This window comes from Sebastes umbrosus, chromosome 20, assembly GCF_015220745.1.
Source record: "Sebastes umbrosus isolate fSebUmb1 chromosome 20, fSebUmb1.pri, whole genome shotgun sequence".
Classification (NCBI taxonomy): domain Eukaryota; kingdom Metazoa; phylum Chordata; class Actinopteri; order Perciformes; family Sebastidae; genus Sebastes; species Sebastes umbrosus.
This window is the reverse complement of record NC_051288.1, coordinates 22,242,853-22,313,869: the sequence shown is the minus strand read 5'-3', so window position 1 is coordinate 22,313,869 and position 71,017 is coordinate 22,242,853. Positions and strand designations below refer to the sequence as shown.

At 39.4% G+C, this 71,017-nt stretch overlaps 6 protein-coding genes across 14 annotated transcripts in view; 1 reads left to right on the top strand and 5 right to left on the bottom strand.

The window, feature by feature from the left end:
• The window catches only part of qki2 (QKI, KH domain containing, RNA binding 2), a 20,837-nt gene extending 8,419 nt beyond the window's left edge, over positions 1–12,418 (bottom strand). For 4 of the 5 annotated variants that reach the window (XM_037755752.1, XM_037755753.1, XM_037755754.1 and 1 more), the window contains exons 1-3: positions 11,847–12,418; positions 6,348–6,496; positions 5,158–5,274 (exon numbers count right to left, since the gene is read on the bottom strand). In XM_037755752.1, coding sequence (XP_037611680.1) covers positions 5,158–5,274; positions 6,348–6,496; positions 11,847–11,988 — 408 coding nt within the window. In that variant the 5' untranslated portion in view covers positions 11,989–12,418. The remainder of the gene's footprint in view (positions 1–5,157; positions 5,275–6,347; positions 6,497–11,846) is intronic. The other variant, XM_037755756.1, reaches the window with a different exon arrangement.
• An 8,483-nt stretch (positions 12,419–20,901) lies between these two features.
• Positions 20,902–29,021, bottom strand: prph2a (peripherin 2a (retinal degeneration, slow)). The gene is made up of 3 exons (XM_037755757.1): positions 27,850–29,021; positions 25,349–25,595; positions 20,902–21,672 (listed from the first exon to the last, which is right to left on the bottom strand). Exons 1-3 carry the CDS (start codon positions 28,428–28,430, stop codon positions 21,466–21,468), a joined length of 1,035 nt encoding a protein of 344 aa, XP_037611685.1. The 5' UTR covers positions 28,431–29,021; the 3' UTR covers positions 20,902–21,465.
• Positions 29,022–33,791: 4,770 nt separating this feature from the next.
• Positions 33,792–40,400, bottom strand: tbcc (tubulin folding cofactor C). Of its 2 annotated transcripts, none has more exons than XM_037755751.1 (2): positions 40,263–40,400; positions 33,792–35,161 (listed from the first exon to the last, which is right to left on the bottom strand). In XM_037755751.1, the coding sequence occupies exon 2, from the start codon at positions 35,059–35,061 to the stop codon at positions 34,000–34,002; it is 1,062 nt and encodes a 353-aa protein (XP_037611679.1). In that variant the 5' UTR covers positions 35,062–35,161; positions 40,263–40,400; the 3' UTR covers positions 33,792–33,999. The 2 variants fall into 2 exon arrangements, with proteins under 2 accessions (XP_037611679.1, XP_037611678.1); XM_037755750.1 differs by having other exon boundaries at positions 33,792–35,070; positions 40,263–40,298.
• On the top strand, positions 37,898–46,717 carry bicral (BRD4 interacting chromatin remodeling complex associated protein like). 4 transcript variants are annotated; one of them, XM_037755703.1, is made up of 13 exons: positions 37,899–38,320; positions 40,651–40,704; positions 41,812–41,857; positions 42,163–42,211; positions 42,341–42,406; positions 42,614–43,846; positions 43,930–43,978; positions 44,073–44,113; positions 44,371–44,420; positions 44,529–44,674; positions 44,792–44,886; positions 45,646–45,748; positions 45,831–46,717. In XM_037755703.1, exons 3-13 carry the CDS (start codon positions 41,817–41,819, stop codon positions 46,304–46,306), a joined length of 2,349 nt encoding a protein of 782 aa, XP_037611631.1. In that variant the 5' UTR covers positions 37,899–38,320; positions 40,651–40,704; positions 41,812–41,816; the 3' UTR covers positions 46,307–46,717. The 4 variants fall into 4 exon arrangements, with proteins under 4 accessions (XP_037611633.1, XP_037611631.1, XP_037611632.1 ...); XM_037755704.1 differs by lacking the exon at positions 37,899–38,320 and adding an exon at positions 38,414–39,935; XM_037755705.1 differs by lacking the exon at positions 40,651–40,704 and having other exon boundaries at positions 37,898–38,320.
• Positions 46,718–52,574: 5,857 nt separating this feature from the next.
• si:dkey-21c1.4 (uncharacterized protein C17orf80 homolog) lies at positions 52,575–57,552 on the bottom strand. Its single transcript, XM_037755723.1, has 5 exons — positions 57,223–57,552; positions 54,283–55,596; positions 53,117–53,227; positions 52,815–52,931; positions 52,575–52,709 (listed from the first exon to the last, which is right to left on the bottom strand). Exons 1-5 carry the CDS (start codon positions 57,230–57,232, stop codon positions 52,681–52,683), a joined length of 1,581 nt encoding a protein of 526 aa, XP_037611651.1. The 5' UTR covers positions 57,233–57,552; the 3' UTR covers positions 52,575–52,680.
• A 780-nt stretch (positions 57,553–58,332) lies between these two features.
• On the bottom strand, positions 58,333–70,346 carry LOC119479789 (guanine nucleotide-binding protein subunit alpha-13-like). The gene is made up of 5 exons (XM_037755748.1): positions 69,966–70,346; positions 67,628–67,854; positions 64,001–64,051; positions 62,430–62,630; positions 58,333–61,274 (listed from the first exon to the last, which is right to left on the bottom strand). Exons 1-5 carry the CDS (start codon positions 70,246–70,248, stop codon positions 60,903–60,905), a joined length of 1,134 nt encoding a protein of 377 aa, XP_037611676.1. The 5' UTR covers positions 70,249–70,346; the 3' UTR covers positions 58,333–60,902.
• Between the last annotated feature and the right edge of the window lie 671 nt (positions 70,347–71,017).

The window sequence follows — 71,017 nt, the reverse complement described above, 5'->3', positions numbered from 1 at the left end:
CTTGGCTCGGTTTTTTGGATCGACCTCAAACTACGCACACAAACACGCTCAAGGCTCAAGGTCGTGGCTTTGGAAGAAGCGCTATCAAACTCATGAAATAAACCAAGTTGCTCTTCGCTGGTTACACAAGTTTGGTGTTGCATTTTATTGAAGGCACTCCCCAAATCACATGATTGTTTTTATCTTAATCTCTCAATGATACTTTATCAAATTTAGTCCTCAATAGATTAGTCAATTCATAGATATTGTGGTGTTGATTCAATAACAATAATAGCATTTATACATCCGACCAGCACATGCGGATAGTTTGTAAAAAAGTCAAGGCCGCGCCCCCTTTTGGGGGATAGAAAACCAAAGATCCCATAGACGTCAATGCAATTTGACATGTTTGGATTGTAATTCTGACAAGTTCGTATACATTCATCTCTTGTTATACAAACGTTTGTTTTATAGACATGTCTAATAATTGTTTTGTGACCTTGCCTGAACCTGAGTGTTGGCGATAGCTTAATAAATGAAGGTTGATCGCCTTCATGTCCCTCCAGTCTTCCCCCGTCCAACACAGTGGCCGGATATTGCTTATCCAGACATCTCTACATATTTGATTGAATCCCGTTAGGCTAAGTGTTGTCTGTAAATAACCAACATGTTAACAGCCAACTGTTTGATCTATAGGCTGAGATTGAGTTGGAGACGACAGTCTGATGCTGCTATAATGTTAATGTATGACTCTATTACTGCAGCAGCCTCCCACTCATCCTGACGTTAGCTAGTCATGCCAGCATCATTTAGTGATTTACCACACTGACAGTGAATATTAATGGATCTTAAGTGCCTCAAATCTCAGTGTGGAAGCCTTGGTTATCCCACTACACAACAGCTTTTTGTCATTTTCTCTCCTGTGACGGTGAGTTTCTTTCCCCCTGAAGGGAGCGCAGCCTCGGAGATGACGCCATGCTGGTCTGGACTATAGCTTGGAGCCATAAAGCCCCTCTATTATACCTTTTTTAGGACACGGCAGGGGAACAAATCAGCATTTTTGGATTTATTGTTGGTGCAACCAACTACACAGCAACTCTTCAGCATAGCGTTATTACTATTACCGGTTTGTTTAAAGTAGTTTGGAGACATGTTTCAACTTCTTCTGTTCCCTCCGTTACCGTCTATGAGGGACACGGGATTGTTTTCCCTCAAAAGGGGGCGTGGTGATGAGAGCCTAGTATGGATGTCGTATTGCTGGTCTGATGTATGACTGAATAATCGTTTAGTACATAAAGTACCAAATATTGCCCCTGTTGCTGGTTCATAAAACAAAACAGGTGCACGTGGTTACTCTTAAATGTCTGTTTTGGATAACTTTGTGTTTCAAGTAGTTCTAAAAAATACCAAACACAAGCTGGATTAGCTTCTTTTCTCTGTTGCAGATTATTGTAATATATTTTTTTCAAGTTCATCAGACGAATTAAGTAATTTGAAGAACGTCTGTTTGGTGTCTAGGAACTTGTGAGAGGCATTAGTTATTATTTTTAGACGTGATAACCCTAGGGGCTCTAGGATGTCGGTCAGTGGGTTGGTCGGTCATTCCACCGCTTCAGTCCGGACTGAAATAACCCAGCAAATTTTTAATGGATTGTCATGAAATTTTGTTTATGGTTGCCAGAGCATGAATTGTCATAACTCTGGTGATCCTGAACTTTTCCCCTAACACCATCATCAGGTCAAACTTTCATTTATGATTAAATACCTGCAAAACGAATGGCATCAGCCTCAGCTGTACTTTGTGTTTAGTGCTAATTAGTAAACGTAAGCATGCTAACTCACTAGAGTAAGATGGTTTCCATGTTAAACATTACCCGCAAACATAAGTATGTCAGCATTGTCATTGCTGCCGTTAGCATGTAGCTAAAAGCACTGCTGTGCTTAAAGGAAAAGTTAGACATTATGCACTATCTTGCTGAGAGTTAAATGAGAAGATCGAAACCACTTCCGCAAGGGGCGACGCCTCTGGTTGCAAAAAGAAGTCTGATTGTATAGAAGTCTATGAGAAAATGAGCCTACTTCTCACTTGATTTATTACCTCAGTAAACATTGTAAACATGAGTTTATGGTCTCAATCGCTAGTTTCAAGTCTTCTTCAATAAAACATGATGTTCATTTAGTAAATTATGGTCCCATTTAGAGTCAAATAGACCATAAAGCAGGGGATGCTTTAGGGCGTGGCTACCTTGTGATTGACAGGTTGCTTCCACTGCGTTATCCGGTCTGTGTTTTCGTCTTTAACCCTTTCACAGTGTATTTTCAGTTCATGAAAGTTAATTCTAACATTTTTGGTCGCCTGAAAACGTCTTATTCAGCGTTTGGTTATACTTAGCTCCACCCTTTCGTGTCATTTCTGGTTGCAAAAAAACAAGATGGCGACGCACACACTTTTCATTTCCATCGTGGTCGGACAACACGTCGAATTAACTACTTCTGTTTGAGCATAACCTCGCCTTTATGTGCTGGAACTGTTTCTTGGCTTGGCACAGTGACTTCCTATCCAGGCCAGCTGTTTCCCCTTGTTTCCAGTCTTTATGCTAAGCTAACCTAAGCTAAGCATCTCTTCCTGGTTGCAGCTTCATATTGAACAGACAGAATATCGATCTTCTCATCTAACTCTCGACAAGAAAGCAAACACATGTATTTCTTCAAAATGTCGAGCCATTCCTTTCAGTACAGCTTTACATTTTATAGCCGGAACTATCAGTTAATCAATAAGTCTTCTTCTAATGAAAATGGCTGTTAGTTGCAGACCCAGTTAAAACTGAAAATTGTGAAGTCTTCTCTCTCAGTATTGCGTGCTGGGAACTTGTATCCTCTGTGGATGTTTTGTCAAGTGAGATGTATCATTTTGAAAAACACCAAAAGTCAACATCTTTCTCTCTTCTCCCCCGTTGCCTCCCACTGTGTCTCTGTTTTCCTTCCTCTCTGTCTCTGTGTGTGTCTCTCTCTATCTCTGAGGGGCGTACGGGGTAGGGAATGTTCTAGAGAGAGAGAGAGAGAGAGAGAGAGAGAAAAAGAGAGAGAGAGAGAGGAGGGGGAGGAATGCTGGACTTGCTCCACCTGCCGTTTGGAAAGCTTGAGCCGACTCCGTCCAACAGCAGACACCAGGGGAGAGGAAGGGGGAACAGATGGACCGAACACCAGGACAGAAAAACTGACGACCAAAAACTCATTTTGAGAGAAGGCTCGGATAGATAGATAGATAGATAGATAGATAGATTGATAGCCCAGACAAATCTATCTGTCTATCTCTCTATCTATCTATTTATCTTTTATTCTGTCAAATGCTTTGCAAAAAAATGTTTTTTGTGTATAAAGGACCACGAGTTAAAACAGTCACGTAGACTCCACATCACTTTTCCAAAGCAAATCCTAATTATTTTACGTTTCTGATTGCATCTGTCTCAGCCCGCAGGCGGCTACCGGTTTCCATTCATGTCTGCTGAAAGTCCTCTCAATCGCATCTGAACATCATGTCCTCGTTTTTATTGTTTTGTTATCGCTGAGTGGTATTGCATCTCAAAATGAGATTGATTTTAAGCACATCGAGAATGTGACTTTGACAGTAATGAAAGTAGACACAATATTCAGCGTGACGGAGGAACTGTCTTAACTAAAGTTTCCACAAGTTGACTTTTTAGAAAGTGCTAAAATGAATGGGAAACAGTGGCTGACTAGATGTTCGGCAAAGTAAATAATCTGTTTAAAGGAATCGTATGAAATTGTGTGAAATACGCTTATAGTTAAAGCTGAAAAACATGGGGCACGCATCACATAGGCGGGGCGGTGCGTTTTTTTTTACCTGCTACACAGACTCCGTCAGCTTCACTGTGTGCATATTGAGTTTTGCCAATTATAATGCAGTTGGTTATGCACGATTTAGATGTGTAGACTAGATAAACTGGTACTGAATTAATTAACTGGATCGTTTTAACTACAGGATCATGTAAAATGTATGTAAAAACACCCACAAGGTTGCTCTGCTGCGTCACAGTGCGTCTGCCTACAATGAGGTATTTATTTTAATAATTTTTTAAACAGATTGCACTTGTTTTTTTACACAGTTTTATGTCAATTTAACCCGTTGGGGCCGCATAACCACACACAAAAAAAAAGACTAGCCGCGTGGCAGACGTGTCACACCGTGTTCGTGCTCCATGTATATCAGCCGAAAAGATTGACACTATGATGTCTTTACAGTAGATATGAACCTACAGGCAGAGTTAGCTTAGCTTAGTTTAGCATAAAGGCTGGAAACAAGATGAAACAACTAGCCTGGCTCTGTCTGGAGCTAATAAAATCTGCGTACTATTAACTCTAAAGCTCACTGATAATATAACGCGTTTGTTTATATCTACACAAAAACTGTTATGGGTGTTATGTGTGGGATTATTTCTTTAACCTTGCGGTTAAGACAAGACTTTGAGGATTGTCTTTTTTAAGACATACTATACTATGACTTTGAATAAGCTATGATGCTGAATAAGGCATGTTTAGGTGACCAAAAATGTTATAATTAATTTAAAACACACTGTGAAGGGGTTAAAGTTCTAAGACGAAAACGCTGACAACTCCCAGACCGGACAATGCCGTGGTAGCGTCCTGTCATTCACAAGGTAGCCACGCCCTAAAGCATCCCCTGCTTTATGGTCTATTTGACTCTAAATGGGACCATAATTGACTAAATGAACATCATGCTGTATTGAAGAAGACTTGAAACTAGTGATTGAGACCATAAACTCATGTTTACAATGTTTACTGAGGTAATAAATCAAGTGAGAAGTAGACTCATTTTCTCATAGACTTCTATACAATCAGACTTCTTTTTGCAACCAGAGGAGTCGCCCCCTGCTGGCTGTTAGAAAGAATGCAAATTTAAGGCACTTCTGCATTAGCTTCACTTTTCAGACCTGGATGTTGCCCACTAGTTCGGACAGAGCCAGGCTAGCAGTTTGCGCCTGTTCCCAGTCTTTATGCTAAGCTAAGCTAATCGTAGCTTCATATTTAGCATCAATGGTAAACATTTTTTTTTCTAACTCTCAGCAAGAAAAGAAAGAATTTGTATTGCACAATGAAAGCATGTGTGTTTTTGTGAGTGTCTCTCGGTGTGCATACCTTCTTCTTGTCTCTCATGGAGCCCTTTCCTCGCACCATAATCTTGCAGCCGGTCTCTGCCTCCAGCTGTTTGGCCGTCAGTCCGCGTGGGCCCAGGATCCTCCCTACAAAGTTAAACTACACGAAAGAGCAAAAAAAACAACAACACATTGATGATAAAAAAAGGCCCGAAGGAAGAGAGACATCACAGTCTGTCTTTTCACAATGTGTGTGTATTTGCATGTGCTGCGAGTGTGCATCTGTGATGTGTTACTAAGAGAGACAAAAATAGCTCATTATATGGGTGCTGGCTGGTGCTGGTGGCATAACAGGACAGCGCAGTTCTCTTAACCTTATCTGTCACTAAGACTGAGTGATTAACTAGACAGCTGCCCCTCTGTGTGTGTGTGTGTGTGTTTTTGCCACTATCCCTCGGTCTTTAACATTTGTCTCTCATAACATTTGTCCAGCCTCTTCCTACTTTTTTTAACTCCACTGAAGTTTAACCTAATGTTCACTTTGGTTGCAACATATTCGCTCCAGCCCTCTACGATAGTGACCCCAGACTCTCACCAACACACACACACACGAATCCAGATAGAGGAACTGCTCTCTAAATTTAACCTTGATCTCAACCGTTTTCCAGTGTGTGTGTGTGTCCTGTTAGCCTCCTGTCATGTGAGTGAGGACAGCCTGTCATTGTATTCAGTGATTGGCGAGCTGATGCGTGGAGAAAATCATGTGAGCCATTCAATCTGGATCAACGCAACTCATATTGAAGCGCTTAACTGTACTTGGCGGGAGCAGCAGCGGTGTGCTGGTCTCTTCGCTGCCGTGCACTTGAATTGATATTCGGGGACTTAATCCACCTTTTTTATGCTCTTATAAATATTTATGGTGTAAACTCATGTCTTGTGAGCCCTTTTGAGTTAACAAATCTTAAAATATGACTGTAAATGATTAATTTTTACCTTATTGGAAACACCAGTCAGGGTTCAATATTGATCTATTTAAGTCTAGATTACATCATTGGGTGTGAGCAGAGATGATCTCAGAATGAAATCAGCTTTTAGATAAAATGTAAAGCTGTGATTAAAAGCCTCACTGACCCCTCTGGCAGCCCCTCTGTTACTAAGAGGAGATAAAGTGACCTGTTAAAGTAAACAGAAACTCTTCCGAAAAGGTCAAAGGTCGTGGATTTGTCCACTCACGTCGGGGTACTCTTTGACGGGCACGTAGAGCTTCTCCTGCAGCTGAGCCACGGGGCCGATGCCTTCGGGGAGCTCCTCCATGTCCCGCCCGTTGAACATGCCTCCGTTCACCGTGTCGTTGTACATGTCCTTGCGTACCCGGCCGATCTCTGGGAGACAGAAAGAGGTGTCAAGTTGAGTAAAATTAACTGAGGACATCCGTGAAAAGTGTCAATGAGCAAACCACAAGTGTCACGTTTCTTCAGGCCGTCGGTTTTCTTAAGACGATGACTCACGGTCACCAGAATTACAGGAGGCTTTACGTGTGACAGACAGACAGTCAGACAGACAGGGAGGCAGGGAGACAGTCACAAGCATTCTGCACCACAATGTAGAATCTAACCACTGAATGCTTTGCAATCAGGCCTAGTCTATTACTGACAATTTCTCTCTTTCTATTTTTTTCTCCAACAGTGTTTTAGCGCGCACACACACACACACACTGCTTATCCCCCTACACTCTGTAAATAACACAAGGAAAACATACATGTCAGCGGGGGTCACAGTGACTTACTCTACCCACCGGGGTTGATGAAGTTCGAGTACAGGGCAGTCATCCAACAACAAGACAAGCTATTGAAATTTTTACAAAGCAATAGGCTGCTGCAACTAGCCATTTCTCGATTAATCAATATAGCTTCTGGTCTATAAAATGCCAAAAAATCACATTTTCCCAGAGTCCTTGTTGACTTCTTCAATCTTTTTTAATCTGACCAACAATCCAAAACTCAAAGATGTTCAGTTTATTATGATGCAACGACACCGATAGCGGATCGGATATCAGACTGATACTGACTCGGATATCGGTGACAATGGGGCCGATCTATTCAATTCACTTCTATGTTTATATACTATATACATTATGTACTGGAATTTTTATTCCTGTTTAAGTTTTGACCAATTTGTTGCTGCATTAAAAAAGTTTACACCTGAATTGTAATTCCTGTTAATTTTGAAGATTTTTTACCAAGTTGTTGGTGTACAATTTATTATTTTAATAATAAATAACAATTCAGTGAATTAATATCTATGTATTTATTTGTTTTACAAAGTTAGTTAAGTCAAGCCTGATGTTGCCTTACACATAAAAGTCTGATCCCAGTCACTTCCACACAGTGAGGCATGCAGCTTATTAATTAAACTCAAACCCAAAGCCCAGGTATCGCTATCGGTATCGGGACTGAAAAAGTCAGAACGGTGCATCCCTACACTGGAGAAGCTGCAACCACACAATTGTTAGCTTGAAAATGATTTAAACGATCAAGTTTTTGGCTTAAGTTTGGTGCAGAAGCACCAATATCAACAAGACTATGTTTGCCTGCCTGTCTGTCTGCTTGTTTAGTGTTGTCTCAATGACCGACGCAAGCCTCTGATGCCTTTGTAATGACACGCTAGCACAATAATAACTGACTACTGCACTACACAAACATATGCAACACATACACACAGACACCCGGCTTGAACTCGCACACACACACACACACACACACACACACACACACATGGCAGAATAACTGCCTCGAGGCACAAATATCATCTGACCTAAGCAGGCTGACAGGCATGTCTCCCTGCTCTGAGAGTGATAAGTCTGACCATAATAACAGTAGGACGCTATAATTACAGACACGGCTACAGGGACAATGATGATCCTCTAATAACCCATTCTGACCTGTTGCGGGCCAAAAGTGACAATTACGAACACACACATACACAAACAAATCTGCACAGCCAAGCAGGGCTTTTGTCACACTTTAGTTAAAACGGGGAGGAAAATGAGAAGTGAAAGAAGAACAAGAGGGTCGAAGAAGAGAACGAGAGATACAGATAAAGGGGGGGAGCTGTAGCAGGCCTTATCTTAACACTTCAACCTGCCATTGGTTTATATATATAGACCGCAGTGTTTCCAAATATGCCACAAACATGCACCCTGCCAGTATGTGTGACTGCCAGTCTTTCTTATTACCCTGCACAAACTTTTTTGGGGTGTTGTGCCCTTGTCCACATTACTCAGGCAGAAGACACAGCCAGGCTTAAAATGAACACGGCACAATGCCTTTCATTCTAACCGAGGGTGTCACATTATCGTGGGTGAGGGATGAATGTGCTCGGCTGTCAGTCCTCGACGTGAACACGGCTAGAGATGTGAAGTTGACCTATTTGTCAAGGCTGTAGAGGTCGTCTGGTATGAGAACAACCTTGCTGCGTCATGAGACTTGTCAGGGAGCACGAAGTCGGGACCTCGGTGATCCTGATGTGCAACAACAGTAGCAACAACACGCCTTGATAGCAAAACAAAAGGGGACATATTAAAAAACTAAAATGCCACTTTTAAAGCACTTTTTTTTACAACAATGTGATGCCATTCTTTTGTTATTTCTTCTGCTTGCAATATCAACAAGTGAAGTGCATTGATTAGTCGCGCAGACAGCAGCCTCAAATCGGATATTTTACACAGCGACATGCTTTCGTTCCTGCTCAGGGATGGGCTGCAGCATTCACATAAGCCTGCGCATTAGGTCACTGGGAAAGACTAACAACTGTCTGTTTGTTCCCATCACCAACTGCTCCTCTATGTGTGTGTGTGTGTGTGCTGCTCTCCCACAAATTAAAAATGTGACTTAAGGTAACCTATTCACACTTTTATTGTGAATTTACAACCACAGCTGAAAGGAGGGATTCAATGGAAAGCATCATAAATACAAGTTATCATTAGCATCTTTCAGTGTTGGATCTGGATGGGGTGACATATGTTTCCTATGAGCAAGGGAGGAATTCAAGCAGTTAATGACTCAATAAAGTGAGTCAAAAATATGAGTGTCTATGGGTGTATCGAAAGAAATCGGTTTTGTGATACTGTATTGATTCTCAAAAACACTGTATTGAGTTTTAATTAATAGTTTCAATGCAAAGATTAACTCAGTCAATAATTTATTTAATTTGCAAAGAGATGCGCCCTCTCAAAATAGTGCTATGATGTTGGATGTTACAGGGACTGTGATAAAAATGTGATAAAAGTAAACTATGTATTTGGTGGCATGTTCTTTATACTATGAAAAAAAATCATCGCCTGGCTTACAGTATTGCAATATATTGAATAGTAACTCCCGTATCGTGATACGTATTGTATCGCCAGATTCTTGCCAATACACAACCCTAGTGTGCTGCTCTCAACAAATTAAAAAATGTGACTTAAAGTAATTTATTCACACTTTTATTGTGGATTTATAACCAAGCAGCATAAATACAAATTATCATTAGCATCTTTCAGTGTCGGATGGGAGAAAGGAATTCAAGCAGTTAGTGACTCAATAAAGCGAGTAAAATTAATTTAATGTATAGTTTAAATGCAAAGATTAATTCTGTCAATACTTTATTTCATTTGCAAAATATATATCGCATGGCTTACAGTATCGCAATATATTGAATCGTAACTCCTGTATCGTGATACGTATCGTCATACGCATCGTGGTACGTATCATGGTATCGCCAGATTCTTGCCAATACACAGCCCTAGTGTGCTGCAAATTAAAAAATGTGACTTAAGGTAACCTATTTACACTTTTATTGTGAATTGAGAACCACAGCTGTATGGAGGAATTCAGTGGGAAGCAACATAAATACAATTTATCATTGGCATCTTTCAGTGTTGGATGGGAGAGAGGAATTCAAGCAGTTAGTGACTCAATAAAGTCAAATTTATTTATTAATAGTTTAAATGCAAAGATTAACTCAGTCAATACTTTATTTAATTTGCAAAATCGCAATATATATCGCCTGGCTTACAGTATCGCAATATATTGAATGCAACTCCTGTATCGTGATATGTATTGTGATACATATCGTGATACGTATCGTGATATGGTATCGCCAGATTCATCTTGCATCTTTCAGTGTGGGATGGGGTGACATATGTTTCTTATGAGCAAGGGAGGAATTCAAGCAGTTAATGACTCAACAAAGTGAGTCAATAATAGGGGTGTGAGAAAATATCTAGAAAAATATTATGTTTTGTGACACAGTATTGATTCTCTAAGACACTGTATTGATTTTAAATTAATAGTTTACATGCAAAGATTAACTCAGTCAATAATTTATTTAATTTGCAAACAGATGTAAAGTATATCAATATATTGAATATATGTATGAGCAGCACACTAGGGCTGTGTATTGGCAAGAATCTGGCAATACCATATCACCATACAGTACGTATCACGATATGTATCACGATACCTACTATGATACATACTGTATCATGATATGGTATCGCCAGATTCTTGCCAACACACAGCCCTAGTGTGCTGCAAATTAAAAAAATGTGACTTTAGGTAACCTATTTACACTTTCATGTGGATTTACAACCACAGCGGAGGAATTCAGTGCAAAGCAACATAAATACAATTCATCATTGGCATCTTTCAGTGTTGGATGGGAGAAAGGAATTCAAGCAGTTAGTGACTCAATAAAGTGAGTCAAAATTGTGATATTATGTTTTGAGATACAGTATTGAATCTCAAAAATCACTGTATTGCTTTTTAATTAATAGTTTAAATGCAAAGATTAACTCAGTCAATACTTAATTTCATTTGCAAAATCGCAATATATCTAATGTAACTCCTATACCGTGATAGTGTGATAGTGATAGTGATAGTGTGACTTAAGGTAACCTATTCACACTTTTATTGTGAATTAAAAACCACACCTTTATGGAAGAATTCAGTGCAAAGCAACATAAATACAATTTATCATTGGCATCTCTCAGTGTTGGATGGGAGAATTCAAGCAGTTAGTGACTCAATAAAGTGAGTCAAATTAATTTAATTAGTAGTTTAAATGCAAAGATTAATTCTGTCAATACTTTATTTCAGTTGCAAAATCGCAATATATTGAATGTAACTCCTGTTTTGTGATACGTACCGTGATACGTATCGCGATACGTATGGTACCGCCAGATTCTTGCCAATACTATTACTTTATTTCATGTGCAAAATCGCAATATATATCGCCTGGCTTACAGTATCGCAATATATTGAATCGTAAATCCTGTATCGTGATATGCATCGTGATACTTACCATGATACCTATCGTGATACGGACTGTATCGTGATATTGTATCGCCAGATTCTTGCCAATACCCAGCCCTAGTGTGCTGCTCTCAAGAAATTAAAAATGTGACTTAAGTTAACCTAGTCCCACTTTTATTGTGAATTTACAACCACAGCTTTAAGGAGGGATTCAGTGCAAAGCAACATAAATACAAATGATCATGTTGGATGGGATAACATGTTTTTTCCCAGGAGTCAGAGAGGAATTCAAATGAGTCAATATAACGGTCAATAACGGTCATAACGGTCATAACGGTTATGATGAACCATCAGATTTAACTTGTCTATAGCCAAGTAAAAGATCCTCTGTCAACTTGTCTATAGGGGGATAAAACCCCCCAGACAGAGGCAGTGTTACCTTCATCCAGCAGCCGCTCCAGATGCGTGAAGATGCCGCTGAAGTTGGGCAGAGAGCTCATCACCTTCCTGTCGTTCATCAGCTGCATCAGGTAGTCCGGGTTGGACTTGGGTCTCTCCTTCACCTCTGTCTCCCCGACCATGACTGCTTCAAGCGTCGATAGAAAAATGACCTAACGGTAGCTGGACAAGTTGATAAAACTTGAGGCGAAAATTCACACAGTCACGCCCCAAACAAGCGATGCGAACCCCGGGGGCTTCCTGAGCCTCTGACCGGCTCTCTGGTAGTCAGTAATTCAAATCTCAGCGGCCGTTAAGTCGACAGTTAACGTTAACGGCTGCTTCCAACGGTTCTCCAACGGTTCTCCAACGGTTCCCCTCCCTGTGTGTGTGTGTGTGTGTTTGACTCTCTCCAGAGTTTAATAAAGTTCCTTTTTTGGGGTCTTTTTTAACTTGAACTAGTCTAGCAGTCTCGCATCAACTGGTGTGTCCTCCGCCCCGGCTCGGCTGCTGCTGTTACCGCTTGGTGTTGCTCCCGGTGCGGTGTGTCGGTATTCTGCGGCTCTCTATCATATGATTAACGTTACAGTACCAAGGCAGCACGAGTGGGCTGAAGGGGGCGCGCCGCGCGTCACCGTCACAGGAGAGGAGGAGGAGGCGCGTGCTCGCGAGCCCCCGCCTCTCTCTCTCTCTCTCTCTGAGCACGCACGCGCACAGCATAACAATATAACAGCTCTACAGAGGTATGCACACCTGTTACTGTCCATCAGTACTTGTACTTTACTTGAGTATTTCCTTTTTATGTTACTTTAGCCAATACTTCTACTCAAAGGAAATATTGTACTTTTTACTCCACTACAAGAGGAAATACGACTTTTAAATAACTTTTATTGCCCCGTCTTCCCTGATTTCACCTGATTCTAGTTTTTATTCTATTTTTTACTCTATTTTATTTATTTATTTATCTATTTATTTATTCATTTTTGCTATTTTAATTTATATGTTGCTCTTTTAATACTTTTATTTTGTTATTGCTGCATTTTGTAACTTTGTTTTGATAAGTGCTATATAAATAAAGTTATTATTATTATTATTTATTATTTCTATTATTATTATTATTATTATTATTATTATTATTATTATGTGAAGCACTTTGTAACTTTGTTTTGATAAGTGCTATATAAATAAAGTTATTATTATTATTATTATTATTTCTGTTTTTATGTTAAGCTCTTTGTTGCTATATAAATAAAGTTGTTGTTGTTATTATTATTTTTATTTTTTTTATTGGACAGCAAGTGGCTACCCATTATCAGTGATGGATGGAGCAAGTTTTAATATCCTCTACTTAAGTAAAAGTACTAATACAACAATTTAAAAATACAAGAATCCTGCGCTCAATGTCCTGCTTAAAATTATACCGAAGTATCAAAAGTAAAAGTACTGGTACTGTTGAAAAATGTCACTTATATATGGACATATATTCAATTATTAGATTATTAATACAGATGCATCAAAGTACAAGAAGCATACTGTTGCTGGTCGATGTGGAGCTAGTTTGAACTACTTTATAAGGTAGTTTAGTCTCTCAATCTAGAGGTCAGGGCCCCTCCAGAGGGTCACCAGATAAATCTGAGGGGTCGTGATATGACTAATGGGAGCGCTAATCTGTGCTTTTATTCTGAAATATTGGGGCCTCCAAACATTTGAAATGTCACAAGAGGCCTAAACTAGACCCTTTTTGTTAGAGGTCACAGGCCTAAAAGGTCGGGAACCACTGGTTTAATCTTTATATTTTATAAATTTATCATAATTTTCTTTAAAATGTTAAATCTTAGTCTGTTTATAGACTAATCAAATTTTACTTTTGACACTTTCATTGCATTTTGCTGATGCTACTTTTGCACATTTATTTTAGATTTAAAATGCATGACTTGTAGTAGCGATGAAGTAGTTTTTAAATGCTGTATTTTTACTTTTACTTAAGTAAATGGCCTGAATACTTCTTGCACCAAAGACCTCTCACACATGAAAAATGTTGAATCTTAGTCTGTTTATTGACTAATTAACTTTTACTTTTGACACTTTAAGTACATTTTGCTGATGCTACTTCTCCACTTTTACTTTAAATTTAAAATGCATGACTTGTACTAGTGATTTAGTAGTTTTTAAACGCTGTACTGCTACTTTTACTTCAGTAAATGGCCTGAATACTTCTTGCACCAAAGACCTCTCTCACACATGAAACTCCCGTCTCCCGTTTACGCCCTCCTCCTCTTTCAGGACTTTTTTGTCGCGGATCCTGAAATAATAAGAAGGTGTGACGTGTGCGTCGGTGCTCTCTGGGTGGCTGTGGGGAGTATTACCCGAGGAACAGATAGGTGCTAGTGGCTAAACTTAACTTGCTGTAAATCACACACACGTGAACACACGCACACACACACACACACACACACACACACATAGAGGCGAGACAACATGTGTGCCCATGCATGCCTTGACTTAAGCCTTTTGTGAGGCGCCGCTGGCCTCCCACCTGGTTCCTCTCCGCTCTGTCCTCTGTTAGACGCAGAGTTTGCCTTGTACGAATAAACTTATGATTGAGACTGGGTGGGATGAAATGTGTGTGTGTGTGTGTGTGTGTGTGTGTGTGTGAGAGAGCAGCAGGGATTGTAACAGGGCAGCAGCAGTGTTGGTAATGGCTGGTCAGCTGGTATGGCGAGTATTCAGGGCGGGGGCAGTGCATTGTCCTCTCATAGCTCCAACAATGCCCCTCTGAGCAGGCCACACATCTACCAGTCACGGGCCTCTCTCTCTCTCCCTCTCTCTCTCTCTCTCTCTCTCTCTCTCTCTTCCTCTGCCTCTGCTTTTCTTTCTGTCTGCCATATTTATTCAGCCCATAGTGAAGTAGAGTGAGATGTGATCGGTAGTAGTACCGTCCATGACCTTTGGCTGAAACGACAAGGTCAAACCCGTGACCCCGGTTAATATTAGAGGAGCACATGTACAGACAGCACACTTCACATGTTCACTTTAAATCATTAATAAATCAAATGGTGCATTTATATATCCATCACTGCAGCTCCTATATGCATAATTAATAGCTCACATCCCATTCTGAATGCATCACCGATTTCTGCTCCATTCATGTATCTGTGAATCAATTCTGAAACAATTAGTTGTTTAATTGATTTGTCAACTGACAAATAAATTAATTGACAGCAATTTTGTTAATCGATTAATCCTTTAAGTTGGTTATCAAGCAAAAAATGTCAAATATTCTCTCATTTTAGCTTCTTAAACGTGAGGATTTTCTACTTTTCTCTGTTATAAATTATTGTAAATTTAATATTTCTATTAGTATATCGACTAAAAATGAATCGGCAACCATTTTAATATTCAATTAATTGTTTATCATGCAAAAAAAAAACGACAATCTTTCTCTGGTTCCAGCTTCTTAAACGTGAGGATGGGTTGTTTTCTCTGTTTTAAATAATTATAAATAAAATATTTTTTTGTGCTTTGGACTGTTTGAAGGACAAAACAAGTAAACTGAAAACTTGTGATTATGGTCATTTTAAGAGCTGTACTGATTGGTCGATTGATAGAAAATGAATCGGCAACAATTTTGATAATCGATTAATCATTTAAGTCGTTAATCAAACAAAAAAAAGCCAAATATTCTCTGATTTTAGCTTATTAAATGTGAGGATTTGCTGCTTTAAATGATCGTGAATTTCATATATTTGGTAATGTTCATATTTAGAGCTGCAGCAATCTATTAGTATATCGACAGTTTTGATATTTGATTAATTGTTTATCATACAAAAAATGACAAATATTCTCTGGTTCCAGCTTCTTAAATGTGAGGATTTGTTGCTTTTCTCTTTTTTAAATTAAATATTTTTTGTGTGTTGGACTGTTTGAAGGATAAAACAAGTCATCTGAAAACCTGTGATGGTTATTCTTAGAGCTGTAACGATAAGTCGACTGACAGAAAAAGAATCTGCAACAATTTTGATAATCAATTAATCGTTTAAATCGTTAATCAAATATTCTCTGGTTTTAGCTTCTTCAATTTGAGGATTTTGCTGCTTTTCTCTGTCTTAAGTGATTGTGAATTTAATATTTTTGATAACGTTCATAGTTAGAGCTGCAACAATCTATTAGCATATCGACAATTTTTATATTCGATTAATCATTTATCATGCAAAAAATGCAAAATATTCTCTCTTAAATGTGAAGATTTGCTGCTTTTCTCTGCCTTAAATCACTGTGAATTAAATATTTTAGTGTTTTGGACAAAACAAGCAATCTGAAAACTTGTGATGGTCATTTTTAGAGCTCTAATGAAATGAATCGGCAAGATTTTTGGTAATTGATAAACCGTTTAAGTCACTTAAAAAGCAACAACGTTTTGTTTAATATCATTTTAAATTGAATATTTTACAGTTTGGGAGTGATGGTTCGACAAAAGAAGACATCTGTAGATGTCACCTTGGATTCTGGGAAACTGGAATGGACATTTTTCACAGTTTTCTGATATTTTATATACCAAACAGTTAATCGATTAATCAAGACAATAATCAGCAGACTAATTGATGGTGAAAATAATTGTTAGCTACAGTCTTATAATGTTTCAGCCAGCCAAAATCAAAGTATCTTCATTGCATTACACATGTTTTGCAATAGTATAAATCAAATATCTTTGGTTTTGTTCTGCCAAACTGAAGATTCTTTTGTAATTTTTTCACTCTTTTCTGACATTTTATACGCTAAATAATGAATTGATTCATCAGAAAAGTAATCAACACATCAATCAATGATGAAAATTACACTTATTTCCAGCCTGAATCCATTTTGTTTTCTCCAAACTGTTTTGAGGGAGGATTCTGCTGCTGAAAGTGAGGAACTCTCATCATCAGTGTCAGCAAAATGGGTCGTTTTAAGGTGTTTACATCATTACATTTAAAGGGATTTCATTGCAATTGTCTCATGTGTTTCTTTTTCATTTGCATCAAGCAGAAGTACTAATACATTCTCCTCACCTTCAAGTTTTTCCAGCAGTGTGGAGGCCACTCCTGTTACATTATCACTGATGGAAAGACGCCCTCTCGTGGACTTTTAATGTCACTGAAACCTTTTGAGAGGCCCAAAGTGTTGATGCATGCCAGCACATTTGTCAATGACAAACAGGAAGTTTGGAAGACATTTAAGGGCCAGATTAATCACATCTGTGGAGAAGTTTAGTATAAAAGTTGGCTGCAAGCAAAGCAATGAGCAAAACAGTCGGTGAGATCAGATCCGACTGTAATAATAAAGAAAGTGAATCAGCTGGAAACCTGACGACATGTAAGATCAGTGATCACCAACAGAGAGCAGCAGAATAAAGAAGACTCTCCGGGTTGTTTGTTTCTCTTATGGGATAGTTAACAGATGTTGGCTCTGTGGGAGAAGCTGCAGTCTTTTTGGGAGTTAGAATTGTCTGAAAAGAACATCGGGTGCAAGGTTTCAGTTGGTTGATTATGTATTTTAAAGGCAGTTTCTTCTACAGATGTATTACTATTAAACAAAAGTAGCTCTGATAGTAGTTTAGAGGCTGTTTTGGACATAAAAAGTGTCTGCCATGACTACCAAGCTGACATTGAAACTAGTGGTGGAAAGTAACTAAGTTCATTTACTTAAGTACTCTACTTGATTATTTCCATTTTCTGCTACTTTATACTTCTACTCCACTACATTTCAGAGGGGAATATTGTGCTTTTTACTCCACTACATTTATTTGATAACTTAAGTTACTTTGCAGATTTAGATTAATAATATAAAATATAATCAACAAATGAATGATGATGTATTATTCACAAGGTACCCAGTACCTTTACCAGCTGCAAAAAAGTGATGTACACATTAATACATCAATTATTATAATCCAGTGATTAAATATACCTTATTCTGAAAGGGATCATTCTGCATAATGAGTGGCCTACTTTTACTTTTGGTTAATCTTGAACCAGGGTGTTACACATGTAGCAACATATTCATCATGCATGCACTTAATGGACAGAAAAATCTCATGATAACCATTTTTACCTAAACGAAACACCAAGTAGCTAAATGATCACAAGGCAAAAACACCCTAACGGTGCTAGCGCGCATAGTGGTGCATAGTGGTGCATAGTGGTGCATAATGGTGCATAGTGGTGCTAGAGCACATTGTGGTGCTAGCAATTTTGCTACTTCATGCTACCCGCACAAACGATATGTCATGAAAGCTGAGACTCCACAACAAAACTCACCGAACCAGCAGAGAAAAAATAAACTTCACTTTATACAGCCATAACCTTAAAGTATGTCCTACCTTTGCTGTTTAGTGATCAAAAGTTGTGTTCGAGGGCATATCGGCGCTGCTAATGGCTACTCCAATGTCTCTGGGTCGTCTGTATTCATTTGCACTCTGCCTTCCTCCAGCATCGAACAGCCTATCCTCGGCCTTCCATGTGAAAACAAGGTCTATGTCTCCACCTGGTGGATGAATCGTGGTACTGCACTAATCCTAAAGACACTGGCCTACAATACAGACCTTTCAAAACAAAGCCAAACACAGATGTATTTAGATGGAATTAATACCTTTAGTGACATGTAAATGAAATTAAAGGAGTTTTACAGTTACCTGAGAAAATGTCAAATGGCACAGATAGTACCCAAATGGCCAAATTTGAAGATTCCACCTTAACGTGCCTCGACGAAAACCTCTCCAACTTTGCTCCGCTTCACTTTATTAGCATCAGTCTGATCACAGGTGATGTTCAGATGTTGTGATATGGTTTATATATTAAGTATTTGTTGTATTATTTGGATAATTTAAAAAAAATGTTTGTAAAACATCTATAAGCATCACACAGAAAGATATCTGTGACACTTTGTTATTGGTTAATAATAAACACAATAATAAACATTATTTGGATGTCTATTATAAAGATGCAACTGATGATTATAATAACTTGTTAAATTTTTAATAAATACTTTGTAAAGCGTCTATAAACATTATTTATTCATCATTTATTTTATAGATAGTTAATACTTTATCTATGTAATGTTTATAGATGTTTTACAAACAATTTCTAAAAAGTTTACAAATCATTTGGTAATAATTAACAAATACTTAATATTTAAAATGTTATAATGTGTGCAACAATAAACTGATAATAAATACTATACTAATGTAATTAGAATGTAATTGTTATCGTCTTCTATCAGCTATGATGCAATATATAATTTATAAACTAAATTAATGATAAAATAACATAAATTATAGCATTACAATTAATTAGCACACATTACTAATTATAATTTTCTTTGTTTGTAAACAGTAAAATAACTATTAACTAAGTTTAATTAACTATCAATTTATTATTTATAAATGATGGTTATTATAAAGTGTTGTTTTTGTGTTTTTCATCCCACTCAGATCATGACTTTCTCTTGTTTGTCTCTCTACATCTATCTTTGTGTGTCTCCGTCTCCGTGACATCATGAGTCCTGCAGCAGGACATCACCTGCTCACCTGGCTGAGGGGCTCAATGCTAATCTAAAGCCGATTAGGCTTCTTATCTACTCAGCGCTGGTTATGTGCTTTGGTCCAACAAAAATACCGTGGAGTTGGCCTCTTTACCGTTCCTGCTGACTCTTCACAGCCCCCCATCTGCTCCGACAAAACCATACTGGCTCTGATATCATGACTCCTCATGTGTGCAGAATATGAGGATGGAAAACACTCTACAACCTTACTAGTTGCTATTTATCAATATTATATGAGCGGAAGGGGTTAAAGGATGTTGTTACTTGCATCCTCTTTAGTTAAATCTCATTTAGAGCTGATTTAAGACACAAAAATATCAGCTTGTGCTTGAAATCAAACTCCAGAGAACATTTTACTGAGAGAAGTCACAAACACATGTTGTTGTTGAATGCATCTGGTGTATCAGACCCCCTCCTTCCTGTCATTGGACATGTGAAGAGTCATCCGATGTCCATGTGAAAGCAGTAATGCCATAATTGCTCTTATCCTGTTGCCTTAATCAGGAACCCTGCGGCACTCACAGCATGCCTCGCCGCTTGATCTCAGGTTTGTGCGACTCAAGGTCGAGACAACGTCCTTATTTCACCGTCCAATCACATCTCTAAAATCCTTTATTCGATTCATCAATAATCTCTTTTTCTACACAGAAACACAAAAGCCCCAAAAAATAAATAAAATTGGAAAAAAACTTTACATGGATTTAAATAAATATATTTAGCTTAATTACATTATTTTTTTTTTGTTAAAAAAGGTAAATTTTGTCATCATTTCTACACTATGTACAAAGACGGCAATCCAGTTTGTTAGAATATACATACATGTGTGTCAATATACAGATATACCGAATGCAAGAGGGAAAACACCAAAGAGGATCAGAGATTACAGTACATGGGTCAGGAGCCAAGATTTAGCTGCCAATTTCAGTCGTCCTCCACAGGTTTGGAGTCGGCCCTGCCTCTCTACAGGGCTCACATCCTAGTTCCCATGCCTCACTCTTCACAACATTCATGCATAATTCATGGCGATTCATTCAATTCATAATTTTACTCCATCTCAGGAGTTTATCGGGATAAAAGGTGTACTGGGGTATAAAAAAAGAGCTGAGTGTGGGGAGTTAAAGAGGACCTATTATGCTTATTTTCAGGTGCATACTTGTATTTTAGGTTTCTACTAGAACATATTTACATGCTTTAATGTTCAAAAAACGCTTTATTTTTCCTCATACCGGCTGTGCTGCGTCACCTTTTTTCACCCTCCGGCTGAAACGCTCTGTTTGAGCCCCGCCCCCTCCGAAAAAGTCTGCTCTGATTGGTCAGCTGGTCCACTCTTGATGATTTGTCAACCGAACCAAACTCTTTGGACTCCGCTCCAGCTCCGCTCTCAATTAGCTTTGTTTGAGGGCGTGCCAACGATCCGTTACGCAAATGTGTTACTTGGTGACATCACCACGTTACGGAAGAAATGGTTCAAGCAAGTAGCAGTGTTTCTGTGGGGGAGAGTAAATCCCTTTGGCGTGGACTTTGGGCTTTATAACTTTGCAAACCTTTTTTACATGCACAAAAAAATGAGAAAAGCATAATAGGTCCTCTTTAACTTGTTTGCTTTGTCTATATACAGCTACAAGCCGAAGTACTATAGACAAAGTATCAGACGTTTATCAATATATATCACATTTACTTGAGTTATCATATTGAAAAGATCCAAACCCCACCGAGTAATGGAAACCAAAAAAACTCTTTAAAAGTACGCTGTGGAGCAAAAATTGGAGCCTGAGATGGATTTGTTTGGTTGGGGGAAATGAAAAACCATAACATCCTACACATTATCTCTCTCTCTCTATGTATGAATATACAGTTTATAATTATTTATGAAAGGAGTCCATTTGAACGGAGTCCCTTTAAAAAGGAGTTCAAAGCCAAATATGTGTGTGTGTGTGCCTACATAATAAATGTTGGTAGAAAAACGTAGTGATCTCACACGTCCCCTTCCTCTCCTCTTGTGGTGGGAGTGATGTCAGTTTTTTATGCAGGAGCGGTTTCGCTCAGCTCACCGTGGCGACCCCTGCCTCGCCGCCCTCCTCCACCTTGCCTCCTTTGCCCATGGCCTTCATTTTGTCCATGATGTCGGTGAACGTCTCCTTTACCGTCTTCTCCAGGACCCAGCCCTCGCTCTCGCTCTCCGGGTCCTCCGGGTTCGCCAGGGTGGACAGGGAGGTGTCGATGTACTGCAGGCCGATGGTCACGGCAACCTGCAGGAAGACAGGAAGACACATCAGATCAACCTGAACCCTCAGAAATCATCTTCTGATGACGACGATCACTGAAAACATGTTTTAGAGCTATGTTTATGATCATACCACATAAAAACAGAACATTATTAACTGTTTATGTTGTCATAGGACTCAATTAATTGCAACAGATGATAACTTCATACAGACAAATGCACTAAACTGCATTTCAATTAATCAAATGTTGTTTGACTCAAGGAACTTTCATCAAGATTAGCGTAGATTAAATCTGTTTTATCATCATCATTATAACTGATAAAAGTTTTGAATTAAAGCTGCAACAATTAATCGATTGATAATCGATCTCCAGAAAGTCAATTGGCAACTATTTTGATAATCAATAATTAATTGTCTAAGTCACTTTTCATGCTAAAATGCCAAATTTGTCCTGGTTTCAGCTTCTCAAATGTTAAAATCTTAAAAATTTGCAGCTTTCAATGGTCTTACATTATAGTAAACTGGATATGTTTGGACTTTAGACTGTTGGTCGGACAAAACAAGACAAAACAAGGAAATTGCAACATGCATTTTTCAATATTTTCTGAGGCTTTGAGACCAAACAATAAATCCATAAATCAAGGATATAATCAGAAAATTAATTAATGCAGTTGCAGCCCTATTTTGAATATCCTTTAAAGGTTTTATTTAAAAAAAATGTATGTGGACGAATATTTTTGAAAGAATAATACATCCACCGAGCCTTAAGAGAAGTGCCGAATGAAAGTATGGCTTTTCCTGAAAAAAAAAAAAGAATATGATTGTTAATTAATCATTTAAAAAATGTTGGCGGGTCCAAAATTAATGTTTTGTTTATCTCTGTGGAAGATATCTGATGTACGGTTCTCACCTCTAACAAGGTTTGTGAGGAATGTTGGTATCACGCGTCGGTTAGTATGTAAAAAAACCCATAAATGACTGAGATTGATGGTAAGTGCCTGTCAACGACTTGTTGTGAAGTAAATGCAATGGAACGGGGGAGAATGTGACATCTAGTGGCTGAATATTATCAATGTTATCAATAGCACCTTTAAAGTATATATTTTTCTTGTTTTTTATTAGCGCAATGTGGCATAACGCAACAATATGGCATAAATTAGATGACAAAATAAAAATAAAATCAACTTGATGGCAAAGAAAACAGAGTTTATGAGTTGTTTGTTTAATGTATTTGTTTGTTTTAATAAAAAAACATAATGTATTGTATTTGTATACGTTTCTGTGCATGTGTGAAAGTAGAAGAAGAAGAAGTAAAACAAATACAAATGTATAAATATAAAAATATATATATATATTGCTATTTTTGAAGTAATCTACAGTCTAAGGGTCGACTGTAATTTGGAAATGTTAAGAAGTAATTTAAGACTTCAGATCAGATTGAGAGCTCAAGCTCCAGGAAGTGGGTCTGTCCTTTCCACCTCTCTTAGATTAACCCATTACTCTCTGAGACACTATCTGTGTCGGCATAGAGACGCTTGCATAACTACTCTTAAATCGGAGATTCCTCCGACTGTGCGTCTGATCAGCTTCCAGCGTGTCGGCCTAAATCCACATTTTTAGAGCGAGGGTTTGTCTGCTGGCCTTCTGGGAAAGATGTAATATAAATGGTGCTATGAACTGTCTGAGGTGAAACGAGGACTCCAATCTGTAGATGTTTGGGACTGTTATGTGTGTAATGGCGCTCAGAGTCAACAACAACAACAACAACAGATGTTGACAGAGAAGACTCAGGGGAAAGTTTAGGAGGGGCGAGATGCCATAGGACGTAAGCTGCAGGTAGGTACCTGCCAAAGGTGGCGTAGGGTAACCTGACAAGAGGATAGAGTTGTTTTGGAAGTGTACATCGATGACGGCGGGGGGCGGAGTATGGAAAGGAAGGAGCTGATGGAGGGTAGACGTGCCAACTGGGTTGAGGCTTTGCATGTTTATACACAAGCTCTTCGCGTCGCTTCTCGCTACCAGGCCATCAAAGTCCTCACCTGACTCCTGAACTATTTTACTAAGCCCTCCCAGACGTTATCGGACAATAGCTGAACAACTGATTGAATCAATTATTTAACTTGGGTGTCTGAGCTTCACTGTGCAGCCGTTTCACACAAGAAGGATGTTTTCTCCGAGCTCACATTAAATCTGAGATTAAGGCATGTACGCACGAAATGATTTTGTGACATCGTAAATAGTTTGGAAGCCAATCGTGGACCGATTACGTAACTTACACAAGAGTGATGAGAAAACTTGAAACCTCCAGCACATATATGTTGTGAAGTGAAGTATCAAGTATGATTTTAACAACGTAATTGACCTTTTTTTTTACGTAAAAAGCATATCAGAAAAAAGCATTGTATTCTTATGTGTCACATTTAATAAAAAATATATTAGATCCTTTTTAGGGGTGATCAAGCACTCCTGAATTTCATCTCTGCACCCCTATAAAATAATTATCAAACCCTCTGAGATCCACGGGACTACCGGCGATCCCAGCCAACATTAATATCTTTAAGTCAGTCTTAAAGCTAGTAGAGTGGAACTATTGGTATAAGATGAAACCATGGTTAGCTTCACAACAAGCTAACCATGTCATGTCTTGTCGGGAACGACGCTAAATAACGCTCCAAAGTTAGGCTAAATGTTGGCGGGGGAAAACTGGCATGGCGATTTTCAAAGGGGTCCCTTGACCTCAAAGACATAAAGACATTTCCACCATAACTTGATGCAGAAATTGGTGCATAAAAATCCCCCAGAATGGAGGAAATGAAGTGTTTGATGTTCAAAATTTCCTGAAGGAGAACCCCTACTTAGTAGGCTTTCCCCTCAATGTTGAAACGAAACCTTTGATTGTACACATCTCATTCTCATTAGAGGCTGAGCTCCCCTAGAATCGCTCCAGATTGTCTATCCCACTGTGTTGGAAACAGTCGTGGATGGTTCCAGAGAAAAGCTCAGGGAAGTGTTTTTTATCAGAGGTGGGGGAGTTAACCAGACATGCTTTTGCCAAACCAACTAGTTAGTCTTCATCCTTTAGGTATTTTCTCTTGTAAAATCCCCAAATATACTGTTATAAAGCATAAATATCGCCTTTGTTTTGAAGATTGTTGAGTGTGGAATCGGTTCAATGTTGCTCCTTGTGGCAGTTGGGGGGGAAAAACACAATACGACTGCGGTTCTAATCAACTGTCACGAACCAGTGGTTGTTTTCGGTTGTGTCTAGATGGCTCGCGAGATGGTTAAGGTTAGGATAGGTCGTCAGGCAGCGAGTCTTGTGACAGTTTTTGCAAATTGTGGGTTATCACAGCCGATGTTTTCCAGTAATGACGCACCACAATGAGGTGAAGAAGATGCCACTAGAAAACTTACTTGGACAACTTCACAGAAATGTGAGATTCATGTTTTATCAGAAGTGTTTTCAAACACTATTTCTCAGTTTTACAAGAGAAAAGACTTTAAAGGTGAAGACTAACTGGTTAATTTGGCAAATGTTTGGTTAACTTCCCCACCTCCATTAAATTGCACCAGTATTGTCTCACACAGCGGATGAGAAAGTCCCGAACACGGCTAGGAAATTGAGCTTGATCGAGTAAACATAATGTTTTTAACTAAACAGTTTTTCGGTGAGGTAGAATATTTGTGTTGGTGTCCTGACCTCCAGCATAGTGACCAGCAGCACCAGGGCTCCGATGGTGTTCATCATTCCTCCATAGTAGGACAGCATGGCGTCGCGGCAGCCGCGCTTCCACACATTGAGCTCCTCCGTGTAGTGGTCGTAGCTGTAATGGGCCGTGTTGTTGGTCATCTGGAGCTGGATGCAGGGTCGGGGCGAAGTGGGGTTACAGCAGCTGAACGGGACGCCGTCCATCAGATACTGGCCATCCACGTTGCTCCCAATGCGGCTGAGAGGACGAAGCAAAGGGTCACGTTATAGTCACGTCATGGCGGAACTATATGGGTAGTATGTGTGGGCTAAAAGTACTTGAACTATTACCAGCTATGACTTGTCTTCTACCAAAATAAGGTATGATGTTTATTGTTGCAGAGTATTGTGCATTTTATCTTTTCAGGTACTGAATGCAATTAAATTGAACTAAATTCTGCTAATTATAAAGTGTTTGAGGCCAATATTATGCAACACAACACCACCCAATCTTTCCTCAACAATAAGCAATGCTAAACATAAATCAAACATTTTAAGCTTGTACGCAGGTATCATTATTTCAGAGCTGATGAAGTGGTTTCTATTGCTTTTATTGTGTTAATTAATTAATTTATTTTTTGTCTTATGCATTATGTCTTTTACGATTCTCTCTCATTTTTTAATGCCGATGTATTTATATATATTTTTTTCTCAGCGTATGTGCAATATTTGTTTTTCTACTGTGTATTTGGTGTACTAATGTCTTGTTGGCTATGTATTGTTCTAAGCTGATTGCAGCTGTGTGTAGCACTAACATTTCCCCTTTGGACAATAAAGTATATCTTAACTTATCTTAATTCTTTATTTACCACCTGTAGAGCTGGAGCAACGCTGTCACTAACCATCAGTCAAGATTATCATCAACTGTAGATCAGTTTGCAGAGTAATGCAGCAAAATCATCACTGATTATAATTAATTGATCATCTCTATTACACGGTCTTACACTTCACACAAGTACAAAAAAAAAAGTGAAAACTAATTTTACTTAAAGGGTTTGACCCAAATCTTGTCAACTGTGATTGATGGTAGTAGGTCGGTGGAAAGACACGTATGATTGGATCAGTAAGACCTGAGAAGATCAGATATGGATCAGTGATTTCTAGAAACGTCAACACCTGATAACCCCAAATAATGTCCCAGATAACACTTTGGTCAATACTACAGAACATAAAGGACTACAATATAGATACGTTCTGGATACTAATCACGGCATTATGAATTAGAAAAATGGTTGTACTGATATTTAAAGATATTTAAATCAAGATTTGAAAAACTTTGCACATTTCAAAAGTTTCAAAGATCATTTTAAAAGGTATTTTTCCTTCATTACTGTCTTGTAACGGCATCACAAGTTTCCAATTATCTCCCTACATTACTGTCCAGTATTATTGTAATCTGTCAGTGTTTATACTGATTTTAAAATCCCAGCTACAAATTGTTTTATTGTTTTATTAATGTCCCTGGAGTGCTGCCAGATCACCTGCTGATTGGACAGGACACTGATTCTTGAAGGACGTGAACGCTGTAATCCTTGAGATTAAACGTCAATGCTGAAAACTTTCCTCTTCACATATTGTCCTCACAAAACGTAACTGGAACTTAATGCCCAACAATCTGTGTAGCTAAAACAAATGCTGCTTTTTCAATTACGTTTCAAGGGAAACGTATTTTTTCTCGGATTATGGTCAAAATTTAAACACGTGGTTAACGTTATAAATTATAAAACAAAACAAATAAAATGCAACAAAACTACTTGCTTAGGTTTAGTAAAATAACAAATCATGATTTGTCTTAAAATTAATGTTTGTCACGTTATTTAAGATACGGATGTAAATTCAAATAAACTTTTGGTTTCACACGGGACACAAACAGCGGTCTCCTGGGTGAAAGTCCTGTGTTTGTTTGACACATCCGAAACCTTTTTTAACTTCCGTAGACTATCATTAGACTCACATTTTTCTGATATGTTAAAAACAAACGTATTCCACAACAAAATACCTCAAAATGAAATTCGGAAAGTAACTTTTAGGAGACAGTGTTTGTCACAAAGTTGCCACATATTTACTGAACAGGAACAATGTACTTTTAATCCCTCTCGTGCCTTTTTGACCTTGTGTATCTTTTTCTGTTCCTAATCTCCTCCTCAACTTTATCCATAAAACTGCCTAGTAACCTCTTCCTCCCTCGCAGCCCTCGCCGATGCCACGCCCCCGTTGCTGTCGCCATTTCTGTGACGGTAATCTTCAGTGAACGAAAGTGAATAATGCACCCGATCTGACCAACCTTCACCTCAAATCCACTTATACTGAACTTTGTAGAGACGTCCCCTAAAGGACCCCACCTCAACGACCTCCACCTTGACACGCTCAGTGACATCATCTATGAGCCTTACACGTTAATATCTAACTTTTTAAAGGTAATCATGATTTAGTGTTGAATCCTTGCCACTTACTCTTTGACTTCCTTTGCGCTGAAGTCCAGGTAGCGGTTGCTAACCCACTGAATCTCAAACCAATCTCTAAAGTTGTTGTTTCCGCAGCAACGAAACTCAATCTGCATCAGGTCCAGGGTCCTCTTCATGTAGCAGCGCCCCGGCGTGTCCGTATCCTTGTAGTACTTCATGCCGTTCTTCAGCCCCTCGGCCAGGGTGAACTGCAGCGGGATCCTCATCACGAAGCACAGCAGGGCCGTCACCACCAGCAGGGCGTTGAACCCGACGCACACCGCCAGGAAGCTCTTCAACATGGGCTTCCACTTTACGAACTTGGACGGGTCCAGCGAGTCGTAGCAGATCTTGCCTCCGAAGGCGTTGATGCCGCAGGCTATTAGACCCATTATTATAAGCAGGTTGGGCAGGAAGTGGCTCTCGTTGTTGTCCATGAGTTCTGAGCGCTTTCGCAGCTCGATCTTAAAGAACAGTCCCATGGTGAAAACCAGGACACCGGCCATTACGGCGAACCAGTACATGAACCAGACCGTCTGGGCGAGCTTTACTCGCTTCTTCAGGTCAAACTTGACCAACATCAAAGCCATAGTTCAACCTGTGTGATGCGTCCGTGAAGAAGAAAGTCAAATGATAACGGCGGGAGCTCCAAGACGTTCTTGAATCCTGTTTCGGTCTCTTTGCGATCAGGGTCTCCTCTAGCTCAGCCTGTAATCCATCCCACAGCAAAACAGCAGAGAATAAGAACCCAGGAAGACCCGGGAAGAGCGCAGGAGTGTTATTTCTTCAAAGCTATCTCCTCTCCCATTGTGACAGAAACTTTCAATTTCATAAGTCGTTATTTCCCCCCCAGTTTTTCCCTCCTTAACACACACACAGGTGAGGCTAATCGTGATGTCCCGTTCTCCCGGAGAGGTGGAGGATTGCCGAGGATCCTCATGATTAAACTCAAAGTTGCAGTACGTCATGCTAAGTCCTTGTAAGCGGCCTGATCCAATTTGCAGAAATCCCTCTACACAAGATGAGCCTGATCGTAAGCCGCTGCCAGGGGCCATAATTGGTTTGAGCGTTCACGTGGTCACTGGTCGCCTCGATCGAACACACCCAGGAGCTGTTAACGGCGTCAGCTGAAGGAGCCTGAGAAAGACCGTGGACATGAAAGTGGAGCTAATAATGGAACATGCTCATTCACGGGTAGGGGTTGACAGGTTCAACACAAACCGTATGTCTTCACACGGGAGCTAATAAAAGAGGCTGCGCTACTCAAATAAACCCACGTAACCCATTCACAGAAACAAAAGAGCTTCCAGGCCTTCTAGTATGACTGAATATGTGAACAATACATTTATAACGACACAAAACTGAGACACATCGGGTGGATAAAACCAGCACATTCACACGAAAAGGCGTATGAATGCCACGATAATGCAAACGCATTGAGCGTGCAATACGAACGTCTTTCTTGCTTTCGGCGTGTCATTTGTACGCCATGTAGTCTCTTCAGAGTCCAATGTAAAAGCATCTACGTAATTATGGCACACTCGACGTTCCAACAAACACATAACTTTGAACCAGTTTTGTACGTTAAGTTAGTGGAGTTTGTGAAGTGCTTTGTAGTGATGTTTGTGACGTGTTTTCCGTACGTACTTTACTTAGTTTACGTACTTATTTTAAGCTCAACCATGATGTTTTTCCTAAACCTAACTAAGTGGTTTTGTTGCCTGAACCTACCTGTGGACGTTACCGTAGTTTTGTTGCGTTGGCGTAGCCTACAAAGGACAAACGACAAAGTTAAAATGTGTCCTCATGACACACGCAATGTCAGCGTAATGTTTGTGCTATTTATACGCCTTCCCGTGAGACCAGGTTGCCATGGTCACATATCAATAAATAAGCACATAAGATAGTTGTAGAACACCTCATCTTGCAAACTAATAAATGCATTGAAGCATGGAGCAGCAACTTTCACCACTTTCTTTTCTTAACGCTACAGAAACATAGCATAAACCCTCTCCGCTTCTCTTTATAACCACATTGCATCACTGTTATTGCGTTGTTTTATGCTTTCTTAATGTCATGTAACAGACTTGCTTTGTCTCATCTCAGTCTGTTTTTGTCTTATGTCAACTTTTAATTGCAAAAAAAAAAAGTAATAATTATTCAAGAAGCCTCAGGAGGAGTTATAGTTACAAATACATCAAAACGTGTTACCAAGTTGACCAGTGAGCTTGGTAAAGAAGGAAAGATGGACTGTTTAAAGTCTTAACATTGATTTATCTTGTTCTGAATATTACATTTTGTTGTAGATATGAAAGTCTGAAAATCGGATAAAATAAGTTGTGCATTCTGGATCTGCTTTATATTAATTTGTAGGGCTGCAACTAACAATTATTTTTTATTGTCTATCAATCTGTTGATTATTTTCTTGATTAATCGGTTAGTTGTTTGGTCTATAAAATGTAAAAAAGCCCAAGATGATGTTATCAAATGTCTTGTTTTTGTCCACAACTCAAATATATTCAGTTTTACTGTCATAGAGGAGGAAAGAAACCAGAAAATATTCCCATTTAAGAAGCTGGACTCAGAGAATTTATTTTTCTTAAAAAGAATTACTCCAACCGATAAATCCACCTACTACCTTTATCGTCTGTTATATACATGCATGCATCCTCTCAAAGTCTACATACGCTGGATACTGTCTACCATGGAGCACTGAGATTTATTACTCATTTTAAAGCCCTGACACAGCATTCTTCTTTGTATGCTCGGGTAGGACGGTCTGCCTTAGACTGAACCACTGGTGTGTTCTTATTTTTAAGTCTATTCTTTGGTCTGCTTCCATCTTACCTATGGATCTACATCCTTCAAAGAAGTACGGGAAGTTACTATCTACGCTCGCAGGACTTAATCTTATTAACTGTCCCCAAAGTCCATAGTGAAAAAGGGCATTCAAGTGTGCTGCTCCGTCTTCTTGGAATCAGTTACAAAATGACCTGAATCTTGGAGAGCTGATCTCACTGAATGTCTTTAGAGTGATTCTAAAAGACTTGGAAGGAAACACATCTGGCTGCAGATGTTTTAAATGCTGTTGAACGTTTTTTTTCGATACCTTATGATTCTGTAATCTGAGTTTTTTACTCCTATAAAAGTTAATAAATTGATTATCAAAATAGTTGCCAATTAATTTAATAGTTGACAACTAATCGCTTAATCGTTGCAGCTCTATTAATTTGTGTTGATTGTTTGTGTATTTGACAGAAAAATAAAGAAAATCATCATCAATAGAAAACACTAAAAACAAATACATGATGAGCAGGAAGCCTCTTTATTTGTGTCTCATTTCAATTTCAATAATTCAAAAGTTCCTTTTTTTTTCTTCTTTTTTTTACAAAGAACAGATTAGATTCAGTTGCTTTCTGTGAGTAAGTGCCTTTCAGGGTCGGCGGTTGCCAGCAGCATAAAGACACATCATTTTAGCTCGGAGCTCATTATCTGTCCTCTATTCAACTCCAAATCCACTACTATGAAGTACCGCTGTGTGAGAGGGCTTTAAAGCTGTTACGTTATAATGGCTTGAATGGTCCTTTTTAATGATACTACAGGTTTCCGGGTTTTTGGTCATCAAGACACACATCTGGGCAAAAGGAAACAGAAAAGTACTTTTCAATTTTAAGGTGCTTCGTAACACTTACAATGACTCACATTTCCTTCTTTTAACAGTTTCCTGACAGACATTAATAGACCTTTCATTGAGTAAGTACGTCTACTTGTTCACTTTAATATGTTTTACGTCAGCTGGACTATTTGATCACGCAAATCTCTGAACAATTTCTACATTTGGGTACAAAATGTCTTCTTTTATGTGAATTTCCACAATGGCTTAATCGTCAGCAGCATGGTTTGCCCTCCACTGCGTTTATATTCTATTACAGTCAGAACCAAATTAGTTTTTTTGACAAGAAAATTCTGCCTCTGACGGTGAACTCTGTAAGAATGACTCAGCAGGAGGTTTACAGCTTTACAAAGCTGGAGTACCCAGAAATAAGTGCCTGACCAATAGTGGACTTTTTGAGACTGATGTGAATATTTGAGAGTTAATAAAATCTGCCGAAACAATTAGTTGATTAATCTACTTTCTATTTTTATTAATAATTATAATCTATAGTGTCATTTTTCAAGCAAAAAATACCAATCATAGTTAAATAAATATCTGTCACCGTGGGCCATTTTCTGACATTTTCATACACCAAACGATTAATCGAAAACATAATCAGCAAATTCCTTTATATAAATGGGGTGGACAAAATAATAGAAACACCTGTCAGTATAACCACACCACAAACTGCAGCCTCCAAAACAACCGTAAAGTTGAATCACCGTCAAACTAGCATCACAACCGTCATGAGTTTTGATTAAGTGTACCTAATAAACTAGAAAATGAGAATGTATATGAAGAGCCCTTTCTCATTCCTAGGGCGTCAAACACCAACGCTTTCTCACGGCCATCGGCGTACAATACCGCCGCACAAGGCGTTCTTTAGCGTCGGTATGCGACGCACCAGGCGTTCCATTAACTACAATGTAAACCCATCCACAGCAACAATAAACGCTCCAATAAAGTGCGCCAGGAGTGTGGTGACGTAGTTTAAGGAGCGAAAAGACACACATGGTGGACGGGTCCAGTAAACACAAGGCTTTTCCCCAGGAGACAGATGTTCGTGTTTTATTTAATTCACAACATTAAGCAGGTGATTACTGAGAGGACAAATGTGACAACGAGGGGTCTGACAATGCGCCAGTATATGACAAGTTGGAATGAGAACGTGTTGATATGTCAGACAATATTCAATTTTGATAAGAATCAAACTTGTGACCAAGATTTGTACTTGTGCAGGACATTTCACAGTTGAAAAACAAACTTAGGCTAACATATACGATCAAACCGATATATCTAGAATAAACAAATATTGGATGGGCTCTACCAGAAATCCTGCAAACATATCTCATCGAAACAGGCATAAAATCTATTGTTGGAGAGTCCAGCTTTCTCTGCGTTAAGTCGTCTGTCACTGCTATTTTTTAAGAGTTTTGCTCCTTAGTTTCAAATGATCACCGAGCGTGAACTAAAGAATATAAGCCTACAATACTCCGAACAAGAGTTTAATTTTGGCCAGAGTGAATGCACATCTCAGCTAAGATGTGATGATTTCTGTACAAACAGTCCCACTGTGATTTGATGGGATTTTATTTAAATATCATGGAGCAGCTTTAACCTCATCATACAAAATGCCCTTTTCCCAAGCTCTATAGAGATGCAGCAGTGCAACTCAATCAGTAGATAACATCTGCCAACAACAGCAGCATGAAAAAATTAGCCGACAGCCACTGGCTTAAAAATGAGACATCTTTGTGAAATAAGATTATATGTGTGTATTTGGAAGGAAAACATTTCATTTGATGGGTTGATTGACATATTTAAAGGTCCCATATCGTGCTCATTTTCAGGTTCATACTTGTATTTTGTGTTTCTACTAGAACATGTTTACATGCTGTAATGTCCAAAAAAATCTTTATTTTCCTCATACTGTCTGCCTCAATATACCTGTATTCACCCTCTGTCTGAAACGCTCCGTTTTAGTGCATTTCAATGGAATTGCGTTGCTAGGCAACAGTTTGGCTCCTATTTTACTTCCTGTCAGCTGATGTCATTTACATACACTGCAACAGGAAATAAACTGGGACACATTTAGAATGTTTAAGTTTAAAACCGTGTAATGATCTAAATATTGTATATTAGTGACATCACAAATGGACAGAAATCCTGACGGCTTGTTTCAAACGCGCAATTTCTGAGGGCTGTGTGTGTTTCTCCGTATATTGAGCGTTTTGATAGTTGCTTTAAACCTGCTTTATAATATAAAAGACATGAAAATCTCATTTTTTACAACATGGGACCTTTAAATAAGTTTATTAGTTTGAAAGATGACATGTTCTACAACTATCTTCTGTGCATATTTATTGATTTGTGACCATGGCAACCCGGTGTCACGAGAAGGCTTATAAATAGCACGACATTCCGCTGGTATTGCGCGTGTCATGAAAGACATGAAAATCACACTTTTTACAATGCAGGACCTTTAAGGTTTTAAATGTTTATCTCTAGATGTCCCAGTTGGTTTTCCGGTCCGCTTCAGGAATGACAGTCCAGTTCGGCGAAGGTGTGTCCGCAGCGAGCCAGTTGAAGTCATCCACCTGGCTCCAGTTGTTCCGGTCCTGGTCTAACCCAGACACAGCAAAGTCCTCCTCCAGGGTGGGATAAGACCAGGAGAACGGGGCGAAGCTCACTCCACGACAGTCCTCTACGATGGCCCGGCTGGTGACGTGCAGGTACACCTGTGTGTCCGTGGTGTTGTGGGTACGCAGCTGCTGACAGGGGACGGCCAGGATGCTGTTTCTACACTGATCCACGAACACTGAACTGGACACGGGTCCGCACAGGATCTCACAGGTGTCGATGTGTTTCAGGTGCAGCGTGCTGGGGGACCCCAACAGGCGGACCTTGCAGTTAGTCAGGTCAGTCAGCAGTACGTCTTGCTTGTTGATCTCCTCAGATGTCTTTGTCAGAGACACATTGTCCATGTTGGAGAAGCCACACTGCTCTGCAGGAGCATCCACCTTGCTGCTACCAGTACCTGCAGGTGAAGGTGTGTCTGATGACGTCACCACTTTATCTGATGCTCCTGCAGGTGAAGGTGTGTCTGATGACGTCACATTATCTGCTGCTTTAGTGCGAGCTCTGAAGGTGAACTTCTTCTTGGGCAGAGCCTCCTCTCTGATCTCAGTGATGGAGGTCTGGAGCTTCTGGAGAGCAGCCTGGGCTTGTCTCAGCTCGTACTGGGTCAGGAACAACACGCTGTCGTTGAGGAACTTCTGCAGCTGGAGTGTTTTGGCCGTGGCCTCCTCCAGATGTTGGGTAACCTCAGCCTTGCTGGCTCCAGAGCAGCTGTCCAGCAGCTCCTGGATGGAGGCCCTCTCTGTGTTGAAGCTGCTGGAGAAGAACTCTAGCTTCTCCTCCTCGACAGTCTGGCTCTCTTTAGCCTCCTTCCTCCGCTCGGCGTCCTCCGCTCTCAGCTGGTGCCGCTTCTGGAGCCGCTCTGTGATCTTTGCTGCGCCGCTTTCTCCGGTAAACCCGGTTTCTAAACTCCCCTCAACAGAGTCCATGTTGTTGCTCTGTCAGGATGATAAGGAAGTGACGTCACGGTTTCTTCTTCGTGGCTATCAAGAAGCCAAAGTTAAAGCTGCTCACCGCCACCTGCTGGTTCTGATACGTCACGGCAGTAAATAATCCGGTCAATGATTGTAGATTAATATTAAAAAACAAACAAAACCTAAAATATATTTAGGTTTTAGCAACCTATTTTTCACCCACCAAAATAAAAAATATTTTAATCAAAATGCATCTGATAATTTTATCAAAAAAACAAAAAACAAAACATTTATATTGAAATATTTTTGACAGACACCTATCATATATATATATATATAAAATATTATAAAAAATAAAAAAACCTTTATATCGAAATGTTTTTGATATATATATACGTTTTTTAATATATATAAATATATATATGATAAGTGTAAAATATTTCAATATAAATGCGATATAAAAAAAACCCTTTGTATTAAAATATTTTTGATATATAATAAATATTTCAATATAAATGTGTTTTTTTTAAACTTTTTATAAAATTATCTGATGCATTTTGATTAAAATATTTTTATTTTGGTGGGGTAGAGATAGGTTACTAAAACCTAAACATATTTTAGGTTTTGTTTGATTTTTAATATTAATTTACAATCATTGACCAGATTATTTACTGCCATGACGTATCCGTATATGTATATATATATATATATATGATATATGATATATGATAAGTGCCTGTCAAAAATATTTCAATATAAATGTTTTTTTAATTTTCATTTCTTATTTGTTACTGTTAGTAGAAATAAATGTACAATCAAATGCATTGTCAACTCTTTATAACCATCAGTAAAGCTGTTTGCAGACTGTTCAAAATATTTGACTATGACAAATTGTAATAATAAAAAAAATATATAGAATACTTTGAATCATCAAGATTGCCAATAGGAGGATTATTTATGTGGATACATGGCCAGGCATCGGTCGTTATGTGTAATACTAAGCATAGTCAAAACGTATAGATATTGCTCGTTTGGATCTAAATCTTTTGAGAGGGTGGAAGCTAAGATTTGGAACAGCTTATTTGCACGTCTTAATGCAAATATTTGTACATTTTCTTATTTTTAATGTTATATTTCTTTACATATATTTTGTTTATATTGTTGAATTATGTACACATTGTAGCATTACATACATAATTTACATGTTACATACTCCTTTATTTCCTTCTTCTTACATTTCTTATGTTTATACAAGAGCTGTAACTGTAACGCCCCTATTTCCCCCCCGGGGATCAATAAAGTGTTTCTGATTAGATAATGTCAAATACTCAGTATGTAATTAATATTTTAAAACATGTAGCTACTATTTCTATTTTGCATAGGCAAAAACAGGTCTTTGTTGTTATCGTGATTTTATACAAACTTTTTACACCTATTTTGTGTTATGTGCTAGGCTATTTATAGTTTTGTTTTATTATTTTATCTATTTTTCCTGGTTTTGTGAACATTTTCCACAAAATATACAATTAACATTTCCCTTCATCCTTGACATGCACTGAATAACCTTTTTAAGCTCTATTTTATTTATTACAATATTACATAATGTCCCATTTCATATTTATTTATAATATTATTGTATTTATATACAGTGTGTGGTGGAATATCAGAGGAAGATACACAAATATATTATAATATAATTCAAATATATATATATAAATATAAATAAAAATCCCTTTATCCTTGACATGCAACAGTAACCTTTTTAAGCTCTATCTCTTTTGATAATACTTTTTAAAACCTGCTATTTTATTTATTACAGTATAACATAAAGTCACATTTCCTATTTATATATAATATTTTATTTATCTACAGTGTGTGATGGCATCAGAGGGACACACATACATATATATATAATTATGTTTTTATTATATATATAAATAATGAGTTGGTTTTAAGGCAAATCTTGAAAACACAACAATAATTTGAGTACTGTATTAACTTTTAATTATGTCTGAGTATAAAATATGTAACTAGATAGCCTCGTCATATACAATAACTATAGGACAGTGCTACCTAGTTACCTATATATATGTATATATATAGGCCGGGGTAATACTTGTTAAAAACCTGCCATTTTATTTATTACAGTATCATATAATGTCCCATTTCATATTTATTTATAATATTTTATTTATTTATTTATTTATGTATATATTTTGTTAATAACATTTGTATTTTATATATATATATATATATATATATATATATATAAATAATGAGTGGGATTTAAGGAAAATCTTGAAAACAACAATAATTTGAGTACTGTATTAGCCTTTAATTATGTCTGAATATAAAATATGTGTAGGTAACTAGGTAGCACTGTCATATACAGTAACTATACGACTGTGCTACCTAGTTACCTCTATATATAAATATATATAATACATATATATATATATATAAATATATATGTATTTATAATATTTTATTTATTTATGTATATATTTTGTTAATCTTTGTAATATATATATATATATAAACAATGAGTGGGATTTAAGGCAAATCTTGAAAACACAACAATAATTTGAGTACTGTATTAACTTTTAATTATGTTTGATTATAAAATATGTATAAGTAACTAGGTAGCACTGTCATATACAATAACTATACGACAGTGCTACCTAGTTACAACTATATATATATATATATATATATATTTTGATACTTGTTAAAACCTGCCATTTTATTTATTACAGTACTATATAATGTCACATTTCATATTTATTTATAATATTTTATTTATTTATGTAAATATTTTGTTAATAATATTTGTATTATATATATAAATAATGAGTGGGATTTAAGACGAATCTTGAAAACACAACAATAATTTAATTCAAACATGCGCAGGTAACTACAGGTAGCCCTGTCCTATAGAGTACCTCTGGTGATACCTGAGCGACGTCAAGGTGTGGCATAAACACATCAGAGGCCCGCCCTCTACCGTTGGTAATGATTAAGTCTATAATAACATTTATCCGCTATTCATTAGAGCGGTGAAACGTGTTATTATAATTCATATAATATATAATATATTAATAACTAGTCGTTGTTTATATATGTATATTTATATTATAATGTAATAGTGGTGTGTGTATCTCTGCCGCTGTGGACTGGTGATGGTTCGGGTTGCCTTGTTCTGTGCACTACCCCAACAAACCCGTGCGGTGATGGCGAGGAAACCCCGTTGACAAGGCACTGCTTTTTCATGACGGTGAGTTTCCCCTTTGAGTGTATTATAATTTTGTGATAAAAATTTCAAGGAAAAAACACACACAACCTCCTTCCTCCCTTCCTTCAGGGAGGGAAGAGAGTTTGAGCGGAGAGAAAAATCTATCCGAGACTAGAACAGAGCAGGAGGACAGTGAGAGCAGAGAAATATATATGAGTGGGAGAGAGAGGAGAAGAAGGAGGAGGAGGAGAAGGAGGGGGGAGCAAATTAAAAGTTGCCAAATGGAGATATTGGGTTTCAAGAAGGAGTGAGACAGGAGTAAAAGGGTTTGCCTTCTTTGAGTCTGTTGTGCTTTAATCGGGATAAATATGTATGGCGGCGACGGTTTATAGTCCTCTGGCATTTTCTCGATGAAATCCACCAAAACACCGATGCGGCGGCGGCTAGCTAACCAGAACAGGCCGGGGTTTACGGTTAAAACAAAATGTCGCGGAGGACCGGAGGAGAAGCGACCCAACTGCTGCGACAGAACCCCCCGATTGAAACGCGTCGGTTCGGTTATATGGAGACAAAATGTGACGTTTGTTCATGCTGGCAGATGAGCCACATATAGAGGACAAATGAAAGCCTCCCCAACAGAGACAGAGAGCAACGTCAGCGACGAGCAGCCACAAGGCTGGACGACGACGGCGGGCGTTTTTTGTGCTGCTTGAATGCGATTACTGTCGATTCAGTCTATTTTTGGACATAAAACTATCAGCAAGCTGTACATTAAGCTGGCTTTACTGAACCGAACCAACGGTAGCATACGGGCACCACCAGTAGCAGGACAGCGGGGGGACGAACGTTAGCTTCGGGGGCTGCGTCGAAGCATTACATGCTAGGGCGGATTTCGGAGGCTCTAAACTACACAAACTGCTCAAATTTATCGGAAAATATGGCTTTGATTTGACAACCCTGATTCCAGTGGCGATAAATGTGCAAATTAAGTGCTTTTAAGCTACTTAAAACGCCATTTTTGGTCGTTTTCATAGCGCATTTCAGTTGTGTCGTCTTTTTAAATAAATGAAGCTAACGGTTGAATTTCAAAAATGAAGCTTAACGGTTGAATTTCAAAAATGAAGCTTAACGGTTGAATTTCAAAAATGAAGCTTAACTGTTGAAATTCAAAAATGAAGCTAACGGCTGGATTTTTCAGTTAGTTAACGTTACTCGACTACGTATGTTGGGATTAAGTTTTAAACTTGTTTTGCTATTGGATTTATTAAGAGAAAATAGTGGGGTGTTATATATTTATTTTGACATACAAACCGCCCACATTTTGGTGAAATAAAATGTCAATGTGTTAATCGTTTTGTTTCCGTTTTTTGTGTTTTGGAAAGGTCGACCATTGCTTCTTCCTCTCACATATTTTATAGCCTTGTGTCCACTTTGTGAAGGACAAAAGAGCCTCACTACCTGATAAAATGTCGTCCAGTTTGGTGTGGATACTAAATAAATGACTCTGTGATATATTAACCGTTTTAGCAGCTTTCTTGTCATTTAAAAGTCACATTACAGTCAGCTTTAAAGAGTACTGCCCTGTCGTTTCTTTGTTCTCCCTGAATCAAAGATGGCGGCTGAACGTGGCTGTGTTGTAAAGACAGCCTATGGCATGGTAACAGCCATTTTGTGCCATTGCAGTTGTAACATTTTACCACTTAACACAGCAACATTTCTCCACTACTTTAACACAGTACAACACAACCTATGATTAATAGACCAATTTTATTAAAATGCTGGATTAATGAGTAAAGGAATTTTGATTTTCTGACACTATATTCCCTCACCATGTGCTTTTAAAAGCAACCATTACATTAAAATAACTTGACATATATCCAAAACACTCATAACCCATTACTACTTTGCTGTGATCAAATATGGGTTTGATTTAGTCCCTTTTTTCCATAATATATGTAACCAACATATAGAGCTGCATGCATACCTTTGCTGGCTGACACAACATAAAGCCAGCACCTCTTTCTCAATGTAGAACAACTCAAAACAACAACCGTGGTATAAAATGGAGCAGGGTGGAGTTATTTACACTCTAATGGCCATTTTCAGTCTGTGCACACAGCAGCCAATGTGGGACAGATAGAGGAGGGTATAATGGGTGGGAGTTTATGTGTGTGTGTCAGAGACAAAAACATCTGTAGGAGGGAGATGAAGGCCATCCTGCCCTTTATACTTATAGCACTGAATATAACACAGCTGTCCCCTTCTTCCTCTCCACTCCCCTCACTTTATAAACACTCCCCACACCTTTGTATTTCACATGTTTAATTATAGTAATATTAGGCCTACTAAAATGTAGTTTCTCACCCTTGCAGCCTGGGAAACAAAGGGTGTTAAATGACTGAATCCATGCTTCCGGCTGGAAATCTGTGAGTGACATGTCCTTACTACTATTATAATAATACATATGCAAAGCCTTAGAATAAAAACATGATCAATTGAGGTTTATTATTAAGCTACTACCCAGCCAACGTGGTTATGTGGGCCCCACATGGGTTATGCTGGGGGTACCTGGGTACCAAGTGGGTATGGGCCCAAAATGGGCATCTTATCTGGGGTCCACTTGGGTCAACTAAGTTGGTCCCATGTGGGCTGCCTATGTGGGTCCTAGTTGGGTCACTACTGGGAAATAAGTGCATGGGGCCAACATGGAAACTGTTGACAAACCCTCTTACAACTCACATGTCAGCCCATGTAGTCCCCATGTAGTACCCACATAGAATTTAAAGCTGGGACCAAGATGGGTCTTGGGTATGTTGCCCAGTTGGGCCCCACATAACACCCATTGTAATCCTGGGGGCAATTGACATTGGGTCATTATGGAACCCACGGACAATCCCATATAGGGCCCATTTTTCAGCCCATTTACTACCCACATAGGCCCCACATACAAATGTTGGCTGGGTAGTCATTACCTAATCTTAAAGGTCCCATATCATGCTCATTTTCAGGTTCATACTTATATTTTATGTTTCTACTAGAACATGTTTACATGCTGTAATGTTAAAAAAAAACTTTATTTTCCTTATACTGTCGGCCTGAATATACCTGTATTTACCCTCTTGTCTGAAACACTACGTTTTAGCACATTTTGACGGAATTGCAACAGAGTTGCGTTGCTAGGCAACAGCTTGGGTCCATGTGTACTTCCTGTCAGCTGATGACATTCACATGCACTGCAACCAGGAAATAACCCAGGACACATTTAGAATGTTTACGTTTAAATCTGTGTAAACGGTCTAAATATTGTATATTTGTGACATCACAAATGGGCAGAAATCCTGACAGCTTGTTTTAAAATGCAGAGTTTCTGAATACGGGCTGTGTGTATCTCCCTGTGGATTGATTGTTTCGATACTTTCACAGTATTTATATAGGACTTAAGCCTGCTTTATAATAAAAAAACATGAAAATCTCACTTTTTTATAATATGGGACCTTTAAATTAATTCATTTTATCTCAATATCCCTCCGTAGGTGTCATGGATGATGAGGATGATCGCCATCTTCTGGATATTTTAGGGTAAAAAAAACTTTTTTAAAAACTGGCATTTTACATTACGGACATGCCAAATACTTTATGACATTTGTCTTCACCAGTGTGGCCACACATTTTTACATTTGTCCTTAAATTTGGCTTAATTATGTAGGTAATACCGCTAGAAATCAAGCCACAAGTATCTGCAAATGTATGTTTTTATCTTTTGTTGAATTAGGTGAAGCTAATAATTCAGTATTTGCCAGTAAAGCCATTTTTTAAAACCACACAATAAGTGAAAAGAAATGTATGTTTTGTTAAAAATCTCTTCTGTACACCCCCTTTTTCAGAGATGTGGATGCATTGAATGACTATCTCCATGGCAGCACCAGCAAGTCTGTGAGTGACTCTTTTCAGAGTGTATTTACTGTCATTCCTTGCCAAGTTTGTCTGAATAGTTACTTCACTTTAAAAGCAATAAAAGAATCCGCTGCATCCTCCTGTTAAACTCTTATTTTGTTTCTGCAGATTGAGGAGGATGATGTAACGAATGCAGCTTATGGGTCGGACGGATCCTTCTTTTCTAGTGAGACGGTGAGTTTACCTGTGATGCAACAAATTTGAGAAGCAAAACCAATGTTGTGATTCACTTTGTACGGAGATAATCTATTCAAAAGTTTATGGTATAGTTCACTTTGTAAAGGTTATAAAAAGACCCACAATGAAGGCTATCTGATATGCAGTTCACATGCAAACAGTTTCCCACTTCCTGCTCATTCTCTCTCTAAATGCTTCATTCAGGCCGGCTCCAACTCTGGCCTCAAGGATGGCTCGTCTACAATGGGTGAATTCGGCGACGATTCAACAGGGGCAGGCCTCCAGCTCTCCAGCAGCCTCTCTTTCATCGAGGATGAATTGGGGTCTGGGAACTCCCCCGGAGGGGTGGATCTCGGGGGGGAGGACCAGCCCTTTGACATCCTCCAGAAGTCTCTCATGGAGGCCGACATCACGGAGCAGACGTTGGCCCAGGAGGCCTTGTTGGACTCCCAGCCCGCTCCCACTCTGGTGCAGGCTCCCGTCCCCTTCCCCTCCCAGCTGGTCTCTGGGGGTTACGGAGGGGGCGTGGGCATGGTAACCACGGCGACAGCTGCGTTCCCCACGGGACAGTTCCTGCAAGGGGTGTCCCAGCTGCCCAACGGCTCCGCCCAGCACATCCAGGTGTTGGGCTCGTTCGGGGCGGGCGGCGGCGTGATGACGCTGAGCAGCTTGGAGAGAACTCCTCAGCTCGTGCTGAGGCCGGGGGCGCCTGTAGCAGCGGCGGGGGCCGCGGCGGGGGGGCAGGTGTTTGCCCCGACCCAAGGGCAGGTCGGCTTACCGTTCAAAAACATCCCCCTTCAAAACATCATCATCCAGAGAGGCCCGGGAGGGACCCAGACTCTTGTCAGACCGATCCAGCCTAAACCCCTCCAAGCTGGGGCTCAGACTGTGTACAGCCTCGGTCTCCAGTCCACTCCCACCACCATAGCTAACGTCGCAAACACTGCGTCTCCCGGGGGTCAGTACACGGCCAACGGCTCCATCGTAGTGCAGCCGCCCCTGGAACAGCAACAGACAAACATGCCACCCGGTCAGTACCTGCTGCCCAGCTCGTTGGCGCTCACTCCGGCGAACGCCATCCACAACGGCCCCGCCGACCCCAACTCGAACACCCTGATTACCAGTCAGAACGCGGTGCAGATTGTTGCGGGGCAGAACTTCACCGCATCACCAGGAGGCCAGCTAATTTTGAATCAGGGAGTAGTCAGCAGGAGTCAGGGTGCAACTCAAACATGGACTTGTGCGAACCCCACATCTGTGCAGACGTCGTGCGCTCCCGGGCGGCTGACTCTGGTCGGCCCGGCGACGGCGGGGATCGGCGGTCAAGGCCAACTGTCGGCCAGCCCTGTTCAGCGCCTTCTAGTGACTCAAACTCAGAATTGCACTTCTCTGTCCCCTTTAGCTGGTACTGTGACGCAGGAACAAGACTACAGACAGGTATAATCACAAGTTACTGGTTTTTCTGTTCCCTGTAAACCGTCATCTGACTGACTCACTCACTTTTTATTTTCATTTTGCAGAATTGTTCATCACCTGCCCTCAAACAGGTGCAGCTCAGCAGCATCCATGGTAACAAGCACTGATCATTTTTTTTGTCAATGTATTTAAATGTGGTTTGTCACACTTAATGATGCTGACTTGTTGTTTGTTTGATCTCTTTTAGGCCTGACAACCATGACTCAAGATTCAAAGCTGAACTCTCAGGTATATCACTACATATACACCCTATTTGTTCTGCACTCAAGTATAGAGCGCTGCAGGGATGACGCATTTTTGTAGGCCAACCAAGAAGTTAGCATCGCCCTGGTTCCCTCGACAAAACGTTAAAATACTAACTCATTTCTGGGTTTTAGGACTCTTTCCTGTAGCACTCTATATGGTGGATATTTAAGGTAGATTGTGCTGATAGGGACGATATCGATGGCATTATGACAACTTTAATATATATTTTCTCTTTATAGGTCAGTGCTCAGAAGAGACCGGCCCTCCCGCCACTTACAAGAGGAGAAATGTGAGTTTTTGTGTATTATTTTGATATATTTTTCCAATGTATTTATGTCAAATGTTGTCTCATGTTTATAAAGCATACCACTCAGCTTTTTCCATGTCATTTCTACAGGCTTTTACAACAGCTGAGGAAGGATCACGGTGGAGTTCATATCACAGATCAGCGTCGATTCACTTCAATCGACGACACGCTGCAAAGACTCCTCCCGTACCACGTGTTCCAGGGCGCTCCGCCCAGCCAGGAGGAGTTCTCACACGGTACAGCCTTCAATTTATTAGCTTTAACATAAATCTGCAGGAAACTATACAGCAAAAGTGAAATTGTATTTGCAGAATTAAAGTATTCAAATAGAGTTTTGTGCTTTCTTTTTACAGTGGATGACGAATTTGAGGTAGTTGCAACTCAAGTGCTCATGAGGACCCATTCCATGGTAAACAAATACAGACGGCTACTACTGGTGGAAGCTGAGGTAAGCACAAACCAACACAGTCTCACAGCAGTTCATAAAATAGTCACGAGATTTAATCTATTTGATTCGTGTACATAAACACGAATTTACCCTTTTTTTTTGTGACGCTCAGCACGACTTTCAACAACGTATTTTTCATGCTTTTTCCTACGAATGTCCAGCGACGCGTGACGCACGTGTGAATTTCTGCTCCAGCCTTTTCAAAATATGACGACTTAAGTTAGGTTGAGGATAAGATCGACTTGGTTAGGTTTAGGCAACAAACTACTTCGTTAGCTTTAGGAAAAGATAAACTTGGTTAGGTTTAGGCAACAACTACTTATTTAGGTTTAGGAAAATATCGCGGTTTGGCTTAAAATAGCTCAGGAAGTGTCGTAACTTAAGTACGGAAGTTACGTGACAAATAAATCAACACTGACTTTCAGTTTCACACGGGACACAAACACCGACAACTTGGTGTCCTGGGGTAAAGTCCTGTGTTTTTTGACCCACCCGTCCACTCGACCTCCTCCCTATGCGGCGTTTCTCACTCTTTATACTTCCCAGCTCAGGATAACGTGGATTACATTCAGGTTGATTTCATGCTGACCATCACGAAAAAAGTACAAAATTCGTGTCTATGTACACGAATCAATACATTACATTTTGTGAGAATTTCACAAACTGCTGTGCGACTGGGCTGCACAAACATGAGCAGATACATGTGTTTCATGTTGTGGCATGCACAGGGCTAACAGGTTTCCTCTCCCTCCCCTGCAGCGCTCCAGTCCGTCGTCAGAGATGGTGATGATTGACAGGACCTTCAACCAAGAGGAGCGCAGCAACCTCACACAAGACAAACGCATGACACTAGTGGATCCAGGTAAAAAATAAATAAATAAAGGGAGTAAAGAGTAAAGCAAATCGTTTTCTCAGTTTTATTTACCTCTTCTTCTCTTTTATAGACACCTTCTTTGAAGACTTCTGCTGCGGGATGAAATCCAAACTTTTCCAAGATGCTTTCCCGTCTCAGTCGTCGTCCAGCGGCAGCTTGAATCAGTCAGACACGGGCTCCACGGAGCCGCCGTACAGGACAGACTCCCAGCCCGGGTATGGAGACCCGGGCGGGGGTGGAGCTGCAGGACCAGGTGCAGCAGATAAACTCCAACCTCCACTCTTAGAAAACAAGAGTGTCCTGGAACTGAAGCGATCCCAGCAACACTACGGGCCCAGCGGCGCCAGCAACAACAGCCTCATCGCTGCCAACAGTTGCCCACAAGGTAACGCCTCACCTTTTGCAGCAACGTCAAGAGGACAGACGCAGTACCAGGTGTCTCCACACCCGGTCCAGCCCCAGTACCCCCCTCAGCTCACCTCACCCCCTCACGCCGACACAGACTCTGCTCTAGAGGCGGCAGTCAACAGCATCCTGGAATGTTAAGACTGATATCATCCCTAATGTTTTGGTTTCGCCCTTTTGTTTTTTGTTAAACTCCCCCGTTGTAATGTGTGAAGAGAGGTTAACTCTTCTTTCAGGTCTTTGTGATACCATCTCCGGCCATGTAGCATGTATTTAGTTTGTTATGGTTTGTTTTTATGGAGGGGTTATGAGGCATGACGTAGGAGTTCGAGGTGCCAGGTGAATGCAGGCACTTAGAATTACCTATAAAGACCCGGGAATGTGTGCAATGCAATAGAGTGCTACAGGAATGAGTCCTGAAACCTGGAAATGATTCAGCATTTTAACACTTGTGGTTCCCTCGGTTGCAAGTCAATGGGATTTTTGACTAGTTAGATGCCTGTAATAAGGTCTGTGGTTAACACAAGCTGATTTTAACGTTAATATACCAATCGATAAATACCCCACTCGTGAAACTTTGAAGCTTTATAAAAAGCGTCTTATAAAAGGCAGTTACTAAACGCCATCACGCCAAACCATAGACTGTGTATAAGAAGTGGACGTAGTCACTGTGACGTCACCCATTGGATAGTGGACTACGGTTTTGAAGCCTCGAGTTCGTCATTTTGGCCGTCGCCATTGTGGTTTTTGCAACCACAAGTGGCACGAGAGGGTGGAGCACAAGTACAACCGAACGCCGAATAAGACATTTTTATTTTTACTGAACGCCATCACGCCAACTCGTCCGCCTTTACAACCTCGTCGTGTTCGTTTATAGCTTAACGTTAGCTTTTTACTTCTGCCGATTGCATTCACACTTCAACAATCATAAAATAGAGATTATCTTTCTGAACAAAACATGTAATTATCATACACGATTGTTTGCCACAGAGTTTATTTTCTGCAATAATCCAAAACATAATGGAACAATCCCATTGGCTTTTTGTCGAGGGAACCAGGGCGATGCTAACTTCCTGGTTGTCTTAACAAAATACGTCATCCCTTCAGCACTCTATATTCTCACAGATGGTATATGTTCTTGTTTTGTTTGCTTTAACATTCATTTAAAGCGGTAGGTAGGTAGGTAGGGTCTGCAATTTCAACAGCTTGAATATAAGAGTCCCTCTCTTCACACACACGTCATTAATATCTTGTGCCAGTTGGTTATCCCCGTTACCTATGCTGAAAAACAGGGACAAGGAGGAGGAGGAGGAAAACGACGACTCTGTGCCTAATTCTAGGTTTTTATTTTTTGAAGTGTTTACATGAAGGAGCTCTATTCAACAATATCCATTTACACGCTATAGTGAAAGTAGATTAATGGTTCAGAGAGGTTTCCTTAGAGGTGAGCTCAGTAGAGACACATTCACATAGAAGACAAATTGCACTAAACGTACTGTTGCTTATTTCAGGAACTATATGAATACGTGGCTCTCGTTGATATCCAAGTGCACGCTATAGGCTAAAACTGAATGTGAATATATATTTGGAACCAAAATCTGTTCGCCTGCTTTCAGCTGCCTGCAACAAGGATAACCTCTTAACTCACACTAGAAACCAGTCACATATAGTAAGTAGTGTTACTGTACTCAGCAATGCTTTGTTTCTTGTGCTCAAGTCACATTTTCTTTGGCATTTTTCTTTTTGTACCTTAAAGGTATGCAAGCCCCGACACAGGACAAAATACTCAACCACTTTTTATCATTTCAACGTGTGTTTGTGTCGAGGGGGAGTCCTCAGATTGAGGAAGATAATGTTACAGTATGTTTTTTTATTTAGATTTTAATTTTTTTGTTTTTTTGTTTTTTAGAAATTACATTAAAAAAGATGACTGTTTTTTGTTTGTTGTGATGTGTTCCCCGGCTTTGTGAAGATGACGGTATCGTCATGAGTTCAAATGATCCTGGAGGGTCATGGATTGTACGCACGTTGGTCTGCCTTCTGCATATAATTATATATTGATCATATCCAGCTATCTATGCTTTACCACCTTGACCATGTCGACCAGCGTGTGTGTGTTATTCTACACACACACCCGCTGGTCTGTGACTGTGTTTTCATGTAGTTCGGTTGTTTGATTGACACACTCTTGACTTTATTCCCAAGTGTTTGCTCGCTCCCCTCCCAGGATGTTTTTCTCACTTCTCTCCAGTGTTTCTTTTCAAGCACATTTCCTCTCTTTTCTCTCTCAGCAGCGCAACCAAAACTCAGAATAGGAGAGAGTGTGTCCTTGTCCAGAATCACCGTCAGATCTTTATGTCTTTGTGCTGGCGACAGCAGCTCTGTAGTGTTTCCTCTGAGGCTGTGCCCAACACTGTTTTCTGGATTTTGTCTCGAGTATTGTTGAGTTTTCATTCAGCTTTTTAGAGCCAAAACTTAACTGTGATATTTCAACATGATAAAGAATTAATCTGAAATATTGGTCATGCATTTCTGTTTTTGGAAGGGCATTTTTTACTGAAATATGCACTACAGTTTAAGCAAGAAAGGGCAATTTCTGCCAGGACCAAAGCTTAGGTTAGATGTGTTAAATGCTCATTAGGGGTTGATTCTGGATAGCGTCACCTCTCTCCTATAAACGTCTGTGAAATATGCTTGCCAATCGGCTACAGGAGCAGACTGAAGGCCTTTTATACGAGGTGATAGAGGACACATCTGTCTTTTTTTTTCTGTGTTTGAGTGCCAGTGGCCGTCGCAGCCCGCCTGTATCTCTGCCTCAGCCCTTATAGACCTCTTATATCTACCAGTGACAAGAACTCTCATGTGAGATTTATCATTTGCTCCTTCGAGTGGTTGCTGCAAGACGTTGTGCCTCGATAGCACTCATATTATATCCATGAGAAGGTTTTGGACTTGCACAAAGTAGAGACGTGTTCAGAGCTGGTGAGACTATCTGGATGCATATCAGTGTCTGAGGGCCTGGTAGGAACATACTGTGCTTTTTCTCCCCCCCCCCCCCGTGTTCAGTTCAGAAATGTTTTTTCTCTGCTCCATTTTCACTGTTGATTTGTATAGTTTGTTGTTTTGTACAAAAATGAAAAGTGAAACACAAAATATTTATAATTTTTGTATGGAGATAAAAAAAAAAAGAAGAATGTAAAAAAAACAAACACGAGAAAATGGAAATTATTTTTTATTGTGTTGGCTGAGAAGCGGCGTCAAGAAAAAAATGGTCACAAAAATACTGTCATTTCTTCATTTGTAGCTAATGTGTGTTCAACTACGGCAGCGAGGAGAATAAATTCATTTTGAATACAATAAGAAAACTGGTCCGGTCCAGATGATGAGAACCTCCTTCAGCGTCCCTCCATTACTATTCTGTGAGTGTTCGCTGACGGACCGAGCATGCATAATAATAACGTCATGTGACAGAGGAAGCATTTGCAAAAGGAAAAACAGATTCGTAACCCTCTGCTACACAGATAGGATCTCTTCACGGACACTTAAGTAGAGATGTTTTGATTTTCATGTTTTTCTACATCTGGGCTGCCAGAGAAAAAGATTTTAATCAAGTTTAAAACAAATCTGCTGGTTCCCTTTAATCCTCTCATGGACCCCAGCACCAATACCTCAGCACAAAGGAGCTAAGAAAACTCTGCATAGCAAACATTTGACTGCCAAGCCCCTTTGGTTTTGGGAACACAGCACAACAATGACACCTAGTGGAGACCTTGAGAAACAAACAGTGGCACTGATGACCACATAATCCCAATAAAAATCAATGTTTAGTAGTTCTCTTGTGAACATGTTCCCTGTTGTATTTCAGGATGGGTGGTAGTGCTGGTGGGGATAATGGACCAGCATGCAGGCACTGTTTTTCCAGAAAAACATTTATTCAGACCGGCCACAAAAAAGAAAAACAAACTTATTTAATTAGGTTTATCGCTTAGGGTTCTCTGGAGAAAATTACTCAAGGAGATGTCACGCATCATCATCAGAGTACAAACACATGCACAGTAAAATCTGGTCTGGAACCGCCAAAATTGAGCCAATAGCAACTCCAGTTACACTTTGCATGTGTCATCATACGCCATAGCTCAAGACCGTGTCCCAATAAGCCGTGCAATTAATGAGGAAAAACCTTCCGGTACATAAAACACTGGCCTTCCTCCATCTCCCTGTAGACCGAGAAACAGGTCAACCAGTTTGTTGCCTTCCAAAGACCATTTACATCCCGTCACCTGCTATCTGTGGCCAATCAGGGAGGATCTCTGGAATTAGTTCCTCTTTAACCCAGGTGGCATCAATCTCCCCCCATTTGGAGCCAACAAGTTCTCATCCAAACTCATCACATACTGACGCTTTGTCAAACCCCTCGGCGTCACTTTTCGGTCACAGTATAAACACATGCTTGATGTTGTGAATTAAACAAAAAACATCCCTAGTTGCAGCCTAGTGAGCATACAGACTGGAGTCTAAAAAGCCAAAGGCTAATTGATGGTTTTTCACTTCAGATTAAACAAATAAGATATAAAGTGCTTTAAAAAGTTGCTGGTAGGTGGAACCATTTCACAGAGCTAGGGTAGCTGTTTCCAGTCTTTATGCTAAACTAACCAGCAGGGAGCGCTATCAAATAAAGAAACACATTAACCCCATCAAATTAGTGCTATAAGCCTTTGAAATCTGGTTTGAATTAGGTGGACGGCACACAGGCTTATTCATTTCATCAGTTTCTACTTCCCAAAAAACCCAACATGTGTCTTCAGAGGCCGAACAAGAATGCTGGGCTGCAAACCACTTTTTATACACTTCCAAACACAACAAGGCGTCCTATTGGACAATCACTTCTCTGGTTATCAGGTCGTCATGTGCATCACCTGCGTTTCTTTGCCACCTGTGTGTGCTTCACTCATTATGGCACCATCTTGTGGTTAAATTAAATTAAAATACATCAATCCAACCAAAAGAACAAACCGAAAAAAACAAAATCATTTCCAACAAATTGTATTAATACTAAATAATAACAGTCTAGTTCTTCATTCAGTCCATGTGGCGGTAGTGTGTTTAGTTTATGTATACAAAATGCTTCACGTTTCAGGAGCAATAGATCCAGATTGCCGCCTCGTTAATCACAATGCTTTGGAAGCGTATATATATTAGAAATTGTTGTTACAGGAGAGGTTAGATCCAGTCTCCTAACAGTGCTTTTGTGTTTGGAAATACAAGTTTTCCTCTGTCGTTTCATCTTCCCAGATACATCACAAATAAACCAGCCAACTGGTGGCACAAGTAATGTGTCCCTTTACATTAAAGTCCTGTCTTGAATGGGGATGAATGGGGAGAACTACCATGTTGACAAGAAACCAGTATCAACTTCTCAGACATCAATCCTACGGAAATGTTTGGATCTGGATCAGTGCTTGAAGTGGGCCGGTACTCACCAGTATACCGGCACTTCTACATTTTACTCCTTGGCGCACCGTGACTTATCCTAGTGTACCGGCAAGTTGTGAGACGTGCCGGTACTCTTCTCTGCCCCTCTGCTCCATATCAGGTTCTCTGGGAAGATTCATAAGCATACGGCACAGCACCAGCGTATTTGCGGCACACCATGAACATAAACAATGTGTAAACAATGTGGAGAGCATCTGGATGAGGTGACGCACGTCACAACACGTCACGTCACGGCACGGCACGGGGGAGGAAGATTGAACGACGCTGCTGTAATTTATCAATATAATACGTCCTTCACCTCCCTTTTGTAAGATAATTAGTGAACTGTACGTCATAACTGTTTTTTAGTTGTGAACCAATATTGAAACATTATTTAAAAGTTTTCTCAATCTGCTCTTTTAGTGCAAACATTTCCAGAACAATTAAATGTTCAGACGAAGGCTGTGATATGTGTAAATAATATAATAATTAATCAACTATGGTAAGTCTTGTCTTTAAGCTTTTTTTGTAGTTCTCTATAGTAATAATAATAGTCCAAAATTATGTAAGATTGCGAAGTTAAAAGTCAAGTGCAAGTCAAAAACAGAAATTTTCTTGGGGTAGGATCCCTAAACCTAATATCTCCTATCATCCTTTATTCACTGTAGAAATTCAGAATATGTCTCTTTATCCTGCTGCATAATATATAAGTGCATCCTGACTCCTAAAACCTGAATGATACCCGACTATAGGCTACAAATAACACATATTAACACTAAACACACAACCTTAACCCTATAATGTTCCAGTTGGATTATCATTGGAGTATTATAGGCCTACTATAGGAGATGCATATCCCAAGTATGATCATAATAAATACATAAATACACACGCCAACGCCAACATGTGAATAAGGGGAGTACTGGCACTCATTTTTCCACTTCAAGCACCGATCTGGATTAATTATATATTATTAAAAGAACAGATGCATTTAAGTCCTGAACCCACAGCTGCTGTTTCCTCATACAGAGTCACGCTTGACATTAGTGGTACTTCCTCCAGCGATCACGCTCTGGAAAAACAAACAAACAGCCACAGACACGCTCAGTTATCTCCAAACTCTGTGCAGATAACATAACATAATAACACATAGCAGCACTGAGAGTAAATCACTTACTTATATGAGGGTAACTCCAGATGTAGCTGAGCACACAGTATCCTGCTAACAACATGCCCGGTCCACCTACACCACCTTTCCTCACGTTGATGTACCTCCTGTAATACCACCGCCAGCCTGATGGAAGAAGCACAGAAGAGGAAAGAAAAACACGTTAAACTTCCTACATTACTAAAAGCGTATTGATTTGCTTTCTTGCCGAGAGTTAGATGAGAAGGCGTCTGCCCGTTAAATACGAAGCTACAGCCAGCAGCCGGTGTGTTTTCTGACGATACATATATTTGTATGTGTGTGTTTTTCACCTCTTTGCACCATGTCCACCACATCTCTCGGGTGGCCGGGGGTTTTGCAGGCCAGCCACTCAGGTAGCTCCCTCAGTCTCACCTGTCCAAGACTCCGCTGTGTCAGAGCACCTACGATTCATGACAACAATAAAGAATCAATGCACTGACAAAGATAAATACACGCTCAAAACACATCATTTCATTTCACTAGTAGCTCACTTTGAGGAATACAAACATGTCTGTCTGAATATACCTGTCTTCACCCTCTGTCTGAAAGGCTCCGTTTTAGCTACTGTTTCTTTAAGAAGCCTAGTCCGCTCTGATTGGCTTGTGAGAAAAATATGGTGCACCTTTTGCAAAGGTATGCACACAATTGGGACATACTACTTCTTCATAACATTGTGCCTTGAACTTTGACCCTCTCACTTTTATCAAGGTCTACTGAAAGAGGCTGGAACGCGGGTCTTGAGGTATGGAGAATAACACGTGCAGTGTGACTGGAGCTGCTGTCGTGCGTTGCTCAATTTCGGCAGACCAGATTTTACTGGGCATGTGTTGTACCTCAAAGATATGACGCGTTGATGACGCGTGACATCTCCTTCTTTTCACCCTCCTTGGCTTTTATATCCACCGCGCAGAGGATTGTGGGTCAGAATAGTCAGGAAAGCATGCTGGCTGTTCTGACCTGAGATAATGAGATATTCAGTTTACTGTCATAGAGGAGTAAAGAAACCAGAAAGTAGTCACATTTAAGAAGCTGGAATCAGAGAAATTTGACTTTATTTCTTAAAAAATGACTCAGTCTGATTAATCGATTATTAAAATAGTTGGGCAATTAATTTAATAGTTGACAACTTATCAATTAATGGATTAATCGTTGCAGCTCTACATGTGACATAGGAAGGGGAGCCAAATCTGAATGGCTTGTTGAATCACGTTTTCTGATACCATACCTCATATACCGAACGTATGAGCACAAGCATTGATGTTGAGTTTTACCATGATATTCCTCCTTTAAATGTTCACATGAACAAGAACTTTGCCTAAATAAAGTAGTCTAAATTACCATTTGTCATGATCAATCAGAAAAATGCATACAAATCTGAACAGCTTTTGGCACTTAAGACACATTTCAGTCTGTAGTTTTGAGGTTTGATGCCCACTTTTTACTGCCATAGACTGACCTTTAGCTCCTTTATCAGCCGTGTTTTGTTTCCAGACCTCGAGCTGCGACTTCAACCCGTCATCAGCTCTCAACGTCCCCACCCCCGCTGCCGGCAGAGGGCTGGAAAACTTAGTGAGTGACGGTGATATGGCGAGGAGTCCTGTCATCTTGAGCCCCTCGGTCATGCTGCGGGTGTTATGTGGAGGGGATGTGGCTTTGCTCACCTCAGAAAGGTGGAGGGGAGCTCCAGGGGAAGCTAGTTCAAGCTGCTGAAGGGGGATTAAAGATGCTTGTTTTCTCTTAAATGATTGCAGCTGGTCTGACACAGTTTTAGTTGTTACCAAGCAGCTATCAACACCTTTATACCCCGCTGGGAGCAGAACTGGACTGATGTTGCTGCTTAGATACTCAGTAGTTTCAATCTGGCTCAGGATGCTCGGTCGGCCGGACTTACGGGCGGCGTTAGCTCGGCCTAACGTGGCTTTGACATCCTGGAGAGTGATCCTGCCCTGGTGACCACTTCCTGATTTCATAAGCATCTTATTCACAGATAAATCCTCAACTTCCCCCTCGTTGTCCACCCAGAAATCGTCTCTTACACGGCGTCTACTTTCATTTACTCTAGAGTCCGGAGAGCTAGAGGTGTCTTGAAGTGATTGTGCAGCCTTCTTCGTCTTTGACACCTTCATTTTAGAGGCAGCTTTGGTTTTGGTGGACAGAACGGCAGGATGGGCGTCGTCTTTTATTGAGTCTATTTTGTCAGGATTAGTTTTGGTCTCAGCTGTGGTTCTGGAGCTCAGAGGATCTGCCACAAATAGAGTTGAAGCTGAAGGCAGGGCCTCCGACGAGGCAGATCTGGCTCCCTCCAGTGATCCTTTATTAGAAACCTGATTTGCAGCTTCTATCAAAACACGGAGACTCTGCTTTCCGGGCTTAGAGATGGTGGGAGACGGAGGTAGCGATGAGGAGGAGGCGAGGGAAACGTTGGCTGTCTTGATTTGCTCGGACAGCTTCTGTTTCTTCTTCTTCTTAGATGATGGTGGAAGTGATGCAGGACTCAGAGACGATGACTCTGACAAAGGTGATGATGCATTCGGTGGTGCAAATGACACCTCAGCCATCTTTTTACTCTTCTTTGATTGTGCCGTCATTGACGGTGTCTGTGTGGCCGTCGGTTCGGACGAGGCTGCCTCCAGCTGAGAAGACGACGTCGTCGTCTCATTCACGGTGACATCGTGTTTGGTCGGAGGTGTTTTGGAGCTTGCTGCTGCCTTGCAATGTGGCAGGTGACTCTTCAACCTTTTGTAAGTTTTCCCGCAGAACGGGCAAACCTCTGTGGGGAGAAAACAGTGACAGAGAGTGTTGTTAAAACAAGTACACTTCTGTTCTTAGATGTCATCATATAAAACTAGAAAAAACCTGAGGAATCCATTGGTACCAATCATGTCATACTAGCTTGTTGTGAAGGACGTTAAATAACTCTTCAAAGTTTTGCCAAATTTTGGTGAGGAAAAACTGTCATGGCCATTTTCAAAGGGTTCCCTTTGACCTCTGACCTCAAGATATGTGAATGTAAATGGGTTCTCTGGGTACCCACGAGTCTCCCCTTTACAGACATGCCCACTTTATGATAATCACATGCAGTTTGGGGCAAGTCATAGTCAAGTCAGCACACTGACACACTGACAGCTGTTGTTGCCTGTTGGGCTGCAGTTTGACATGTTATGATTTGAGCATATTGTTTTATGCTAAATGCAGTACCTGTGAGGGTTTCTGGACAATATTTGTCATTGTTTTGTGTTGTTAATTGATTTCCAATAATAAATATATACATACATTTGCATAAAGCAGCATATTTGCCCACTCCCATGTTGATAAGAGTATTAAATTCTTGACCTGCTCCCTTTAAGGTACATTTTGAAAAGATAAAAAAAAAAATTGCGATTTAATTTATGATTAATCGTATTTAAATATTTTAATCAATTGACAGCCCTACTTTTCCCATAAAACAGAGTCAGAGTTTCCTTGAGGCTTGAACAAGTGATTTTCTTTTGTTTTTGTTGCCCCACAAAGGCATCAAGACTGCACATTTGAAATGCTAGAACCAGAAAATGTTTAGCATTTTTGCTTTAAAGGTCCCATATCGTGATAATTTTTAGGTCCATACTTGTATTTTGTGTTTCTAATAGAACATGTTTACATGCTGTTTACACATTATTTTTCTCGTACTGTCTGTCTGAATATACCTGTTTTTACCCTCTGTCTGAAACGCTCCGTTTTAGTGCATTTCAATGTAATTGCGTTGCTAGGCAACAGTTCGGGTCCATGTTTACTTCCTGTCAGCTGATGTTATTTACATACACTGCAACAGGAAATAAACTGGGACACATTTAGAATGTTTACATTTAAAACTGTGTAATGGTCTAAATATTGTATATTTGTGACATCACAAATGGATAGAAATCCTAACGGCTTGTTTCAAACGCACAATTTCTGAATACGGGGCTGTGGGTATTTCTCCGTATATTGAGCGTTTTGATAGTTTAACAGTATTTATATAGCACTTAAACCTGCTTTATAATATAAAAGACCTGAAAATCTCACTTTTTACAATATGGGACCTTTAAATAAAACAATAAATCATATATCAAAATTCACTATTTTTAGCTCTAAATATGTATAAACTGATGATATTGTAAAACACTAATAAATATCAACTAATATTTTACTAAAAGAGCACCTAGTAGTTATTATTTCTTGCATGGTGCACATTTATTTTGTCTTTATGGGCTGACCTTGTCATTGAAGGAAAAGTACTTACTGTACTCTACTGCAGATTCTACTGTATTCATTCACTCAGCAGTGCAGTAATACAAAATAATAACACAAACACATGTCATATATTAGTTGTGATTAGGGCACATTGTGGTGAATAATAAAACAATATTGTGACACTTACCAGAGCTCATTTTGCAGATTGAAGCATGTTCTGATAACTTATAACAGGAAACAGTGTCAAACAATATTATAAAGTGACATAAAATATCACATTAGTACACAATAATCCACTTTAAAACACTTTAAACACTTTTAGTAGACACATTTCCACATGGTACTAATCGTGCATGTAATCAGGGTCCTAACTGTTGATGTTACAGAGAAGGACCCTTTAGGTAACCAGTTAGGTGCCTTAATGTAAACAGCTAAAACAAAAATCAAATATCGTTAAATTAGGATTAAATTATTGCTATATAATTGATATTCATGAGAGCTGGGATTATAACGGTGAAGATACAGAGCAGGGAGTGAATTAAATACCTGAATGATCGTGTAGTGATGTGTTTAGTGGGTGTGGTGCGTCAGCGACATTGAGATGACTCTCTGCTGCGTACTTCCGGTTTCGCGTAAATCCCCCAAACGAACCTCTATTTTTTTGGCAGTTGTCGGTCAAAATCCCCGCTGAAGAGTTTTATATCTCTGTCAGATGGGTATTTAAGTTGTCCACAATAGTTTTGACGATATTATTTCGCAGAATAAAACATTTAATTAGTAAAAAACTGTTTTTTTTTGGCAGAATACGAACCTATTTTCCTCACAAGAGCATGTCAGCCATAATCTCATGGTTTTCTTCAAGCAGATGAAGTTGCACAGTTGTTTTGAAGTTTTATGAATCAATTAGTATTTGTGTTTAGTAGGTAAAGACTTTTTAATCTTATAGGAGTTTTCTCCCAAGAAGTTATGAAAGAATATCTTTGTATTTACAATAAAATACAAAGAAATACTGTAGATTTGTATAGACGTTGAGAGGATACGGTGCAAAACATACAAAAACAGGCACCTCACATGCATTTGTATTTTTAAATAACGTAAATTTAAAACATATTTTGAACTTATTTTTCAAAGAATGTTTAGTTGTACATTTAATGTAGAAATACAACATTTGGTTGTTCATTTTGTCTCTTAGTATATCCACGCAGTGTCTCTTTTGGGCCAATGTTGATCATGAATAAGAAGTTGAATATATAACTTAGTGATATGTAAACATTAAGAAAAAAAAAAAAGAGTCTACTTTCATTAGAAAAGTGTATTTTATTGATAGGGGTTAGAGTGGCATGAGACTTGGCACAGGAATGAATTTCAAGAAGGTGATGGAAAACACAATTACACAAAAATACATGTAAATCAGAAAAAACAAAAAGGTAATCTTCATTGGAAAAAGCAGTGATTTTGAAAACACATTCAGAATGGAAGAAAAAAAAATACTCCATTTCTACAACCATTTACATATACGGAGATAAACCTGAATATTATTTACATGGCAACAGATTACAGTATGTACAAGAACTGGAAGCAAAGTGGAGCTCACGGGAGCTTTTATTTTGGGAGAAAAACTAGAGAGTGTGTCGATGTGAACAGTTTTCCGAGAAGGCATCGGGGTGATTTGGCAGAGAAACACAGATTTAAACAGTGCCTGGAAGTCGTCCTCTAACAAAGATTGCCCCCCCCTCTACAGAATACAGTCGCTGCTTACAAAAGTATTCAACTCTAGTGGCTTTTTTCGTCTACATATTTTCCCCGACAAATCCAAAATATTTCTTTTAAAAAGGGAACTCCTAAACAGGACAATATGGCGTGTAAAACATAAACAGAGACGCCCGGAGTCACAACTCGGCTAAGTTACTATTACAATGTTGGTTACAGTATTTTCAGACAATCTAGAACACATCTCTGTACATCCATTAACAAACATTCATCATTCAGGCAAACAGCGGAGGTCTGTCCCTTTACAAGGCATCTAATCAGAGATGAAAACAAAGAGAGAGAGAGAGAGGGGGATTCTGGGTAAACGTTCAGGGGTCAAAGCCAGGAGGATACAGTACCAAACACCACCCAGCTAACTGTACTGAGGCCTGGCTGAGGCTACATCCACACTAATACGTTTTTGTTTTTTCTCCATCCAGACGAGCGTTTTTTAGGGTTGTTTCAGTCCATACTATCACGCCTAAAAATGCTTATCACATGACCATTCACGTACACTGTGTGGGTGTAAACAGGAAGCAGCACCGGACACGTGATTTGATGCTAAAGCGCTTGAATAATAGCTTCCCTCCTCCAGGAGTAGCATTATAAAATGCAGGATTTAACTGCAAAACAGCTGCTACCGAAGACAACAAGGTCAGCAACGCTTGTAACTCGTTATCCATGTTGAAATTAACCGCTGGCGGTCGAGGCTGATTTGTTTTCTTCCAGAAAAGGTTCACGTGATGAGGAGTGTGACGAATTAGGAAAGGACAAGTCATGACTGATACAACCCCGGAGTTTTAAAACTAAAACGGGCTCAGCAGCGCTTTCAAACGTCTCCGAAAACGCTGGATCGTTTGAACGCAACTCATAATTTACGCGTTTCAAAATGAAAACTTATTAGTGTGGATGTAGCCCCAGTCTCACCGCTCTGCCACCCAGATTTAGATTAAATTATTCAGTTAGTTCACCAACAACAACATCAGCATTACCGCTGGTTTTGATTCAACCCTGAGAAAACAGTGGACTGCATGTTCACTTGCCGGCACACCTGCCTAAATGTGCCATTTAAGGTAATTTTTGCCCTCTAAAAACAACCGAAAACAAAAGAGGACAACTTGCATTGGGAACTTGTTGAAGGCAGCTAACATTGGCTTTAATTCTATAGAGGCACAAATGCAGGATTCAAACAGTGATTAGGTCAACATAAGACATTATATAAGGAAAGGCTTTGTAGGTTCAGTCTCGCGGTTGTGCCCTTTTCTAGCAATTTTTTTCTCCCCACAGACAAGGTGCCAGTGCTGGAGCCATTAAACCAACATCAAATATGGAACTGTTCGGAGCGCTTTCGCCATCAATGAACTGGTCCTTGTCCCGGCAAAAAAATGGCTCTGTGCCGCCACTTTCAACCTGCTGATCTCGAGGCCAAGAAAAATTGATGATGGTGCTGCAATATGAGAAAAAAAAAAGGACAATTGTGCAGCCTCCAGATCATCAGCAAGTTGGCAAACCCTTCTACAAACTACAGGGGCTTAGAAACCACGTTCACAAAGCAGCACTGAAATAATGGAGTGATTCTGGACATGATGAATTCAGTGCTTGGACACAGACTGTTAAATCAATGCTGGCACAGCTGATCTAGGTGCATTTTGACTCTTTTGCTTACATGTTGTTGAAACATTCCTGTTTTTGTTGCTTGGTAAGTTGTGTATCTGGTTTAGAGAGACCATGTGCCTGGTTTGTAAAAAGTTCTGCTGGTTTCCACAGCCAGGCGCTGGCACCTTGTTGAGTCGAAAAGCCGCAGCGAGTCTTGTGCTGTCAGGCAGCGCTCCGGCCAGAGGAGAGTCTCAAGGTGAAGATGTTATCCAACATCTAAACCGCCAAACTCGTCGTTCTTTCTAACCACAGACAGTCTGCCCTACTGACTCGTCCCCCTACCAAACCCTGAACTAACAAGAAGGTCAACTCTTCAAAGAGGAGGGTAAAAACTAATATAAAAACGGCTGAAGAAGAACGTCTATCGGATTCTTCTGAGGCTGGTTTCTCCCAAGTCCTCGTCAGGAGCGAGGGGGTGGTTTGTCCCCATTCAGGTCCTCTACTTTCACAGGTTGACAGGGGTCATTGGAGCATGAGCTGTTTGAGGTTGTCGTGGAGGATGGTGTCCTTGACGTCCCGGAACACCAGCCTGATGTTCTCCGTGTTGATGGCCGTGGTGAAGTGGTGGTACAGGGGCTTCTGGGTGGCGTCGCGTCGCTTGGCGCGGAAACACTCCACCATGAACGCCTGGACGTCCGGCAGGTTGTGCTCCTGCCCGGTGTACTCGGGAAAGTAGTCCTTGAGCGGAACGCTCTTCACCTTCTCCTCCAGCAGGTCCGTCTTGTTGAGGAAGAGGATGATCGAAACGTTGACGAAGACGCGGTTGTTGACGATGGTCTCGAAGATGTCCAGCGATTCACGCAGCCGGTTGGTCAGCCTGTCCTCCATCAGCACCTGTTAAAGGACAACGCAGGTGTTAAGTACAACTACTACTGCTAGTAATAGTACTGCTGTTATTGTACTAGATGTAATTAAAGTAGTAATAAAAATAAACATAGTTGCAGACAGAAATGAATGGAGCCCCAGCAAAAAAACAAGCAGTCCAGTTCAGTTCAGGATGAACTAGAAGGTGGCGTTAAAACACTGCAGACAACTGATTGGTCAGAGAGAATCGTCATTAACGTGACACGGGACATCCAGCACAAACCCGTCGCTTTTAAATAGCCAAGCTACCGTCAATAGTGAATGTAATTTTTAATTAATGCAACCCAGATTTAAAAAAAAAAAAAAAACGGCAGCTTGCAAAAAACCCACACCGTACACACTGCGTACACTACGCCGTACGACTGGCGAAGTGCAGACGTTCCTATGTTTGGTTGCCGTTGAAATGATTCAGCGAGTGTCCCATTGAAGATGATATCACGGCAGTTTCACACGCCGTTGCTATGGCGATCAGCTGAGAGTTCCCGCCCACACTGAGGGGAGACTATCAGCAGTGGAAATATGGCACAGAGAAAAGGCCCCGGTACCAAAAGAGAGTTGAGTCGAGCAGAGCTGTACCATGCAGCAGTGGAAACACGGCATTATTCTGCATGGTACATCCATCCTGTCCTTTTTTTATAAAATATGTATGTGTACAGTATGTGTATTCGTTGAACGAATACACATACTGTACGAATTTCGTTCCAAACCGACTATTTTCTAACTCACAATAAAAAATAAAGAGATTAACAATGGGAATTTTTTTTATACTTTGTAAATCAAAATAGATTTAAAAAAGCTTTTTATTAAAAAAAGAGCCATTTCAAGATTTATTTCTGTAAAATTAAAAAAACCTTTTTAATGGCTTTATAGAGCACAACCTGCACATGTGCACAGAATAAGAGAGTTTTATTTGAGGCAATCTACCCACGCTGTGAGATAAATCACAACAGAATACGTAGTGCGTCTATAGACACAGCAATGACGACTTATCAAAAAGTCACCAAACATTATCTGCTAGAACAAACTGATTAATGAGCCACTTATCAGCCTATCACAAGTGTGTGTGTGTGTATGAGAGAAAATGAGAGGCCGTGGCCAGCGTCGGGCACAGCGGTGTGTTTTCACCTGGTCGTATTCGGAGGAGGAGACGAGGAAGAGGATGGAGGTGACCGAGTCGAAGCACTCGAACCAGCGCCTCCGCTCTGACCGCTGCCCTCCCACGTCCACCATCTTGAAGGGAACGTTCTTGATCTCAAAGTCGTACTCGTGGATGCCCTTGGTGGGTTTACGAGCCAGCAGGATGTCCTGCTGAGTGGGAAGATACTCCTGGAGGAGAGACGGAGGAACACAATGAATGAATATCTGCAGGTATAGAAGAAGAGGTTGTAGACGAAGAAGAAAACTAAACCAGAAAACTAAACCAACAAACACACAACAAACACACAACAAACACACATTACAGCTGACAGTAGAGAAAGTTTGTTTTGTATTGAATTAGTAGCCCGATGATAAGGAGATGTGTCTTTACCAAAACAATACTTCAGGTCTTCGGGTAATCTTTTCTGCAAACTTTATTTATACTATCTTGTTTTTTACTGTTTACTTATTTATTATATCTTTATTGTTTACATAATATGATGTCTTGTTATGTTTTTTTACCGATGTCTCTGTTGTTGTCCCCTTTGCTCCTGTAACTCTGCAAATTTCCCTGCTGTGGGACTAATAAAGAATTATCTTATGCTATCTTGTTTAAATCTTATTTCGGGCAATATTTCATTCAAACCAGGCCCGTGTGATGTAGGCTTTCAATGGTGGTCAAGAAAAGGGTTTGAATGAGTTTATGATCTGTGTAGAGATGACACATTTATGAGACTTGAGGAAATAAATCACAGCTAAGTATAAGACTACAAGGAAACACTTTTTTAAATATTTGAAAAAGCAGAGTTTTATTCATCCTGCACAAAACAAAATCAACCGAAAGGTCCATAAAAACATCATAAAAATCATTAGTTCATAACTGGTTTATATATCTGGTTGCATTGAGGGAAACTTCTGCTATATCAACTGGGTCATGCTAGAATATAAAGGTAATGGTGTAAGGAATGAAAGTAAGATTGGCTCCGTTATACGTTTTATTTAAAATATATGTTGTTAAAAATATCTGTTTGTTTTTAATAATTTGGGTGTGTAAGGCGGGGAGAAAGGGATCTGCTGTTCTTAAAAGATGAGCGCACGCAAGTAAACACACCAGCTACCATGCAGCGCTTTTTGGTTCTGGCTGTAACAGCAATATATAAACTAGGATTAACTATATGTTAAAAAGTGGTTGTCACTGATGGCAACCAAAGGCCAAGAATTGGTTGCCAATTTATGAAAATGGTTGCCAATGGCAACCCTTAATGTCGAGCCCTGTTAGGCCTTTTTTGAGGAAACTGAATTTAAAGCTTTTTAAGCCTTTTGCAGAGCTGCAGATACCCTGGTGTAACATCTACGGAGTTACTATACTGTCACATTTTCATGTCAAAGTGGTCCAGCTAAAAGGAGCTTCTTCGCCAAAATGTCAGCATCATCTTTGGCGAACGACCGTCCCCGCTGCTCGTCGGCTAACTTTAAGAAGGTCTAGACGTGTTGCAATATTAACTATAACATGTACACACATCTGATTATAACAATCGGTGCAGGCAGAAACAACTTACCGGCTCGCCAAGCTTATCCAGATTATCCAAGAAATACTTCACTGACTCACCCTGCGACAGGACAGAGGAGGGATTTCTGTTAATGCTACACAATTTATTACATTCAGACAGTTTAAAAAAAAATCAGAAACAGCACAGTTTGCATGTAACTTTTACTAACTGATATCATTGCATTTAACAGAATACATGTGTTGTAAAGGTGGGACAAAATCTCTCTTTAGCTGCCACACACACACAGACACACACACGCACACACACACACACTCAGGTAATCTGCTTGTTTTCAAAACTGTGTGTTCGCTGAGTCTGCTGAGTCTGCTGAGTAGCTGAAGCAGGATGCAAAGTATTTGGTATTGCAGTAGACACGTGTTAGTAAGTGTGTCTTTGATGTATACAGAAGTGTGGCTTGCTCTGCATATATGTGTGTATGTGTGTATGTGTGTGTGTGTGTGTGGGTAGGAGTGTTTTTTCTTCTGACGCTGTTCATGCGCAATTAGTGCAAGCCCAGACATGCGGCTGCCAAGCATTCCTTTATCTGTGTGTGTCCTCTACTCAACATAAACCAGAAACCGACTGCAAAAAGAAAAGCAGATCTCCCTGGCCATCTTCCCTGTGACCCACGGTATCTCTACTATAACCACACCACGCCTTTACAGAGGGGTTATTTTGCATGCATTTTGCATTAAATGACACCGTAAACCAACGCCCTTGCTATCAAATTCTAATGTTATCAGTAGTAGTGATTGTTAAGGTTGTATTTCTGCATGTTAGCAGCGTCCGTTCAGCTCCACAGTGAGCTTCTGTGTTAACCTTTTGATCTTTTAAAAACTAACCTGACCTGAAAAACCTGTGTGTGTGTGCACGTGAGATGTGTGTGTGCAAGGCTAAGCTTACACAAGGGAGGAGTAGAATGGTGGTGGTGGTGCTACGCTAAAGCCAAAAAGAAAGAAGAGCTACTTTTTCTGTGAATCTAACTTTCGGGCTTCAAATCTGAGGAGGACGGGCGGTTTTGAAATCGAAAAAAAAAATCAGTCCGATAATAAAAAAAGGAGAAGAGAAACACGAGGAGCAATCACTCTGAGCTCTTTCTGTTCGTTATAAAACATGACAGCAACGCCCGCAGTTTATAGGAGGGTGCTGTAAAAGCAAAACTGAAACATGAGATTACATAACAATGTCAGTGTGTCATTTGAATCGAAGCTACAAGACATTTCATATTTAGGCATTTTATCTGTTTTAAGATCTTGTCATAAGTATAAAACAAAAATCGAGTGAGAAATGATTTTACAGAGCAGCTCTGTGAACTTTGTGCGATGCAAAAGCGAGAGGATCCATGTGTGGTTTCAGTGTGTCTTTAATGATGATTAAGAGGCGAGCCTCAGGGCACGTGTGATTTGTGATGCAAATACTTTAAAAAGGGGGCCTGGTCACAACACAGTGGGTTGTATCTGCTGGCAGGAAAACAAATTAGTCCTCGCAAACAAGAGAATTTATAAGGCTCCCAACTACTCAGGTTTTACTGGATGTGTTTAACGGGAGAGATGATGCCCTCAGGTTTTACTGGATGTGTTTAACGGGAGAGATGATGCCCTCAGGTTTTACACTAAATTCACATTTAGACTTAATGTCAAGGTTTTATACGATACGAAGGGCTACAGCTAATGATTATTTTTTATCTTCGATTAATTTGCTGATTATATTTTTGGTTAATCATTCAATTGTTTGACGTGTAAAAAGTCAGAAAATACTTGGAAATCTCCATCATAATATCCGGGAGCCCAAAGTGATGTCTTAAAAAAAACAACATTTTTTATCAGAAAAAATACCCAAAAATATCAAAAATATCTATAAAATGTCACAATTTTTTTATGTTTTTGATTTTTTCATCTATCGATCAGAAATAATATTAAATAGATATAATTTTTTTTTTTAAATATGTAAACTTATAAACGTAAGAACAAAGCATGATTATTAAAGTATATCTATTAAATATTTTTCTGATCAATAGATAAAAAAAATATAAAAAATATCTATAATTGATTAGTTGTCAACTATTAAATTAATTGCCAACTATTTTGATAATCAATTAATCGGTTTGAGTAATTTTTTAAAGAAATAAAAGGTCAAAATTCTCTGATTCTAACTTCTTAAATGTGAATATTTTCTGGTTTCTTTACTCCTCTATGACGGTAAACTACATATCTTTGAGTTGTGAACAAAACAAGACATTTGAGGACGTCATCTTAGGCTTTGGGAAACTCTGATCGACATTTCTGACATTCAATAAACCAAACAACTAATCGTTTAATTGAGAAAATAATCAACAGATAAATTGAAAATGAAAATGAAAATAATCGTTAAAATGCAGCCCTAATCTAATTTATAATGATATAAAACACAGAAAGCCATCAAATATTTGTATTTGTGCTTCATAAAATATACTTAATTATTGATTTATTATCACTATCTCTATTAATATCTGTCAATGGACTAATTTGTTGCTGAAAAAATAATTTTCTGTACTAATATAAATCATCAGTAACATCCCTGATGAGGTTTTGAAGGACCAGACCATGTATATAGACCAAAATTTGCAGATGATTTGTCATTTTTTAAGCAAAAATTACAAAAAAATATTGTTCAAGCATCTAAAATGTGATGATTATATTAGCTTTAATATCTTTGTTTTAATTTTTATTGTTGGTTTGACAAAGCCAATAGGAAGATGTCAACTTGTGCTGTGTTTCTGATAGTTTATACACCAAAATATAAGAAAACGATGGTGAGTTGCAGCCCTATATGCACACAGGATGTATATATGTGTGTTTGTCCTCGTTACTGTGTAACTTGAGGTGTGACATTCTTAGTGTTTGTGCACCAATAATGCCGAGCGGGAGAGCCAGAGCTCTGTTTGTAAGCATAAAGCTGTTTAACTACAGATCAACATTCCTGCTCCGATCACTCTTATTCCCCTTTTCTGTCTGCAACACCAGCTCACACCAACAAGCCGAGTGTGTGTGAGGCACAAAACAAAACGCCATTGAGAGTTCAGTTCAGCCTTATGCAACCGACAGGGAAATGTACATTTTCTGCTTGTGTCTCATTACTGAAAGCAACTTGGAGAAGTGTGTCCTGTATTCTGTCCTCAAGCTGCTGGATAATGTTAAGAGAGTTCATCACATGACCTGACAGCTCACATAAAGTTAAAACATATCACGCAGCAGGTTGTGAAAGTAAAACAAAGCAAATTTTAAGAGCACAGGAAGGTCCCAGTAAGGACACGTGAAGGTACCGGCAACCGCAGCTGGTATTCTGGGGTAAAACGTCAAACATGCATGCTGACAGCCAAGACATAAGGAGCGGGGAGAGGTGTAAACAGGAAGCTGAGTCAATCACATGTCTGACCGCTCAGCGGAGAGAGAGAACCAGAGCTCGAATCACAGGGAGAGAGGAAAGAAAGAGAGGATGAATTCAGAAAGAAAACCAGTTTCACTTTCTATTTCCACTCCCGCCCTTCAACTCTCTCACTCTGACTTTTAGAAAAAGCCCAGAAAACTCTTACTGGATAAGAGCAGCATAAAGTATAAAAACAGGGCCACCATTATCTTTCAGTGTGGGTGTACATACCAGCTGAAACTCCCTACGACGATCATACGCGTTCTGTATCCCCGAGTCGTCCCACAGAGCTTTGATGGAAGACAGGTACCGCAAGAAGACGGACGTCTCCAGCAGCCCGCTGGCCATCTTAGCCGACCGGGTGTCGAACGCCATCAGGCTGTCCCCGTGCTTCTGGTTGTCCGGGTCACCCCACGGGATGTGCAGCTTCTCCCGGGCGTCCACCAGCACACGTACACCTGGAGAGGAAGTGGAGATTATCTCAGTAAGAGAGGCCCACTGTGTTAAAATCTAGCAGGCCTGAGGTGGAAGAGAGACCAGAAGAGCTGGTGAACTGCATGCCAACCAAAAATAACAGGTGTCCTACAAACCTGTTTAGTCTGACTAGAGTGATGTAGCAGCAGGGCTAACGATTAGTTTTATTGCTGATTATTTTCTCGATTAATCGATTAGTTGTTTAGTCTATAAAATGTCGATCAGTGTTTCCCAAAGCCCAAGATGACGTCCTCAAATGTCTTGTTTTGTCCACATCTCAAATATATTCAGTTTAGTGTCATGGAGGAGGAAAGAAACCAGAAAATATTCACATTCAAGAAGCTGGAATCAGAGAAATTTAGACTTTTCATTCTTAAAAAATTACTCAAACCGATAATTCGATTATCAAAATAGTTGATGATTTATTTAGTAGTTGACAGCTAATCGATTAATCGCTGCAGCTTTTTTTTTTTTTTTTAAATATATATATATTTTAACAATAATACTTCATTTTTGCGTTTACAAGATAGTATATTGTTGTTTTTTAAAAATATGATTCCTTATTTACAGATGAGACACAGGACTACACATGCATACAGATTATATACATACAGATTAATGTATAGCTGCAAAGATTTGTTGTAGTTACTGATTAATAGATTATTAAACAGTTGGTGATTAATTAATTAATTATAGTTGGCGACTAATCGATAATCGCTCTGAATTAGATATCTTTGAGATTGGGACTGTTGGTTCGAAAAAATAAGCATGTTGGAGAAAATGATGTGACATTTTAAAGATATTTTTTATCTATTGATCAGAAAAATATTCGACATATATTTATATTTAATAATAATAATAATAATAATAATAATAATAATAATGTAGTCTTATGTTTACAAGTTTGCATATATATAAAAATATAATATATAATATAGAAAAAAATCGTATTCCTTATTTACAGTCAGGGTATGCATAACAGACACAGGACTACACATATATTTTTATATACATACAGATAACCGCATAGCTGGACTGATTAGTCCATTAATTAGTTAATCAATCAACAGACAAGTAATCTGTTGAACTATTTTGGTTATTATTTTTCCAGATATTTTGGATATTATTTTATCTATGAATCATATTTTTTTTATTTAATGTTTTATTCTTACATTTCCAAGTTTGCATATCTGATTTCACTCGATTATTTTAAGGCACAAGATTAACCTATATCACATATTTGTGCAGATTTTCCAATGATTTAAATTAATTTATAAATGTTTCTGTAATAATAACTGACCACACAGCAACACCTGATCTTGCAAATAAAGCTTATAATATATATATATATATATATATATAAATAAATAAATAAATAAATAAATATAAATATATATGTATATATATATATATATAAATATATATATACATATATATACACACATATATATACATATATACACACATATATATATATATATATATATATATATATATATATAAATATATATATATATGTATATATATATATATATATATATATAAATAAATATATATATAAATAAATAAATAAATAAATATATATATATATATTTATTTATTTATTTAAAAAAATAAAATAAAATTCTTCCAATTTGAAGCCAGTCAGAGAGGTATTACTTATTTTAACTGCATTATAATGAGGTTTTGTTTACACTACATACTATAGTATAGTAGTACAGAGTACTCCCTGTACATACAAAGAGTGGAAAAACAGGAACACCTTACAGAGCACACTGGTGGGTTTACCCTCCATTAGCTACATCCCTATGTGAGTTGTTGAGCAACTAAAACATGCCGATGGCTATTTGAAACTACTAGCTAGTGTATGGTTATGAAACAAACTTAAAAAGTTAAATATATTAAAGCCACACGGCTGTGAAGAGTTAAAACAGTGATATTTCAGATGAACCCTGGTGATATGGGTGTGCCAGCAGATGTAGACTGTTTATGTGTGCTGCTGAAACAGATGTGGGAACTTTTTAACATGTTTTATCGTCTTTCTGTCGTCTTTCTGTCGTCTTTCTGTCGTCTCCTGGTTGTTACTGGAGGTTACCTTTGATCACATTGCTGTAGATCGTGGCTCTGAAGTCCTCCCTGGCTCGTTGGTCGAAGTCCTGGCCGTGGATGATCCGCATCTGTTTGAGGAAAGTGGACTTGCCGCTCTCTCCGGCTCCGAGCAGCAGGATCTTCACCAGTCGCTTCACGTACGTTTTCTCCCGGCTGAGACATCGGTCGATCTCCTTGGACTTGCGGAGCTGCTCCACCTCGCCGCTGTTCAGCAGGCAGACGGGCAGACAAACTTTGAGCACGGACCTGGTCGGCAGGAAATCCGCCATGTTCGCACAAACTTCATCGATGCTAATTTTTGATGCGCGTTCTCGCGGGGGCGCGGGCACGAGACCAAGCCCCTTCCCTTAAACTCACAGCCTATAAAAGGAGGTAGGGACACGCGTCATCTATACGTCATCTCTTTAAGGGGGATTGCACATGCGCAGTAGAATCTGGTCTGCAAGGCAAGTTTATTTATATAGCACATTCATACACAAAGACAATTCAAAGTGCTTTATATATATATAAAAGCAAGATAAAACATAAAAACGAATAAAAGAATATAAAAGTATAGGTTAAAAGAAAAAAAATTAAAAGGATAATAAAAACAATCAAAAGACAGTAAAGTGCAGCATTTGATCAATTAAGAAAAGCGTCTGAGAACAGTTTGGTCTTGAGTCTAGATTTGAAAGTGGCCATTGTTGGTGCATCTTTGATCTCATCTGGAAGTTTGTTCCACAGTTGAGCAGCAAAAAGCAGCCTCACCATGTTTTGTTCTGACCTTGGGTACTACTAATAGATTTTTTCTCAATGACCCAATGAAATTGAGCCAATCGTGGAAGGACTTGAGTAGATTCATTATTGATAATATTGACCCTGATTTTATTCTATGTCTAGAGAAGGTTTTGTTTGGTTTCCATGAAGGTAACAGTAAAATCAAAGAACATTATATTATTAATCTGATTATTCTCTTAGCTAAATTTCATATACATAAATCCAAATTTAGTAAATCTAAACCTTCATTTTTTGTATTTGAATGTATGCACCTCCTTTAAT

Excerpts from the sequence above, each read along its gene's own strand:
- prph2a (XM_037755757.1), bottom strand. The coding sequence starts at position 28,430 with ATGGCTTTGATGTTGGTCAAGTTTGACCTGAAGAAGCGAGTAAAGCTC. Across the intron at positions 25,596-27,849 it reads AGCGCAAAGGAAGTCAAAGA|CCGCATTGGGAGCAACGTGG; the intron begins GTAAGTGGCAAG and ends TCGTCCTCTCAG. Across the intron at positions 21,673-25,348 it reads TGCTGGTCACTATGCTGGAG|GTTGCCGTGACCATCGGCCT; the intron begins GTCAGGACACCA and ends GTCTTCCTGCAG.
- tbcc (XM_037755750.1), bottom strand. The coding sequence starts at position 40,283 with ATGTTGTGTCAGCCAGCAAAG. Across the intron at positions 35,071-40,262 it reads TGTTGTGTCAGCCAGCAAAG|AGCAACAACATGGACTCTGT; the intron begins GTATGCATGCAG and ends TCATCCTGACAG.
- bicral (XM_037755705.1), top strand. The coding sequence starts at position 41,817 with ATGGATGATGAGGATGATCGCCATCTTCTGGATATTTTAGG. Across the intron at positions 41,858-42,162 it reads CATCTTCTGGATATTTTAGG|AGATGTGGATGCATTGAATG; the intron begins GTAAAAAAAACT and ends CCCCTTTTTCAG. Across the intron at positions 44,421-44,528 it reads CCACTTACAAGAGGAGAAAT|GCTTTTACAACAGCTGAGGA; the intron begins GTGAGTTTTTGT and ends TCATTTCTACAG.
- si:dkey-21c1.4 (XM_037755723.1), bottom strand. Across the intron at positions 53,228-54,282 it reads GGCTGATAAAGGAGCTAAAG|GTGCTCTGACACAGCGGAGT; the intron begins GTCAGTCTATGG and ends CATGAATCGTAG. Across the intron at positions 52,932-53,116 it reads GGTGGACATGGTGCAAAGAG|GCTGGCGGTGGTATTACAGG; the intron begins GTGAAAAACACA and ends TTCTTCCATCAG.
- LOC119479789 (XM_037755748.1), bottom strand. The coding sequence starts at position 70,248 with ATGGCGGATTTCCTGCCGACCAGGTCCGTGCTCAAAGTTTGTCTGCCC. Across the intron at positions 64,052-67,627 it reads GTCGTAGGGAGTTTCAGCTG|GGTGAGTCAGTGAAGTATTT; the intron begins GTATGTACACCC and ends GTCCTGTCGCAG. Across the intron at positions 61,275-62,429 it reads CCTCCTCCGAATACGACCAG|GTGCTGATGGAGGACAGGCT; the intron begins GTGAAAACACAC and ends GTCCTTTAACAG.